The 72,089-nt window shown below is 38.7% G+C and overlaps 1 protein-coding gene and 1 pseudogene across 1 annotated transcript; both read left to right on the top strand.

The window, feature by feature from the left end:
* The first annotated feature begins 23,363 nt into the window (after positions 1–23,363).
* LOC111174782 (RAD52 motif-containing protein 1-like) lies at positions 23,364–31,585 on the top strand. The gene is made up of 4 exons (XM_089909922.1): positions 23,364–23,408; positions 27,060–27,228; positions 29,943–30,028; positions 31,484–31,585. Exons 1-4 carry the CDS (start codon positions 23,364–23,366, stop codon positions 31,583–31,585), a joined length of 402 nt encoding a protein of 133 aa, XP_089766048.1.
* A 167-nt stretch (positions 31,586–31,752) lies between these two features.
* On the top strand, positions 31,753–67,941 carry LOC115802322 (uncharacterized; annotated as a pseudogene).
* Positions 67,942–72,089: the final 4,148 nt, after the last annotated feature.

Raw genomic sequence — 72,089 nt, 5'->3', positions numbered from 1 at the left:
TGCTTTGTTAACTCTGATTCATTGGCTATAAGCTCTTATGTTTGTTTTTGTTTTCTGTCCTTAATGGAGCTGACTTTCTCACATTGTTTGGTCATTCCTGAGTGTAATTCACCTTTGTAGTTGAGATTCTGCTGCGTTTGTTTCCCAGCTTTAGGGGAGAAGTGAAATGAGCTGTTGGGGCTTATTACTCCCAATGGGTTCCCCTGAGAATAAGGCAGAGGTGGGAGGTGCCTTCTTGTGGCTAGTCAGGGTGTGCATACCTTTCTTTCAGGGTTCTGGGACCTTGCCCCCTTTCTAACACCAATTGCTCCTGCCTAGAGGAAGACACGTTTTGCTGCCTTGATCAAGGAGGGAAGATGTGTGGTTGATGTGTGCTGTCGGCTGCTCCTACCACACTATTCCAACTGATCACCCTGTAGGTAGCTCCGGGACGTTTCTGGTAGTGAAGCATTTGTGGAGCTGCTCCCACACATTGAGCTAAATTTGTGAGTTTTAAGTTATATCTTTTCTATCATTCTTAAGGAGTTTGGTGGAAGTTGAAGGGGTGGAGACTTGACATGTTTCAATCTGCCAACTTGAAATAGCACAACTTCTTAGGAAACAATTTTGTATCCCTATTACATCCTAGACAAACTCAGGCAAATATGTATCAGGATACAAATATAAGAATGTTCAAAGCAGTATTGTTTTTAATAAATAAAAACTAGAAAAAATCTCAGTATACACCAACAGTTGAATGAATAAAATGTGATATAATCATAATTAGAAGCCATAGACTTCATCAGAAACATAATGCAAACCACATAAGTAATCTTAAATTTTCTGGTAGCCACTTAAAAATAAAAGTAAAATGAAACAGATGAAATAAATGTTAATATCTTTTACTTAACCCTTATATCCCAAATATCATTTTAACATGTAATCATTATATACATTATTAATAAGATATTCCATGTTTTTTCATATTAAGGATTTAAAAATATCCAAAGTATTATCATAGCTACATTTAATCAATATAAAAATTAATGAGAGAATCTACATTTTTTTCCCCATACTAACTCTTTGAAATCACAATTTGGTTGCTAAATTTTATTACAAATACTTGATCAGTATTTAGATTGCATAAAATTTACAGTCGAAAAAGTAGTATCACATATGCAAATTGTTGCTAACATAAACATTTTCCAATAATTACATTGCGTATCTGTTTTTTAAATTTTAATATAATTGAAATTAATTAAATTAAAAATTCAACTCCTTAGTGTCATTAGCCACTTTCAAATACTCAGAAGCCTCATGTAGTGGGACATGCAACATTACATACTACAGGCAAAAGTAAACTAATTTTACAAAATAATGTTGAATGAAAGAAATCTGAAAACAATACATATAATATGATTCCACTTATATAAAGTTCAAGAAGAAGGAAGACTAAACTGTGCTGTTTATGGCTGAAAGAGAAAAGGCAAAAGTAAATTTTAAAAGCAAGGAAATTATTCTTAAAGTCAAGATAGTGGTTCCCTCTAGGAAGTCAGAGAGAGGGTTGTGATTGGAAAAGGGCACATGGGGGGCTTCTGGGATGCTGGCAGGATCCTTTCTTGACATGAATGGTGTTACGTGGGGATCTGCTTTGTAATTATTAAACAGTTGAACAGTTGTTCAATTGAATTATTGAACAGTTATGTATATTTTATGCACATTTTAGTTTTCAAAAAATTTTTAATGGGGGAAAAAAAATCAGATGGCTTGATTTGCCCTGATACAGTTGTGTGTGGGACTTCCCAATAAGGTTTGGGGAAAGAGAGGAGGGAAGATCAGCTCTGCAACGATGGTGCCACCCAGAGCTGGGTTCTAACAGAGACTTCGTGGTCTAGAGAGTAGGCTTTAACTATATGATTTGGTGGGAAGAGTGAGTGGTGTGTGTGTGTGTGTGTGTGTGTGTGTGTGTGTGTGTGTGACGTGAAAAGAAGGTTTAAATGGAAACAGAGCAGAAATCACCATCCCTAAATCAAATAAGAATTAGGTTGTTTAGGTGGCACCATTACCCAGCTTTCCTCCACATATAGGAGTTAGTCCTATGTAGTATATATTGTAGCTATTTTGCATTTTGATCCAGAAATAACCTTTTCATTTTTCAGAATTCTCAGTGAAAATTATTTGACTGAATTACATAAGGACTCATTTGAAGGCTTGCTATCCCTCCAATATTTGTAAGTTAATCATATTTATTTATGAGTTCTTACCTATAAAGTAGATTATCTATAAAGTAATTAAGGAGTTCAAGTTAGATAATCTCTTCAATTTCTTCTAGCAATAAAATTCTACAATCCTGTGAGTCTGTGTAGGGCCCCAGCCCATCACTAGCACTAAATATCTCCTATTCATTTTTAATTTTTTAATTATATAGACAAAGTATAGATAGAAAAATACACTTTAGTTGTAGAGGAAAAGTGGTAATGATGTCTGAGCAATTATAGACTCCCATATGAACATTGTTATATAAGTGTTCATATACTCTTCTTCTGTATTTATATTTTGTTTATGACTTATGGATCAAATCTGGCCCACAGTCCGTTTTTACACAGGCCATATATTAAAAGTGATTTTTAAAGGGCTGTAAATGAGAAAAAAAAGGAAACGAAGAAAAATATGTGACAGAGACTGTATGTGGCCTGCAGAGCCTAAAATATTTACTTATCTGGCCTTTACAGAAAAGGTTTGAAAAAATTGGTTTAGTGAAATGAGAGGAATTAAAGTTAAACTCAAATTGTCACCTACAAGACAAGAAAATATAGAACACTTAGATTAATATGAATGCCATTAACTCCTAACTTTGATAATTTAATCTAAATTAAATTAACATTTAAATATTAGATATTTAAGCAGATGAATTATGTAAACTGTATTGTCAAGGGACTTTCCTGGTGGTGTAGTGGTTAAGACTTTGCCTTCCAAAGCAGGGGGTGTGGGTTCGATCCCTGGTCAGGGAGCTAAGACCCCACATGCCTCATGGCCAAAAACGAAAACATAAAAATAAAGAAGCAATATTGTAATAAATTCAATAAAGACTTTAAAAATGGTCCACATCAAAAAATTTTTCTTAAACAAAATCAGTATTGTCAAGAACACATTAAGTTACCAAAATAACAAACACTTGTTAAGGATTTCAATGCAGAAATTGTGTTACTAATATTAAGAATGTTTAAGATGATGGTTAAGTGGTATATTTAGAAATATTCACACTAAATAAGCATCTCAGAAATGCCCCTAACAAAAATCTCTCCAGCCTTTTTATTTCTGTTTTTTTGTTTGTCTGTTTGTTTTGTTTTTTGGGCACGCCACACAACTTGTAAGGTCTTATTTCCCTGACCAGGCATTGAACACAGATCCCCAGCAGTGGAAGTGCCAAGTCCTAACCCCTGGATCACCAGGGAATTCCCTCTCCAGCTTCCTTATCAAAGAGGAAATGCTTGCCTAGTATTTCTTTTAATATAGGGATAAACAGATAACTGTGTTTTTTGCTATAAAAGCTCAGTTTTTGTCCTTTGTCCATGGCATCCAAAGTTGTGTATGTCATTAATCTTTATTAAGTGAATGAATGATCCTCTTTAGCAAATAGATTCTTCTTCCAAATATAAAAGGCTTAAGGGAAGTGGGTATAAAGAGCCTCACATAACCCTAAAACTAGTTCTTTTAATTATCAAACCTTCCAAGCCTTAAGCAATCACCTTTATATTAGTCTCTTCTCTGCCATCTGGGCTCCAAACCTTACAAACACAGTTTGCAGAAAAACAAATAAGATAACTGCTCAGTGGACTAAGCCTTTCATTATTTCTACTATGAAATACTTTATAATCTGATTATTTCATGTCAGCATAAGTATTCTCATTCTTAAAAAAAATGCCAATCAATAAAAAAGTGAAAAAAGAATATGCTAATATGCACTATGCCTAGTGTTGTAAACATGAAGATGGGTAAGACAGGATTCCTATTAGAAACTCATGATCTCACAGGGAATAAAACATATAATAAGCTCAAACCATAATCACAAAATGCTATGGAGGCACCATGAAGTAGTAAAACTACATTTATTTTAAAACAGTCATTTCCTCCTTCTCTCCACTCCCCAGCTATTTGTTGATTTTATAAATATTTGAGTTTGCTTTATGTCCTCACGTTGTCTTTAAACATGGTAGACAATGCACATAAGCAGGATCTAGTCCATAATTTGAAGGAGTTTATGCTCAGAGGAAATGGGTTGCAAAAATAGCTATATTTAAAGAAAGAAATGAATATGTGCAATGAGCGCTATAAGTTGGTATTGGAGAACAAAATAGGGAAAAAATACTTCAAATTAGATCAGGGAATATATTACTAGAGAAATGCTCTTTAAACGGGACCTCGAAGGGCCATTGGGTATCAATGACAGACATCTTAGGAAGAATAAGCTTGCAAAAGGAAAGTGGGAGAAAGACAAAGCACAGGAAAAATACTCTGAGTACCTGTAGAGTACAAGTGGGAAGAGTAGAAGGTTAGAGCCAGATCATCTAGAATTTTGGAGGCCAAGCCAAGGATAACATGCCAAGCTATCATGTTATCACAGCAGTGCTTTAGGACATGCTTTAGCCTACAACAGAACCAACCACTTGGAGGGCTTGTGAAAACACAAGCTCCACCCCAGTAGTTACTGATGCAAGAGGTCCAGAGTAGGGCTGAGTGTTTGTATCTTCAATAATTCACAAGTGATGCTGGTATTTGAGAACCACTTCCAAAGAGTTAATCTGATGATCACCTGTAGGATGGCTTAGAAAGGGAGAGGGTAGAGATGGAAACACCAGTCAGAAGACAGTTATACCTATCCAGGTGAAATGAGAGACGAAGCTGGAATCAATGGAAATAAGATACTCAGCTATAGTCAAGAGTAGGTATTTTCAAATAAAAGTCCATATGATAGAAAGTGTAATACTGAATTAAAGTTACATATTAATGAAAGGAGCAACTTCCTTTCAAGTTGTGTGAAACGTTATCTTTTATTTCTTTTGGTAATGAATTGGTCTAGAAAAATAGAACTATACTGGGAAGTGTGTAAATATAAGAATATTCCTTCTAATATTACAAATTATAATGATATATAGAGATAAAAACTTTGAGCTCACAATCTAGAATTTGACAAGACCAAGGTGGAATCTAATCAATGCTTCTGCTCTCAGGAAAGATGACCTCCAAAATCTATCAAGATCTATAGTTTTATATTTAATTTATGAAGATACTGAAGGTGAGACTCTTAAGAGAGGTGAAGGTAGGGTTAGGGGCTCTGGAAGGCTCAAATAGTAATTCCTAAGGTTTGGAGTTTAGACCAAAGCTTCTTATTTATTATTATCATTTTAACCTCTACTAGTTATTCCTACTAAGTAGATATCTAATAGCTAATTGAGGCAATATTTTCCTTTTACTTTTCCTAGAAATTTTTCCTGCAATAAAATACCATCTATTGTACGACGTACATTTGAACCACTACCGTTTTTGCAGTTTATGTAAGTTACAAATATAACTTCATTATATTTGGAATTTTTATAGTTTAATTATTTATAAAATTAATTTGTTACTCATTTTGATTAAAATTGTTGCTAAAATTTTGTAGAAAATCCTTTTTCTCTCTAGCAAAGATTAGTGTGAGAAATATTACACAGATCAGAGTGAATCATTATAGAGCAGTGGTTCTCAACCAGGGTTATTTGGCACGCAGGTGACATTTGGTTGTGTCTGGAGACATTTTTGCTTGTCAGAACTGTATATGATACTGGCATCTAGTGGACAGAGGCCAGAGATACTACTAAACATCCAACAGTGTACAAGAAAGCCTACCACAGCAAAGAATTATCCAGCCCAAAATGTTAATAGTGCTGCCTTTCTAGAGATATAAAGATCACTTAACACAAGTATTTAATGAGCATTTACTATTTTGTATCTAATGCACCACATATATAATCATGAAAGTATAAATCATAATGTCTTCCACAGTGAGATTTCTTTAGTGTATGGAGGGAGTACTGATGTTATGTTTCATCATATATAAACTAGAATATTTGCCAAAGGATAAATGTTCTGAAAGAATACATATTTTTCTTCTTCTTTTGCTGGTGTCTTTTTTTGTAGAAAACTTAGTTGCAATTTACTCACAGAACTTAGATTTGGAACGTTTCAGGCCTGGCATGGAATACAGGTATTACACAAGTTGTAAGTAAAATAGAAGATGAATGCATGTAAAAAAACTGTGTGTAAAAAAATCATGCAGTTATTGGTTAGCTGGTGTAAGCCCAGTATGAATTCTGGAAAGTATGTCTTGAGAGCAATTTACTTTCCTTTCAAATTAGGAAACTAAGGTACAAAGAGGCCAAGAGACTTGTTTAACTCATATATATGAAACATCCTGCTTTCCGTAGTACTGATCTTTGGTACAGGCAATAAAAGGCACCAAGCAAAAACACTCAAATTAGCATTGTCATGGAATCCCACTGATGCTTCTCCAATATGAGAATGGTCCATGAAGTTGCACTTTTGAATTTAACTTGGGTTCCTGCTCATGTGCAAAGTTCCTAACTGCATAAAATGTATGCAACACAGAGCTGCAAAGAACTAAGTATAGCACCGAATTCCTCAGGGAGCAAAAGGTGTGGATGCTTCCCCAACTATTATTAGCTCTTTTAAATGGTAAAGCAGAAAGAATTCCTGAACACCCACCACAGGGCTCTCCCCAGCCACCCAGAACATTATTTTTCAAAAAACATATATCTCTGAAGTGAATTATCTGTGGTCAATAGGAACGTTTGAAGTATGGGAAAAGACGTTGTTTGTGTTCAGCTATAGTGTGAAAAATATGAAGAAAATACATTGCTGTAGCCTAATTCAATATACTTTCTTTGCTGACTACTCTTCAATAAGAAGTGTGGGTTTTACACCCTTTCAGCTCAAAAATTCTGTGATTTCTCTTGACACAAGGAAATGATACTGGGTACTTTCAATGGCCTGAAGGTGATTTTAGACTCAAGGTAAAGGGCTATTCTACACCTGGCTTTGGAAAAGACTCTCTTACCTGTCTTGTGGTTCAGAAATCCAGTTTCACACAGTTCACACATTTTGGGTTAATGAAGGTGTTGAGGCTGTGTCTGGAACTGGATTAGCAATTCCTGCAGATGCCTATGTTTAGCGCCCTCCTTCCTTTCCCTTGTTACTTTGCTGATAACTACCTTGGAGAGAGAGCACCAAGGGTCAGTTTTTCTTTTGCCAGCACACAGGAGAGCGGGCTGATGAGGTCCCTTCACCAGGAGGTTTTAGTAGCGTCAATATAACGTCATAAGCTCACCACCTTTCCTAAACATCCTATAACAGCAAGACTTCCTTATAAGACTCAGTTTCACTATAATTATGTAGCCAACACGGGAAAATACATTGTGGAAATAAAAAAATAAATCAATCAATCACAGTTTAAAAATTAATGAACTCATTCAAAAACATTCACTGAGTGCCATGCCCACTGTGTGTCAGCAGTGTACTAAGTGCTGGGGATACAAAGATGCATAGGGCAGGGACTTTGTCCCCAAGAAGCTTTCATACTGGAAGGAGAAAGATGGATGTTGATGGAAAAACATATATGAGAGCCATTCTAGCATCTATGCCGCAGGGTAACAAGGTTAGGCAGGGGGGTGATGAAGTAGAAAATGGGTGGTAGTTTAGAAAAGATTTGTAATGGAAGAGGCACCAACTTGTTCCTTTTGAATTTGTGTTCCTCTTAAATGACGCAAAAGGTAGTGAAAGAATCAGAACTATCTGGTGTTGGAAATAAATTAGTACTGTACTCCGAAAACTCGTTCACAGTTACTTTTAAAAGATTGTCACAGTATAGTAAGTCTTTGTTTTGGGCTAAGTCTTTCTAATAGACAAAGATAATTTGCTTCAGGAAATATTTGCCATAGTGATATATAAACTTGATTGCATCTCTTTTAAAAGGCAAGCCACCAAGGGAAGATGCCACACTCGAGTTAAGTCATTTTACTACCTATTATGACATATTACTGGGGTGTTTATAAGTTGCCTGCATTAAATAAGTTTGAAAAATGTCCCCAGCTGAGGTGGCTTTTTCATGAATACAATGAAGCTTAGGCTTCAGGGCTCCTCACTTTCATAGGTCCCTTCCAAGGTATTGAGCGGGGTCCTAGCAATTTTTGTATTCATAACTTTGCATGTTTTTATTAGATAGGATTTCCCGAAGTACATGAGGTACAGGCCCCTCAAAACCTTGATTCATCACCGGGTTTCAGGTAATTATAAGTCAGTAGGTTTCTTGAATGCAGCCTCTATGTTATTGACAAACATCAGGTGAAGTAGTTAGCAGTGTGGTAGTCTATTTTAAGACCAAAATCTACCTCAAAGATGAGCCAAGAGCTTATTAATTAATGAAGTACCACTTTTTGAATGGTGGTAGTAATCATATCTCTTTCAGATAAAATAAGGAATGAAATATATTATGGAAAACCATCAGTGGTTGATAATCCTAAATGTTAACTTTACTTTTTTTTTCTGACTATAAATTGTTTCTCCTACATTCACTTATGCAGGTCCAGACCGATGGCTTATTTTTAAAAATTCTTTTCATCACTTCATTGGTTCTAACAATACAAGCTCCATGATTTTAGAAACTGAAGGACTCTACAATGTACAAAGGCTATATAACTTAACCAGACAGAGCACATTCACATGCTTCCTTTTCTGTGGTACATCAATATTGTACCTAGAACATAAGCACTAAGAGAGAGTAAGAGGAAAATCAAAGCCTTATCCCTATTAAATTATTTACCCCATTGTTGAGAATATCAATGAGGGAAGTGTGGCCACACTATGAAGGCAAATTGAGCTGCGGTCACAGAGCCACCCTAATGCTCCCCCCATCAACTAGCATTGGTTTCCTTTAGATAGCTATGTACACACAAAAGCTGACACACTTCAGGGTGCTGTCATCACTTTTTGCTATGTACTAGAATCCTGGCAGCTTCTCAGATTTAGAAAGGCATAAACATTAAAAACAAAAATAACTTGGGTCTGCCCTTTGCCGTGATTCAGGGTGGTTATTTTATTTGTAATAGTTCAAAATTTTGAGATTGTCACACCTAGAAACTACCATACTTTTCTTCTCCCAACTGCATCTTATTCTTCCCACCTGTAGTATTTTCTCCCATTGTATGTGTTTATTCACTTTCTTGATAGTGTCCTTTGAAGCACACACTTTTTAATTTTTATAAAATCCCATTCATCTCTTTTTCCTTTGGTTCTTTGTGCTTCTGGTATCATATCTAAGAAACTATTGTGTAATGCAAGATCATAAAGATTTACCCCTGTGTTTTCTTCTAAGAGTTTTATAGCCTTAGCTCTTACATTTGGATCTTTGATCCATTTGGAGTTAATTTTCATATATGGTGTGAAGTGTAGGAGTCCAGCTTCATTATTTTGTGTGTGGATGTACTGTTTTCCCAGCATTATTTGAAAAGACTGTTCTTTCCACATTGAATTGTTTTGGCACGCTGGTTGAAAATCAATAGACCATACACTTGAGGGTTTATTTCTATACTGCCAATTGTGTTCCATTGATTTACATGTCTGTTCTTATTCCAGTACAACACTGTGATTGCAGTAGCTTTGAACGGAGTTTTGAAACCAGGATGTGTGAGTCCTCCCACTTTGTCCTTTACCAACATTGTTTTGGTTATTCTGTTTCCTTGAATTGCCATATGAATTTTAGAATTAGCTTGGCAATTTCTGGAAAGAAGTCAGCTGGGATTTTGATAGGAATTGCAATGGAACCATAGGTCGATTTGGGAAGTAGTGACATTTTAATAAGATTATCTTCCAGTCCATGAATCCGGCATGTCTTTATATTTATTTAGATCTTCTTCAATTTCTTTCAACAGTTTTGTACTTTTCAGAGTGAATCTTGCCCTTACTTGGTTCAATTTTACCCTAAGTATTTTACTTGTTTTGATGCTGTTACACATGGAATTGTTTTCTTAATTTCATTTTTGGATTACTCATTACTGGTGTGTAGAAATAATATTGATCTTATATCCTACAACCTTGCTGAACTCATTTATTAATGCTAACAGTTATTTTCCTAGATTCCCAGGAATACGTCTTGTGGTCTTCCAGTTTCCCAGGAATACATAGGAACATTTCAAAGTCTCTGTGGACATCTCATTCCTCAGCTTTTCTCTTTAAGCTTCTCGGTTGGGCTGTTTTCTGCCCCAAACTGTTATCCATTGCCTCATGCAACCACCATGTTAAAATATTTGCTTGAAAATGTTTTCCAGAAATGCCACCTGAGGAGCGGCTTTTCTCACTACACAGCTCTCGGTCAGGTCAAAGGAAAGCCTTTCAAGTGAGGTCTTCCAGGGGACAACCAGACATGTAAAACAATGACAGTTCTTTGGAATGAGGCTTTGAAGGCCCTCCCAGTCCATGCTGCTCCTTCTGGTACCAAGGATGTGGGCTGTTTTTCAAGGCTACCACTGGCATGGAGAGCAAAGGTCAAGGACAAGTTAAAGCAACACAGATATCATTGTTCTTACCGAAATTAATTTGTTTTCCTTGAAGAAATTTCTCCCCAATGTGCTGCAAGCCTGTTGGTTAAATTTCCAGAGTTCAGAAGAAGTTGATTCTGATTTTTGCCAGTTTTGTTGTTGTTGTTCTTGTTATTGGTATTGTGGCTTCTATGGAGGGATGAATTTTCCGATGTATTTCCTCCATCATTTTTACGGATTTTAGTACAATTTTTTTTTAAATCTCTAAAGTATAAATGACCATAGGCTAATTAAATATTTATCATGGGAGATGATTAAGGAAAAAATAAATAAAAAGAGAAATAATAAATAAAAAGAGAAAATATAAATCTCATAGAGTGTTTCCCAAATGGGTAGATGAAGTTTGAAATGGTATTTCTATATTTAGTGCTCTCAAAATTAAGATTCAAGTAACAGATATATTAACCCCCAGCCTTTTTTTTTTCATTGAGGTTAAACACAGGCTTTAGCGTCAGAACTGAGTTCAAATTCCAGCTCTGGTTCTTACTAGCTTTATGACTTAGGACAAGTTATGTAACTTCTCTGTGCCTCAGTTTCCTCATTTGTACAATGGGGTAATATATCTATCACATAAGGTTACTGTGAGGATTAACTGTTAAATGCTGATCACAGATGACTGGCAACCCAAAATTTATTAGCTTTGATAATTATCTTTATAATATTGTGCACAAATATGCTAATAATTCTTGAGTAGTGTTAACCTAAAGTCAGATATTCTTTTCTTTCTTCCTGTTTCTGTTTTCTTTTTCCCCCCTTATTTGTTGTAAAGAACGATGAAGAAAAAAAATGAAAGAAAGAAAGAACTAAGAAGAAAATCTATTCCAGCATTTTGGAATAAAATTTTGTTCCCCAAAATTAATTTGTTTATTTTATTGATATATAAACAAAATGTTATTTATTTATTCAGCAAACATTTATTAAATACCTGGTAAATATTAGGCACTGTGTCAGGCAGAGGAATAATAATGATAATAAAGTGTGGTCCCTGCTCTCAAGTTGCTGACAATCTAGGAGACTGACAAGCAAACAGGTGATTACATACACAGTAACAAAGGCTGTGATACAAGTATACACATGGGAGTATGTGATGGCAGTATGGTTTCACCAGTTCCTATTGGATTTATCTCTCCTTCTTTGGCTCCAGAGGCAAGGAATTAGCCCTATTTTTGTCTTTAACTGGGTAGTTTAAATCATTAAATTTTAAAAATTTTGTAAAGATGAAAGAAAAACACCTTGACTTATGGAAGACACTAGAAATAGTACTTTTTTACAGAGCAAGGGCTTCCTACCAACATAGTCACTTCGAGGGTTTTGAACCTGAAAACTTCTTTGGCATATTTTTTCTTTGCTAGCCACTTTGTTCTATTTTTTGTTTGTTTGTTTTTTTCTCTTTTCCACTTTATCATCTAGAGACCTGGGTGGTTCCCAATGAAAGAGTGTTTTACAGATTCTAAGGGTGATTTATAGATAAAGACAGAAAATGATTTTTTTTTAACCTTCAAGTTCCATACCAAAAAAAATGAATATAAGATTTCATGGAAGTAATTGAAAATGCAGATAATTTTAATTCCATTCCATTTGTCAGAATTCTCAGTCGTAATCCTTTGACAACAGTTGACGATTCTTATCTTTTTAAATTGCCAGCATTAAAATATTTGTAAGTATTACAACAGTTTCATGGCTTATAGAATAATTTCTTCTCTTCTTTGCTTTCATCAAAGATTGAGTACGCTAAAATGTCATAATTTAGATTTTAACTGGGTTAGTGAAAATAAGAGTTATTGGCAAAGAAAGGGATTAAGAAAGAAAATATACGGGTAAGACAGCCAGCAGAGAATGAGGACAGTGTTGAAGAACACATATAGTTACAGAAGATGTAGACGAATGTAGGAATTTTATTTATCCCAGAAAGCAAAAAGGAATAAGGGGTACATTATTTTTTTAAAAGAGTGATCAAGGAGGTAGATGCAATTGAAAATGAGAAGTTCAGATAATAAAAAATGATTGTGCTGTTCAGCACCAAGGTCATAAATTTGATGACGCAAATTTAAATTTCTTCAATAAGATCTCTTTGGAATTATCATCTATGGAAAGTCAGAAGCCAGAATTGAAGTAATCCCATGTTAAGTATCTTTTTAAGTTTAGAATTTTTGTCTTTGGGTTTTATATCATGCATGTTTGGGCTTCTCCTTCAGAGACATGGGAACAACACAAGTGTCACAACAATTGAAAGCATCCTCATGATGACCCCTGAATTGGAAAAACTGTAAGTTGATTTTTCTGACATTTACTTTCACTCAATTGTTTTTTTTTAGGTTTGTTTTATTATGTTCTTAAATCAGGTTTATTTATGTATAATTTTCATTTAACAAAATTCACTATTTTTAAATGTACAGTGTGATGTGTTTTGACAAACATAGTTCTGTAGCCACCACTGCATTTGAGGTAAAGAAAACTTCTGCACTCTCAAAAGACCCCTCATGTCCCTTTGTAGTCAATCCATCCTCCTCCCACTACCACCCCTTGGCAACCACCAATCTGATTTTTGTCCGTATAATGTTGCCTTTTCCAGAATATCTAATAAATGAAATCATATGGAATGTAGCTTTTTGTTTTTGGCTTCTTTCACTTAGTCTCTTTGGAAATTCATCTGTTTTGTTGCACCTGTCAGTATTTCATTCCATTTTATTGCTGAGTAGTATTCTAGTTGTGTGGATACACAGTTTGTTTACGCATTCATCATTTGACGAACATTTGAGTTGTTTCTAATTTTTTGGCTATTATAAACAAAACCTCTGAAAACACTCACATGTGTGTGTGAACATATGTTTTGTGCGAGCATATGTTTTCATTTCTTTGGGGTTAAATACCTAAGGGTGGGATTGCTTCATCATATGCTAAGTGCATATTTAACTTTTTAAGAAACTGCTAAACTGTTTTCTAAAGTGCCTGTGCCATTTTGCTTTCCCACTAGCAGTCTATGAGAGTTGCAGTTTCTCCACATCATCACCTGATCATTATATTTGTTTTTAAAAAAAATTTAGCCTTTCTAGTAGCTGTGTAGTTCCATCTCGTGGTTTTTGCCACATTTTGCATTTCTGTAATAGCTGATGATGTTGAGTGTCTATTCATGTGCAGACATCTTTTTAAATGAAGTGTCTGTTAAAATCCATTTTTAATTGGATATTTATATTGAGTTTTAAGAGTGCTTTATATAAAAAGCAATGGAAAATGTCCTTTCTCTCAGATATGTGTTTAGTAAATATCTTCTCCCAGATTGTGACTTATCTTCATTGTATTAAAATGTCTCTGAAGACTAGAAGCTTTAAACGTTTGATGAACTCTAATTTATCAATTTTTTTTTCATATTTATTTAATTTATTTATTTGGTTTGCTGGGTCTCAGTTGCAGCAGCAGGACTCCATAGTTTCAGCTCATGGGCTTCTTAGTTGTGGCATGCGAACTCTTAGTTGTGGCATGCATGTGGGATCTAGTTCCCTAACCAAGGATCGAACCTGGGCCCCCTGCATTGGGAACTTGGAGTCTTAACCACAAGGGAAGTCCCTTAGCAATTTTTCTTAGATGGTTTGTGCTCTTTTGTGTCTTATCTAAGAAATCGTTTTCTGAGACCCCATTGTGTAATCCAAAATCACAAAGATTTTCTCCTGTTTTCTTCCGGAAGTTGTATAGTTACATTTAAGTCTATGATTCATTTTGAATTAATTTTCATATATGTTTTGAGGAAAGGGTCAAGTTTCTTTTTTTTGCTGTTTAAAGAAAACTATTTCTGTAGGACCCTATTGTGACAGTTTATTACACAACTTACTGCACCTTAAATTGTGCCATACCCCCTCCAGTATGGAAAGCTAATAGAAAGTTTTTGTTATGCCAAGGCTAGTTGAGGGGATTGCATGAGATTAGCATGCGGAAAGAACCCTGCATTTAGCAGTCTGTTCCAACTGTCTTTGTCAGGTCAGCTGACAAATGACTGTCTTCACCACGCCATCACTCATTGTTCACTGCTCTAGCATCATCTTCCTCAGCCTCCAACAGCATCTGCCACAATTGTGATCCCTCTCTTGTCAGCTAGATGTCCTCCTCTCTGGATATTAAAAATTATTTCCTGGGGCTTCCCTGATGGCGCAGTGGTTGAGAGTCCGCCTGCCGATGCAGGGGACGCGGGTTCGTGCCCCGGTCCGTGAAGATCCCACATGCCGCGGAGCGGCTGGGCCCGTGAGCCATGGCCACTGGGCCTGCGCGTCCGGAGCCTGTGCTCCACAACTGGAGAGGCCACAACAGTGAGAGGCCCGCGTACTGCAAAAAAAAAAAAAAAAAAAACCACATTATTTCCCTATACTGTTAACACACAGTATTGAAGAAATTAAATTCCTGCACAATAATACTACCTAATAAAGAGTTGCTATTCAATTTTTCCCAATTGTCTCTCTCATATAATATCATTTCTTTTAACAGCTTTTTGAGGTATAATTGACATAGAGTAATCTGTGTTCACACACACACATACATACACACCATGAAGACATCACCAAAATCAAAATGTCCATTACCTCAGAAAGTTTCTTAATGTTTCTTTGTAATTATTGCTTCCAATCGATCCTTTCCCTTTCCAATTGCCATACAACCAATTATGTGCTTTCTGTTTGCATTTTCTAGAATTTTATGTAAATGGAATCATGCAGTGTATACTTTTTTCTAACTGGCTTCTAAGCTCAGCATGATTATTTTAATCTTCATCCATACTTTTGTATATATCAGTAATTCATTTCTGTTTAATGTTGAATAGTATTCCATTATACGGATGTACCCCAATTTATCTATTCACCATTGATGGACATGTGAGTTGTTTCAGTCTTTGTCTATTACAGATAAAGTTGCTATGAATATTTGTGTACAATTCTTTGTATGGATGTATACTTCCATTTCTCTTGGGTTAATACCTGCAAGTAGAATGGCTGGATCATTGGTAAGTGTATGTTTAAGTTTTAAAAAAATACCTATTTTCCATAGTGGTTTGATCATTTTACATCTCTACCAGCAGTGTATGAGAGTTGCATCTTCTTCACATTGCGGCCAATGCTTGCTATGCTCAGTATTTTTAATTTAAGATAGCTTAATATGTGTGTAATTTTTTCTGAGTCTAGCATCCCTAATGATTAATCTTGTCAAACATCTTTTCATATGCTTATTTTCCATATGTATATCTTTGAATCTTTTATCTATATTTTTCTGGAGTTTTGAGAGTTCTTTATATATTCTTGAAATTAGTCCTTTATCCAAAATGTAAGTTGCTAAGTATTTTCTCCCATTCTGGGACTCATCTTTTCATTCTCTCAGCAGTGTCTTTTGCAGGGCAGAAATTCTTAATTTTGATGGTGGCTAATATATCTATTTTTTTCTTTTATGGATTATGCTTTTGGTGTTGTATCTAAGAAATCATGCCTAACTCAAGGTCATAGAATTTTTCACTTGTTTTGCTCTAGAAGTTTTATAGTTTTATGTTTTACATTTAGATCTCTGAACCAATTTGAGTTCACTTCTGTATATGGTTTGGATGGAAGTTCCTTTTTTTTTTTTTTTTGCACCTGGATATTCAATTGTTCCAGTATCATTTGTTGAAAAGGCTATCGTTTCTCCACTTAAATGCCTTTGAACCTGAAAGTCAGTTGTCCACGTCTCTGTACTTCTGAACATTCTATTCTGTTCTTTTGATTTTTTGTGTATCTTTACACTACTATCAAAATGTCTTGAAAGTGTAGCTTCATAAGCGTTGAAATCAGTTACTGTTCTTCAACTTTGTTCTTTTTCAACGTTGTTTTAGTTATTCTAAATTTTATTTCGATATAAAATTTAGAATTAGCTTGTCTATAGAAAAGCCTACTGGGATTTTGATCTATAAATCAATTTGGGGAGAATTGATATCTTATCAATATTGAATCTTCAGATCCATGAATACTATATCTCTCCATTTATTTAGGTCTTCCTTAATTTCCCCCAGCAATATTTTACAGTTTTCAGTGAGCAAGTCTTTTACATATTTTATCAGATTTATTCTAAGTATTTTATATGCTTGATTCTATTATAAGTAGTATTTTGAAACTTTGATCTCTGATTGCTTGTTGAGATAAATTAATCTTTTTTTATGTTGATCTTGTACCCTGCAAACTTGATAAACTCATTTATTAGTTCCAGTAGCAATTTTGTAGATTCTATCAGGTTTACTACATAATCATGTTATCTGCAAATAAAGATAGCTCTACTTCTTCCTTTCCATTCTGAATATCTCCTTTTTTTGTTTCCCTATTGCACTGGCTAGAACCTTCAGTGCAATGTCAAATAGAAGTAATGAGAGTAGACATCCTTGCTTTTGTCCTGATCCTGGAGAGAAAGTACTTTGTCCTTCACCATTAAATATGATGTTAGGTTTTTTGTAGAAGTCATTTATCATGTTGGGGAAGTCTCCTTCCATTCCTAGTCTACTGAGGGCTGTTTTTTTCTTTAATCAGGAATGGATGTTAGATTCTTTCATTCTTATCCTGCATCTATTGCAATGATTATGTGATTTTACCCTTCTTTTCTTTTCTTAATTTGTTTATTTATTTTTGGCTGATTTTGGTCTTCATTGCTACACGCAGGCTTTCTCTAGCTGTGGCGAACAGGAACTACTCTTCATTTTGCAGCGGTATGCAGGCTGCTCATTGCAGTGGCTTCTCTTGTTGTAGGGCATGGACTCTAGGTGAACGGGCTTCACTAGTTGTGGCACATGGTCTCAGTAGTTGTGTCTCACAGGCTCTAGAGCGCAGGTTCATTAGTTGTGGTGCACGGGCTTAGTTGCTCCGTGGCATGTGGGATCTTCCCGGACCAGGGCTGAAACCCATGTCCCCTGCACTGGCAGGTGGATTCTTAACCACTGCCCCATCAGAGATGTCCTGGTTATTCTGTTTTAGTGTACTAAGTTGGGTAAATTGATTTTCAAATATTAAACCAACCTTTCATTCTTGAGATAAACACAATTGGTCATGATGTATCATCTTTTTATATAATACTGGATTTGATATGCTAAAATTTTGTTAAGAATTTTTGCCTCTGTGTTCATGAGAGATATTGGTCTATAGTTTTCTTGTAATGTCATTGTCTAATCTTGATACGGTGAAAGTTGTCCTTATAAATAAGTTGGGAAATATTCCCTTCTCTTCAACTTTCTTGTAGAGCTTGTGTAGAATTGACATTATTTTATTCCTTAAATGTTTGGTAAAATTTATCAGTTAAGCCACCTGGACTTGAAGCTTTCTTTGTTGGAAGGTTTTAAACTGCACATCCAATTTCTTTAATAGCTGTATTCTTTTTTTTTTTTTTGCGGTACGCAGGTCTCTCACTGTTGTGGCCTCTCCCGTTGCAGAGCACAGGCTCCGGACGCGCAGGCTCATTGGCCAAGGCTCACGGGCCTAGACACTACGCGGCATGTGGGATCTTCGCAGACCAGGGCACGAACCCACGTCCCCTGCATCAGCAGGCGGACTCTCAAACACTGCGCCACCAGGGAAGCCCTAATATCTATATTCTTGAATAAACTTTAGTAGTGCTTGTCTTTCAAGGAACTTGTCCATTTCATCTTGAATTTATTGGTATATTTTATATATTCTCTTATTATCCTTTTAATATCTATAGTATTTTTCTGTTTTCCATTTTATTTATTTCTACTTTGATCTTTATTGTGTTCTTTCTTCTCTAACTCTGTGATTAATTTGCTCTCGTTTTCCCAGATTAAGGTGGAAGTTGAGGAAGCTGAGTACAGATTTAGCAATATCCCACATTTTGACATATTATGTTTTCACTTTCAGTGAGTTCAAAATAGTTTCTGATTTCCCTTTTGATTTCTTCTTTGACCACAAAGTTACTCAGAAGTGTGTTGTTTAGTTTCCAAATTTTTGGAGCTTTTTCAGATTTGTTAATTTCTAATTTATTTCGATTGTGTTCAGAGACATATATTGAATAACTAAAATCCTTTAAAAAAATTTTTAAGTACTTTTTAAATTTATTTTTTTGCAGCGTTGGGTCTTTTTTGCTTCGTCGGGGCTTTCTCCAGTTGCGGTGAGCAGGGCCTACTCTTCGTTGCGGTGCACCGGATTCTCACTGGATGTCTTCTCTTGTTGCAGAGCACAGGCTCTAGGTGCATGGGCTTCAGTAGTTGTGGCACACAGGCTCTAGGGTGCAGGCTCAGTAATTGTGACGTACAGGCTTAGTTGCTCCGCGGCATGCATGTGGGATTTTCCCGGAACAGGGATCGAACCAGTGACCCCTGCATTGGCAGGGAGATTTTTAAACACTGAGCAACCAGGGAAGTCCGTATTCTTGTATTCTTAATCTTTTGTGTAGATCCATATTCCAATCTGGTGTCATTTTCCTTCTGCTTGAAAATACTTCTTTTAACAATTCTTAAAGTGAAAATCTACTAGTAATGAATACTTTCAGCTTTTGTATGTCTGAGACAGTCTTTATTTTGCTTTTGTTTTGACAGATTTGGATATAGAATTCTAGCTTGATAGAATTCAATTCACTACTTTAAATATGTTATTTTGCTGTGTTCTCATTTACATTGTTTCCAACAAAAATTCTGCTGTCATTGTTATCTTTGTTCCTCTGTATGTAGTGTATAGTTTTTTCCTCTGGCGGCTTTAAAATTTTTCTATTTATTGCTGGTTTTGAGCAATTTGATAATTTTTTGTGCCTTGGTGTAGTTTTGTCCATGTTTCTTATGCTTAAAGTTCATTGATCTTCTTGACTTTGTGTCTTTATAGAGTTTACCATTTTGGAAAAATTTTGGCTGTTATTTCTTCAAATTTTTGCATTTCTCCTCTCCTTCATGGACTCTAAGTACACATGTATTAGACCACTTGAAGTTGTTGCACAGCTCACTGATACTCTATTAAGTTTTGTTGTTGTTTTGTTTTGTTACTCTTTTTGTTTCATTTTGGATAGTTTCTATCACTATGCCTTAATGTTCAGTTACCCTTGCTTCTGCAGTGTCTAATCAGCCATTAACCTCGTTCAATATCTTTTTCATTTAGACATTGCTTTTAATGTCTAGAAGTCCAATTTTGGTCTCCTTTACCTTTTCCATGCCTGTACTTAACATTTTCAGTTTTTAGTCTAGGTTTTCTAACATATGAAATACAGTTATAATAACTTTACTTCAGGTATAATAACTTTTTAAATGTTCTTTTCTGCCAGTTCTAACATCTGTATAGATGATGGGTTAGTTTTGATTGGTTGCCTTTTCTCCTCACTGTGGGTCATATTTTCCTACTTCTTTGCATGCTTGGCAATTTTTCATATGATCCCAGATATTGTGAGATTTTGTTTATTGTGTGCTATACATATTTATATCCCTGTAAAATGCTTGGGCTTTGTTTTGGGTGAAATTAAGTTACTCAAAACAATTTTATTCTTTTTAGGCCTAGCTTTTAAGATTCGTTGGATAGGAGTCCAAGGAGCCTTTAGTCTGGAGCTCATTATTTGCAACTACTGAGACAAGTCCTTTCTGAGTATCATGAGGTTTTCCAGTCTGACTTGTAAGAACAGGTACTATTCCTACAACCCTGTGTGATATCCAGTTATTCTTATTATTAATCCTTTCATGTGGTCCTTTTCCTGGCATCAAGTAATTCCTCACACAAATGTACTGACAAATACTTTGTTGAATTCTCAAGAGATCCCTCTGCATATCTCTAGGCTTCTTTCTCTGTGTACTTCTTTTGTCTCTGATACTCTGCTTTTTGAACTCTAGTTACCTTGGTTTTCCCAGATTCTCAGCTCCATTTCCTCAGTCAGGGAGTCCACCCGTCTCTGCCTGGACTTCTCTTCCCTGTACCATGACCTGGAAACTCTCTCAGAGAAGTAAATTAGGGCAATTATAGGGAACACTTCATTTATTTCCCATCTCATGGGGATTACTGAACTTGATTGCCTGAGGTCCAGTTTCTTGGAAACTGTTTTTTCATATGTTCTGTCTTATTTTTTCATTGCTTCAGGTGCAAGGTTAAATTGGTCCTTGTTACTTCCTCTTGGCCAGAATCCAATAACATTCTTTAAGTGTGTTTTGCTTTGATACAGGGTCCAAATAAGATTAAGCATTGCATGTCTTGTCTTTGTTTCCTTTAACCTACAATATTTCCCTGCTATTTTTTTTCTTGGTCTTTTATGACATTGGCATTTTTGAAGAGTCTAAGCCAGTTTTCTTGTAAATTGCCCCACAATCTGGATTTGTCCGTTTCCTCATTAGATTCAAAGTAAATATTTGGGGGAAGAATACTATATGGGTGATGTATTCTTCATACTTCATCACTTCAGGTGGCCCAGTGCTAAGTTTGATCACTTGACTAAGGTGGTATCTTCCATATCTCTCCATTGTAAAGTTATTTTTCCCCTTGGTAATTGAAAAATCATATGTAGGTTGATACTTTGGGATCAGTGAAGATCCTACTTTCAAAAAACTCTTCACCCAACTGTGCATCAATCATAATCCTTGTCTGAATTGATTATTACATTGTTAGTTGCAAAATGACAATTTCAAATTCTATCATTCCTTTTGCATTTATTAGCTGACATTATTTTATAAAGTAGAGACCGCCCACTTTCATTTTGAGTATCATTATGAACTCATGTGTTTTTTTTTTAATTAGCTATGTTATAACTTATTATAATGATAATGTTTTTCTTTGGAATATTCCTTTTGTCCAGATTTGGCCAAAGCAACCTCTGTTATTGTTTAACCACACGATGCTTTTTTATTACTAGAATAACTTCTAATATATTACTACTCACAAATAGGAACTGAGAAAGGGATTCCAGAAGGTGCCGTCTTATTCAGACTCTTCTTAGAAGTCTGCCTTCTTCCTGTGTATTCTTAACCCAAAGTGAGGCTTTCGGGTTGGAAGGAGATACTTTGGATTTAAACTACAGATCAGTGTCACCCGATTCTAATCCCTATTCCCTTTTTCCTAGGCATACCATGCCTACTGCCATCTTAATCCTTCTGTTGGGCACCTCTCTCCTCCTCTATATTTATTTACAACAGTCAAGAGCAGGAATTGGCAAACCGGCCCCTATCCTGTTCTGCAGTCCATATGCCCCAAGAACTCCTTTTTGCATTGGTCTGTGGTGGTCTTGGCCTACCTCTTCTACCTACTCAAGTAACCCTTTTACCACGAATTTAATTACCTGTGGTTCCGTTTATAGGATCTTACCTAGCCTTATGGCCTGCTGTCTCTGCCAATTTAAAAATATTATTGAGGTTGTCTGTAAGACAGTCAAGCTGCATTGTGACACTGAATGCCTGACAGACATCACACGTTGTGGTGAGTCTCAATTGCGAGATAATAAATTTTTAATTTAATATTTTAATTTTTAATCAATGATGATAAATTTTAAAATTCATGATGTAACTGCATTATTTTCATTCATACATTCAGAGTTCCAGCTCCCTAAGTTTCTAAGAATTATCCCATTGCTAAAAATCAGATTCTTGTTTACATTATTAAGCTAATAATAGCTCAGTTACATTGTTAGCTTAATAATGTAACTGATCAGCATACATAAAGGAACAAGAGAAAGGAATGGAAGGGGGAAGGGAATTAACATTAATGGCCTCATATCCTATGATGTGCCCTCTGCAAATGAGAATTTATTGATATAGTGCCTCAGTTTGTAAACTGATTTTATATACATTAGGTCTCAAGTACCCTTCGTCTTATAGGATAAGTGTCAATATATTTTTGTTTATTTTGTTTGTTTCTGCAATTTTATAAAGAGTACAAGTGATGCTGTTTTATGTCCTATTTGGAGCCTGAGAGTTTCTGGTTCCATAACCAGAAGCTGCTGCCTAGCCCTTCTAATGGAATGGAGAGCTAGCTTATTCTTAGACTGTCAAGCTCTGAACTTTATCTGAATCTCAAGCTTTTCTATTCACAAAACACTCAGGGGCTTTCAACTGTTTTTCTATATATTAGATTTATTGCTACTAAGTATTTAAAAAGCTCAGGTGCGTGTGCGCAAGCGTAGTCCGCTTGCGCCCCGAGCAGCGCAGGTGCGGTGATGGTGGGATGGTGCAGTTGGTACCTTTTGGGGTTCCCTTCGGGGGTGACAAAAGCTTGCTGGTGTGGGAGCTGAGCTCTGGACCCACCGCCGAGGCTTTGCAATTGAGCCCTGCCGGAGTGGAGGGAAAGGTGGATGAAGCCACCCCGCGCCCCAGTAACAAGGTGCCCCGGGGTACTGCTTCAGTACCTCGTCGGCCTGTGGTCTCCGCTGAGAGGAATCTTAGTTCTAGAGACGACCTGAGCAGTCAGCTCACCCCCATAGATTTTTGAGAGTTAGTCCCCAACTGAAGACATTTCCTCCTAATGCTTCTCGAAGCTTAGGATTTCAGAGGGAAACTTGTTCATGAAATGAGAAGTGTTTGGAGTTGCAGGCTCACCACAGTTGCCTGTGGCGAAAGGCTGGGGGAATACCAGGGAATGGGCGGTTTTGTTTCCTGGGTCTGAAATTTCCTGCACTTACTTAGCGTGGGACCACCCTACAGCATTCTCTCTTCACAGTCTTCTCCCGGTTTGGCCTTCTGTATTCGGTCCGACTCTTCCCAAACGCAGCAGTGGGCGGTCCTGTGTTCCCTGCCATCATCAAATTTTATTCAGCAAGGGATGCCCACAGAGCCCAAAAGACATGCGACCAGAAGCAGCTTTTTCACACATTTCCAGTGTGAAAAAGGTGGGTCCAAATGTGGACTTCCTTGCTCTACTGGGATGAAGTGCTGAATTTAAAACTAATAGTCTATCGGGAATTCCCTGGTGGTCCACTGGTTAGGACTCTGCACTTTCACTACTTAGGGCCCGGGTTCAATCCCTGGTCTGGGAACTAGGATCCCAGGGAAAACAAACAAACAAACAAAAAAAAAAACGGCCAGCGTTTGTACAGCACTGTGATGTACAGAATGCTCTCAGATGCACTGCTCCACCGATCCTTCCGTTCCCCAGTTGTTTCTTTCTTTTTTTTTAGATGAAGAAACTCGAACTCAGGATGGTTAAGTGACTTACTTAAGGTTCATGACAGTAAATGTGGAAACTAGAGGCCAAACCCAAACTTAACTGATGTTAAACCCCATGTCATTTTATGCTGCCCCTTAATTTAAGAAATCTTCACAAGAATCTTCCTTATATATACATTTCTGTGGATTCTAAATGTGTTAGGTTGACAAATTTTTTTAAATTAATTAATGAATTTATTTATTTATTTTTGGCTGTGTTGGGTCTTGTTGCTACGCACCGGCTTTCTCTATTTGCGGCGAGCGGAGTCTGCTCTTCGTTGCGGTGCGTGGGCTTCTCATCGCGACAGCTTCTCTTGTTGCGGAGCAAGTGTTCTAGGCACGTGGGCTTCAGTAGTTGTGCCTCACGAGCTCTAGAGCACAGGCACAGTAGTTGTGGCACACGGGCTTAGTTGCTCTGCGGCATGTGGGATCTTCGCGGACAAGGATCGAACCCGTGTCCCCCGCATTGGCACCCAGTCTCTTAACCAGTGTGCCAACAGGGATGTCCCGAGCTTGACAAACTTTTGTCACATGTAAGATAAAGGAGGCTTCATCATCATCATCACTCTCAAACTGCCTATTAAGAACTCACTTCAGATTCCAAAAACTGGGTAAACATTCTTTAATGCATTGTAGAAACCTTCTTCCATATTAACATGCCATCCAATTTTACTTCCCCAGAATTAACATTTCATTATGTTAAGGACCTTTTCAATTCCTCTGAATAAGTGAGTGAGGCTTAGATTTCCCAGACCTTTCCCTTTATAATTGTGTGTCTTCTCTGATTGGCTTCTTGCTCTGGCTACTTCCTACTGATCTTGCTACCTCTTCTCACCCATATTTCTTTACTCACTGATTTCACCTTTATTGAATCTGAGAACTCTCCTCAGATGTGACTCCAGGTACACTACCTCCCACTTCTGTACCCTGTTTAACACCCTCTTCAATCCTGGCTGTACTCCCTGGGATTGAAATGATTTTCTGTCAGACATTCTTTTATTTGCAGACCCTGCGACCATTTCACGTACCACTCAGATATGACAGATGGCCCTGGAAAGATTATGAAACAGTTACTTGGTATCAGTTGTGAGTAATGAGTTTTTTTCTTATATTTGACATAAAGACCAATCCATAAGCATAGATTGTGAGATTTTCACAGCACATAGCCCATCACTGATAGCATAATGAAGAAAATGTTCTCCAAGTCACTATAGAGTTGAGAGGAAAGGGCATTTGTATTAGATTTCTTTATTTAATGCAGAGGCTTAGTTTACTACCCACAACCCCGAAATTTTTCCCTACTTTACTTACGCGCTCTTCTTCAATTTTATTTATTTATTTATTTACTTATTTGCTTGCACCGGGTCTCAGTTGCAGCAGGTGGGCTCCTTAGTTGTGGCTCAAGGGCTCCCCAGTTGTGACATGTGGGCTCCCCATTTGCAGCAGGCAGGCTCCTTTAGTTGTGGCTTGCAGGCTCCTTAAATGTGGCATGCAAACTCTTAGTTGCAGCATGCATGTGAGACCTAGTTCCCTGACCGGGGATCGAACCTGGGCCCCCTGCATTGGGATAATGGTATCTTAACAACTGCACCAGCATGGAAGTTCCAATTATGTGTTCTTTTACTCATTGGCAGGTATCTTCCTATCTTTTTTCCCCTGTGTTTTTTATAAATACAGAAAAGAGAAAAACATTTTAAAATAAAATGAAGGAAAGGCCTAATGTATCTGAGTTTTTCTCAGTAGCATGAAGGGAAATGTTTGCCAGCAAGAACTGTGGCAAGGTTATCCCAGATGTCAACTGTCTCTACTCCCCGAGGGCTCAGAGCCCTTCTGAGGCTTCCTAATTGTCCAGGACAGCTCCATTATGACTCACCGTACAGGACCTAGCCTCCCATGTGGCACTCAACATTTAAAAATTAGTCTTCATTTCTCCTTCCCTGCAGGCAGCTTCAGTTGGAGAAAGTAATTTCATTTTCTTATGTACTCATTCATTCACTCAGTCAACAGACCATCACTCCTCTATTATATGCCAAGATGAATTCTTCTTTCTGGTAACAAGGAAAGAACAATATATGGTTCCTTCAAGCACTTATGGAGCTCATAAACTAGTGACAGAGGAAGAGGCACAAGCAGATCAATAAAGGATTAACAATGCTTTGACTTTATTTGTATTATTTGAATTTTTATGACTAAATTTATATACTACACCCTGTTCAAAATGGAAATAGATGTTTAAGAAAGAAGTAGTGATGTATAAAATCCACAGTAATATGTAAGTTATTTAGAGAGTTAAGACTGGAAATATTTGCACTCTCAAAGAAGCTTGTTAATGCAGATGAATCTATAATTCTTTTGGTTGCTTTATTTACATTTATAGAGGTATACATATTCCCTCTTCTAACAGGGCTTAGTAAATTGGGAAGGGGGTGCTACAGATTAAGGTCCTAATTCAGTGGCAGGTCCATCTTATCTCCTGTTCAGGTCATATTCTCAAGCAGGAGCTGCAGGATGAGACGAGTAAAACAATCCATTCCTTTGCTTAGCCCCAGCCCCATAATAGGCTTCTGTTGGGCTTCCTTGGATGCTTTCATCATCACTTTCACCACCGGATGTCAGGGAACCTTCTGGTTAATCAGGGGCCCTGGAAATGATGCAGAAAAGTACTGGCTTAAAAATAATAAATAACATTTATTTAGGGCTCACTGTGAACTCATTGCTTAAAATGTCCTATTTAATCTTCACAAACACTCTGTGAAATTGGTATTGATAAATCTCAGGTATATCCAAAATAAATCACTATGTAGGGTTGTGATATTTTTAGGTCTTTTATATCTTTAGGTTCATCTCGGCACCAGACATAAGGCAGTTCATCATAATACGCTTGCCCTAAACAGCTCCAGATGCCAAGAATTGGCAAATTACTTCTTTGGTTTCCATGGTGGTCATAAAGGATCATCAAGGTAAACTCTGTAAACTTTCTTTGACTAACCAGACTCCTTTCAACATTGAACTCCTAGACTTTAGAGAGAAGAATAGAACAGGGCTATGGGGAAGAGATGTGGGAGGTTTCCACATGGAAATATCGGAGCATAGGCCTGCCACCTAGAATTAGTGATAACCTCAATGACTTGGACGGTGGTGTCCATAATTTTCTCCAGTATTTGTATGGTGTATCATAAAAAATAGTTGTCCATATCTAGTCATTCATTTGCAAGTCTCAGTTGATTTTGAAGGGATAGCATACCTAAACTATTACCTGGGATTGCTGGAGTTTAGTTTTTATTTCTAACAGCAGTATATATTGAAGTCTAGCCTTTAATTCAAAATCCTAACAGCTTCGGGATCTTTCTAACCTTGAAGAAAGGGAAAATGAAGATATTGTGACACCACTTCAGAAGCAAAGCCTGAAGTTCTTCTGTGCTTTAGAGGTGGTGTTGCCCTCCCACGAGTGCAGGAGTCCTGGAGTTGGCATGGCTGAGGAACCTTTGGATAAGTTGGAGGAAGGTCTGTTTTTCAGTATGTGTGTGTGTTGGGAGGTGAGGCAGTGGGATTTCTCTTCTTTCCTTTCTTTCTGAAACTCAGCTTTTCAGATATATCATCACTTTTCTAAGCAACTAAAACCCTGGGCAAAATATTTCTACCCAACAATATAGGTTTTTATCTTAGGCAATACCTGAAAGCACCTTAAACTTTAGAATTTTAGAACTCACTGCCTGCCAAGAAGCTTGGGAGGAGGGAAAATTAGTTATTATTATTATTTTTGGTTAATAATTTGTTTTGTGCTAAAATAATCCTTCAGATACACATGTCATCTGGCCTTCAGTGATCCCAACAAAATCATTGTCTGAAGATTGAAATAAACTCTTCTGTAAATGTTCAGTCCTTTACCTCCTATAGAATGGCCTGAGCAGAAAACGTAAATGTAGATCCCTAGAAAGGGGATTCCAATTGATACTGAGTTTTTTCCTAGAATCCATGGCACTTGGGCTTAGGGTTTTAAGTCAGAGGCAGGGCTGTTAGCGAATGGGGCGGAGGAGGCTCCACCATCCACCTGAGTGTGTGATGGTTGAGTAGAGGCCAGATCATCTGCACTACCACCAAATCTATCTCACTGTATGAGTCCAGCCCTTCATGCAGAGGAGAGCAGGGTCTGTAGCAGTTTAGCCTCAGCTTGTCCATTTGAAATCTGTGAGTAATATGAGATTTGTGTCACGTGTTTGGTTTGCATTTCCCGTCTAGTATTTTAGCAACTTCCAGAATAGATCCCAGCAGTAAAAATGTGGCATGCCAGGGTATACCTACAACAGAGACATTCACCCATACCCCAGTGTTGTGCTTGCCCTTAATCATTAAGGTAATGATCTAAGAATCACAGATGCATTTTTACTTTTAAACGTATAACCTAGAAATCAGTTATTCATATAGGCATTTTAAATTCATCTGTTTTGGTTGGATTTAGGGTCATTATCATTCCTTATGAGAAGGAAGGTAACCCAGAAGCTTGCTATTCAGAAAGCTATGACAGATGCATTCCAGAAATTGCTGATTGTGGTTTTAGGTAAGACCTTTTTGATTGTCGTTGAAGTGCTTCAGTTTCAGTGAGCAAATAAACTTATTTGAAAAGTTAATTGGATGAAAATAATGGTTATCTAAAACATTACATATTCTTTCATTCACCATATGCTTTCACAGCAGGAGTCTTACATTTGTTCTTTGTGGCATTTATGACAAGAACGACAGGAAATATTATTGTCCCCAGTGTTTAGATGTAGAATCACTTGCCTCAGTTCATACAGAAAGTGTTTGATCCACTTCTTCCTCAATTGCTTGTTTATCATACAGAGTAGTGTAGTGATTATAAGCCTTGGACACCTGTGTTTGAGTCCTAACATTGTCTCTTAGATTTGTTGTTGTTGTTGTTGTTGTTGGAATTTTAGGTTTTTCTAGCCAGAGACCTTTGAAGGTATTTAATACCTCTAAGCTGCAATTTCTTTAATTTCATATAGGGTTAGTAATTCAGCTTACAGCAAATGGGGGATATTGTAAGAGTAAATGACATGATGAATGTAAAAAGCTTAGAACTATGCCTGAAACATAGTAAGTTTGTAGACAAAATATATTGACTATTATTATTACCGTTGTTTTCTTGCTGAAGAGTTTATTAGACTATCTTTTTGGAATCAGTTGAATTTCAGTTTTCATTTCTGATATATTGGGTGAATATGATTCTTATATAATAATCGGCTATGTTTTTGTGAGCCTTGAAACTGGTCATGCTATTGAATAGCATTGATTGTGTTCCCTATCGAGTTATACAGCGGTGAGAATGTCAAAGGTTGTGCCCAAAGGAAACTTTATGATTAGTAGATTCCCGAAGCAGAATTGCTCCCCTGCTTCACAGCCCTGCAGGCTGAGAGACTGAGAAATCCTAGCTAAGTTGTCAGAAACCTTATTTGCTTGTAAGAGTTGACCCTGGATTGGTCTTGGCCTTCCAACCTGGGCAGTCCTTCCAGTGAAGTTTGACTTCCCTGGTCATCAGGCAGAATCTCCATCAGCTGTCAATTCTGGGTAACAACCTTTAAGAACCAAACAAAATGCCTGGGTTGTTTGTGCCTAATATGCCAAGGTACTCCTTATATGTACACAAAACCCCTTAGACCAAAAAGCCTGGTGGCTCTAGCTTGCCTTGAGGGAAGCTGTATTGTCCAAAGGGTACCTGGGCCAGTTTCTGCCAGTAGAGTGTTCAAATGCTCTCTCTCTCTGTCTCTGTCTCCAAAGCTTTGTTCATTGTATCTGGTAGAATTTTGGTCCCAAGGAGTAAGCCCTTGCCTTGCTTCTAATAGGAAGTATCTATTATAGTCCAGTGGTATCTCTCCCAGGTTTAAACTCACTCTGACCCTCACCTAATGCCTTCCTATTTAATTGTATTGTGATTGAACATTTTTGTTTCCACAGCTTTTAATTTCTATGTCCTTATTCCTTAGTTCTTATTTCTAAGATCATAAAGTTTTTAAACCAAAGTTGATACTTCTTATATATGTTTTCACAAATAATTATGATAAAAACTGAAGTGTCAGATGAGGGAACTTCTAGGAAAATGCTCTTATTTTCTGCTTTTAGAAGTCAAAAGAATGTCTAATTATTCGGTGCTACCATTGTATACAGGAAGTTTTAGAACAAGAAAACTTCTGAATTGATCTTTTTTAACTTTATTACAGAAAGTGGTAAAACAGCTGTGGCATATAGACCCTGTGAAGAGGTCACAGATGCTAGAACCGAAGAGGAACTACAGGATTTAATTCAAGTATGTGGAGTTAAAAACTCAAGGGGTACACAGCCAGTGTAGCCATAATTGAAAACAACCAGCAGGATTTGGAAGGCTTCAGCATGTCTACTCAATTCTGTCTTCCTTAGGAAAAGGTGAAACTCTGAAAGTGCTTTTGAGGCAGGGAATTCCTAGGAGTTTTCCAAGTCCGGGACTTGTCTCTGGCCCCTTATTTGAAGTTTGGAGAGCAGGATTGAGGGCCACCAGTGTACGTCTACTGTTGTGGACACAGGAGAAGACACAGACCTTTTCGAACTCCCCTCAAATAGAATTGCAGGGATTTGGGAACAAAGTAACTATGGTCTTAAGTGTGATTATGCTACACTGTTTAAAAACTATTCATGCCTTTCAAGTAAAGTATATTACCCAGATCTCAGCATCTCTTATGTATCTTGTGTTAAATATTTTGCCAAAGAACTTTTCTGTAAACCAGTTATATGGATGCCTCGAATTAGGGAGTAAGTTGTCAACGTAATTTCTGAAAGAAAACATTAATGTACTGCATATAGGATTTTTATTTAAAAGGAGCAAAAAATGTGTTCAATGTCATTGACAGCTTAATTTTTAGCTAGATTTCTGATTATTTAACTCACCCTAATGTTGCAAAGTTTGTTTTGAAGTGAAGAAAGTAGAGAAAGAAAAGGTGGTTATGTTCTGAAATATGTAAAATTTTTGAAAGTTTTTTCCTGTACAAAATAATTATTTTAATTAAATTTAAATCAGTCAAGGAAACTTGAAACGTATCCGTGTTTGGGCTTTAAGAAGTGTAGCTTCCTATGAAATGTGAGAGGAAAGTGTTCTGTATTGATACTAAAGATTCTGGAAACCTGATTATAACAACAGATCCACTCCTAAATAAGGCCAATCCTGGAATCAGTTCCATTTAGAAACCATTATGTGCTAGGCACTGGAAATAAGGTGAAGCTCCTTCTCTCTTGGAGTTTAAGTGTTAAAGGTGTACCAGACAATTAAAAAGGACTAAAATTAAATAGATTATGAAAAAGACTGTGAAGAAAGTAAACTGGGTGCTAGTTACAGTATTTCAAGAAAATTACTTAACATGCTGACTTTAACATTCTAAGTGTCTTCTCCATGTGTCCACACAGGGTAGACCTCTGAAAAGTGACACTGTAGTTTTTTCTAGATTAATGGCTCTGTTGAGACAAGGTGGGATGGGGGAAGTTTTCCCATGCTAACGTAAAGGGCGATTGACTTGGTTTTAAACTCTCTTTCCCAGAATGAATTGCTCGCCTGCCCCAAACCCCTCCTACAGAAGTTCTGGAGTCATCACTGATTCAGTGGTAACCCCTAATAACACAGTTGTGAATGAATAATGAGGCGTGAATACTAAGAGTTTGGTGGAAATGGCAACATTTTCGAATAATTGTAAGGTGTGTTCCCCTTCCGCCACCCTAACTGGTGCTCATTTTGCAGGTCAGCTGCTTTTCTTGTCAGCCGTGTGGCCAAAGGGAGCAAGAATGTCTCTCAGACTTCAGCTTTGAGGAGGAAGAGTTCAGATTGCCAGAACTGGACTAGCACTTTTGAATTTCCCAGAATGCCAGGTCCTGTGGTTTCCTCGGGAAGCTCTGCATCCTTCCCTCCTCCCTCCACCACTGGGTTGCTGGAGTTTGGGGCCACGGGTCTGCAGCCCAAATTCCGCCTCATTGTTTGGGGCCAGGGAGGGCAGGGCGGGGTTGGGAAGAGGGCCCGGCAGGAGGTAATTGTCGCGTTTGCAAGGGGAAGGATGGCTTGCGCCCTGGGGACTCTGGGGAAAAGGCCCACTCTGGTGGCGCGGATTGGATCTCCGCACGAGCCTAATAACGGTGGCGTAACTAAAGACGTCATAAATAACGGGTTGGACGTTAGGCGGGGGCGGGGCGCGCGGTTGCTAACGTGAGCCGTCGCGTCGGCGCTGGCATAGCGGTTCAGCTCGGACGCAGGATGTGGCTCCGGCTCCTCACTGGCCTGGGTCACTGCCCCTGGAGCCGTCGCATGTTTTGTCCCGGCTGCGCCATTGGTTGCCACGGCTCTTCCTCACATGGCAAGGACGGTGGCTTCTAGTCCAGGCAGTTCAGCCTCCGGAGTGGGCCCTCGGCCCCGTCCAGGTGAACCCCAACCCACCGCGGCTGACAGAGGCTTGGTCTTCACAGGCCTCAGACCCTCCTCCCAAATTGCCACAAGCCCTTACACCGCTGGTAGAAGCCAAGGGCTTTAATTACTTAACGTCCTTGTCTCCAGTCCAGATGTTGGCCCCGCCTCATCAGGAGTTGACTGAGACTGAGGTTCCATACCCGGACACGGATTCGGTTGGAGAGCTGCCTACAGGGCCAGATCAGTTTGCTGTTCCACATCAGGACCTGAATAACAAGCAAATCCAACATCAAAAGCTCCCAGAGGCAGTTCCAGTGCTAGACTGGGATCAGAATCAGCCCTTGGTTCTCCCTTCTCGACACAAAAGTAAGACTAAACACATAGGTCTAGATGAGGCTGAAGGTCACCAATCATCTGAAATACTTGTTCCACCTGCAGGTAGTAACAGCTCAAAACCAATGAAGTTTATTGTTTCACCCCCAAACCTGAAGAAAGATCTAGTTCAGCATCAATGGCTTGACAAAATTATTGTTGGAACTATAGGCCCATTTCAAAAAAACACTCAGGGTCTAGAACGACAGTTGCGGGTGATTATTTACATCCTAGTATGGATGCCATTTATCCTGAGGAGAGCCTACCTAGGGATTATTTGGGGAGCCCTGATGAACCTACGGAACCCCCTGAGGAAGCTGAAATTTCTCCATCCCAGCAGGATGGCCCAGTGCTAAGTTTGATCACTTGATTAAGGTGGTTTCTTCCATATCTCTCCATTGTAAAGTTATTTTTCCCTTTGGTAATTGATAACTAATCTGTGGGGTGATACTTTGGGATCAGTGAAAATCCTACTTTCAAACAACTCTTCACCCAACTGTGCATCAATGATAATCTTTGTCTGAATCGATTATTACGTTGATAGTTGCAAAATGACACTTCTCTATTCTATCACCCATTTTGCATTTAATAGCTGACATTATTCTATACAGAAGAGCTCCCCCACTTTTCATTTTGAGTATCACTATGAACTCATGTGCTTTTTTTAAAATTAACTATGTTATACCTTATTATAATGATAATGTTATTCTTTGGAATGTTCCTTTTGTCTAGATTTGGCCAATGCGATCTCTGTTATTGTTTAACCACACGATGCTTTTTTATTACTAGAATAACTTCTAATATATTACTACTCACAAATGGGAACTGAGAAAGGGATTCCTTTCTCAGTGCGGTCTTATTCAGACTCTTCTTAGAAGTCTGCCTTCTTCCTGTGTACTCTCAACCCAAAGTGAGGCATTTGGGTTGGAAGGAGATACTTCTGAATTAAACTACAGATCAATGTCACCCAATTCTAATACCTATTCCCTTTTTTCTAGGCATACCATATCTACTGCCATCCTAATCCTTCTGTTCGGCACTCCTCTCCTCCTCTATATTTATTTACAACAGTCAAGAGCAGCAATTGGCAAACCGGCCCTATTCAGTTCTCCAGTCCATATGCCCCAAGAACTCTTTTTTGCACTGGTCTGTGGTGGCCTTGGCCTACCTCTTCTACCTACTCAAGTAACTCTTTTACCACAAATTTAATTATCTGTGTTTCCGTTTTAAGGATCTTACCTAGCCGTATGGCCTCCTGCCTCTGCCAATTTAAAAATACCATTGAGGTTGTCTGTAAGAGAGTCAAGCTGTGTTCTGACAATGGATGCCTGACAGACTTCACACTTTGTGGTGAGTCTCAACTGCGGGATAATAAATTTTTAATTTAATTTTATTTTTAATACATGATGATAATTTTAAAATTTAATTTAAAATTAAAATTAATGATGTGATTTCATTATTATAATTCATTCATTCAGAGTTCCAGCTCCCTAAGTTTCTAAGAACTACCCCCTTGGTAAGAATCAGAGTCTTGGTTACATTATTAAGCTAATAGTTGCTCAGTTACATTGTTAGCTTAATAATGTTACTGATCCACATACATAAAGGGACAAGAGAAAGGAATGGAAGTGGGAAGGGAATTAACATTAATGGTCACATATCCTATGCTGTGCTCTCTGCAAATGAGAACTTATTGATATTGTGCATCACAGTTTGACAACTGATTTTATATACATTAGGTCTCAAGTACCCTTTGTCTTATAGGACAGGTGTAAATATATTTTTGTTTCTGCAATTTTATAAAGAGTACAAGTGATGCTGTTTTATGTCCTATTTGGAGCCTGAGATTTCTGGTTCCATAACCGGAAGCTGCTACCTAGCCCTTCTAATGGAATGGAGAGCTAGTTTATTCTTAGACTGTCCAGCTCTGAACTTACTCTGAATCTCAAGCTTTTCTATCCACAAAGCACTCAGGGGCTTTCAACTATTTTTCTATATATTAGATTTATTGGCACTAAATTGGTGACTTCCAAAATGTGCTTTCATGCCCACGTAGCTTGAATACAGGTCTCTATCACTGAACTAGAGCACATGATAAATAATAACACTTTGCTACTTATATAAAGACAATATTGTTGATTTTTCAACACAACTTTTTTTTTGTCTGTGACACACAGCTTGTGAGATCTTAGCTCTACAACCAGGGATTGAACCCAGGCCACAGCAGGGAAAGTGCTGGGTCCTAACCACTTGACCACCAGGGAACTACCCCAAACAATTTTTTTACTAGTTGTATTACTCCCTTCTCCCCCAGAAGTGGGCAAAAAAGGCATTTTTAATCTCCTTTTACAGGTGAGGAGAAACAAGATCAGAGGTGTTAAGTGCTATGACCCTAGTGCCCTGATCTCCTCTCCCCAGTTTCGGGCTCTCTGCAAGCCCATCCTCCTTCTTTCTCATGACACATCCCTCCTCTTTGACCCTCAGGAAAAATACTTTTAATCCTTTTGGAAGAGAAGCCCAGCTACACAATGGTACACATTACCTTCACACAGCCAGAAGCTTTGGATGGTTCCCCAAGTAAAGCTGGAAATATTAGAAGTAAAATGAAATGAAAGCAAAGTAGCCATCTGACAGAAGTTGCTTTTTCCCTTCTGCATTTTGGACCTCAAGTATTATTCCATTGATTTTTTGAACATTCCACATTGCCATACAATTGGGCAAACCTCTTAACTTATACCCCAGATCCCTGACCAAATTTTAGCAAAGAGCTCGGGTGGACGTATTGTTTTCTTTCTGTATAGAGCCTTCTGTTATGAGGGCTGGGATATATGGAAGCAGGGACTGAGCAAAGGACTCGGTGGGTGGGTGGAGAAGAAAATGTCCAGATGACAACCTGTTAACAGTGATTGTTGTCGTGGTCATCTGTGATAGTAGCAAGGACACAAGCACACTAAAGAGGTGGATAGAGGAAGGCTCACACTCCTCTGCCTCTGAGGAAGGACAGGATGGGGTATATAAATTTGAGGAGTCACAGTAGATCTGCAGAGAGTCCAGCTGAGTAGGGGAATATTTGTCTTCCAGCCTTGGATTTTCTTCATTTCTGGCCCCTGGGAACCAGTGGAGTAATCCTGAATATAGTTAGTATATTTCACACTACAGAATTTTCTGAGTAGATAGCCACTTTTTCAAGAGATATCTTTTTCGCATTTTGTTGTTGCCAGTCATAGGCTTAAGTGTGGGTTTCTTTTTCTCCTAAGTGGCACTCAAACGTTGACTGATTCCTAATTTATTTGGCTGTGGACTGACTAAAGGCTGTCCCATCAGTTTTCAATGATTGAAAACAGTTATTTTTGACAGATGAAGAAACATCTATAGGGAATGTAGAAGAATCATTGATGAAGGTGTTACAAGCCTGGAAGAAGAACAGCAGCGAGCTGACTATTGAGTCAGAGAGGGCATCCTCAGATAAAGTGCTGTCAGCTTGTCAGGCTTCATGAATGAGCAGGTGGACTTTAATAGTAAAAGTGATATTATCAGTGCACTGAATTACATACTGCCTTTTATCTCAGAGGGAAATCTAGGAGATGTGGAATCAACATTATTACCATTCATTCAACTTCTTTTTTCAAATACACAAGTTGGAGATATGCCACTGGGCAATTTGAAAATCAATACAAGGAGCCCTTCTGTTAAACCTGTACCCAACAGTTCAACTAATAAAAATAAATTGAAGAAACTTCACTTTCTGAAAAATTTGTTAGATGCAGAAACTGAGGAAAAATTTGAGGAGGTGAAAAAGGAAGAAAAACCTGCCACGCATACGCGTTCCAACCATTTAAGTGTCATGTTTAAACTCTACATCTTTCAAAAGAAATTGGAAGCTGCCCAACCACAGAAAGACAGCCTAGCAAAGACTGAGATTACAGAGAAACACCTGCTGGGAGTGAACAGGGGCCTCAGGGGCCCAAGGGGCATACAGAAAATGCACCTCAAAGCAGTGGGAGATGAGAGCGTCAGGAGGAAACGGAATGCCCAGCCATCTGTGGCAAATACTGCCGAAGAAAGAAGGCTCAGGAGGCCATCACCAAGAAAGCTGAAACAGCTTCTCATGGTGCAGAGGCCCAGGAAGCTGGTGGGAAAGTCCTCCAATGCAGAGTCTTCATTCATAAAGAAACACAAGGCAGCAGGCTCCACTTCCCTGAAGCGGAGGCCTCCTGCCTCCATCCCACCAAAATCCCCATCTGAGGTTAAAAGCAAATCAAAAGACTTTTCCCACACTATTTTTGTTTTAGAAGCTGTAAAGGCGAGAGCTAGAAATATTAAGGCTCCTGAACTAATCTCACCTTCTGGTGAAAAATACATCTTCCATAAAAATCAGTCTCATCGGGTCCACAGAAAACCCAAAGTCAAAAGAAGTCGAAAGTTCAGAAAGAAAAGTTCACTCAATAGAATGATGCTTGCAAGCTATCCGTTCTCTGTAGTGAGGAGTCTCATAAATTCCCCTCCACGAGAGGCTGTTTCACCTTCAAGAGAAGTGACTTCTCAGGAAAATAGTTTTCCAGCATTATTTTCTCTTTCAGACCATTTTACAGAAAACACTAGTTCAGAAAACAATACTGCGCAAAATGTTTCTGAAGAAATTATTTCTACAGGAAACTCTACTCTGCCAGGAGGACCCGGCCCTGGAAACACTACCCATAGGAACGTCTTCACTGCACATTCTACTGTTGCTGCAGACAGCAGTATGCCGACTGTTCAACACACCAACAAAACACAATGGGAGGACCACAACACGGGCACTGAATTATCCTCCGAGCCCACAGGCTTCACTTTCCCAGGGCTCACATCCCCAGGTGATCAAGTTGAAACTCAGCTAAACCAGCAGCTACGGTCCCTTATCCCCAGCAATGACATGCGAAGGCTCATTTCTCATGTTATCCAGATTTTGAAAATGGACTGCTCGGAGACCCACGTGCACTGGCCTGTGCCCACCTCATCTCTAAAACAGGACTCCTGATGAAGCTTCTCAGAAAGCTGCAAGAAGTAAACGTGTCCAAAGCGGAATGGGATACGGACCAGTGGAAAACTGACAACTATATCAGTGAGAGCACAGAAGCCCAGAGTGAGCAGAAAGAGCAGGAGTCAAGTGAGGTAAGGATAACCCCTGACACATGGGAGCTGGACTTTTACTCAGTTTAGGACATGCCATTAACGTGCCCAAGCAGGAATACCACGGGCTCCTAGTCTGTAACTTATCTTCAGCTATGAAACTGGCTATGACAGTGATCTCCCACTTTGCTCGTTTAGAAAGTGTGCCACTATTCCTAGGGTAGATGAGAAAAGGCATAACACAAGATAAATAAATAGTAGATAAATAAATTGTAGAAGAAAATGCTAATGATAAGATTAATAACATTAAATTTGGCTTGTTCTTATAGAAGCTACTCGCCTGAAAGGATTGGGTTTTATAGTATTTTAAGAATAGTTAACTATCATTTAGAATAGGATTAAACATAGTTAGCTTTCATCCCTTCCATCTCCTTGTTTTTAAAAACTTGTTATTTATTTTTTCTAGCTCACAAAAGAAGTTCCAGGATATGGCTATAACAACAAACTCATCTTGGCAATATCTGTAACTGTAGTAGTGACGATTTTGGTTACAATTCTCTGTCTCATTGAGGTAAGGACGATAATTAATTCAGATTCAGAACCCACAAACTGAGAATCAAAGCCACCTTTCCTCCTACTACTATTTGATTCTCCTCTTTAATCATGAGGAATGAATACACTTTGTTCTTTTACTAAAAACTATATTCCCAGGATTTTGTTTGTTTGTTTGTGTTTGTGGTTTTTTGTTTGTTTTTTTTTGTCTGCATTGGGTCTTCATTGCGGTGCGCAGCCTTCTCATTGTGGTGGCTACTCTTGTTTTGGAGTATGGGCTCTAGGTGCCCGAGCTCAAGAATGGTGGCACACGGACTTAGTTGCTACACAGCATGTGGGACCATACCAGACCAGGGATCAAACCCGCATCGCCTTCACTGGCAGGCGGAATCTTAACCACTGTGCCACCAGGGAAGTCCCCACAGGATTTTTAAAGGAACTCCACTCCCAGGAGATCTCTATGGAATTGGTTCCATGGTAACAAGCCATTGGACTATTTTGACAAGTTAAGTTTATAAGAAGGCCAGGGTTGACATGATAGTAAAATTTCTTCAACACAAAAAACTATGCTGATTTCATGTACTCACCAGTCACTCTCATTCTACTGTTGATTTCTTTCCTTGTTGGCTGAAATGATGAGACGTATGGGATCTCCATACTCATGGAGCTATCAGTCACCCTGGGAGGTCTAAAAGGACATGCCTAAAAGATAAAAGTGTTGATCTCATCAATTCCTTAGGTTACTTAGCAGCATTCTTCTCCGGTGTATTAGGAATTGTGTAGATAGGTTCCATTAAAACACTGCAAGTAAAATCCTGCAGCAGGCTACCCTAAAGTATGTCATATTTATAGTAGCCTGTTCCTGGACCTACCCTGTTTACCTTTTGTTCAGTTACATAATGGTTTATTACTTTTCCCAACAGGCAGTTACTAACATTAAAAGAGTGACTTTAATAAGCTGACAATCTTGATTCTACCCTACCAATCCAACCTACTTTATTTACCATTTCTCTTGTAATGGCAGCCCCCAATTCCAGCCAAAGCAGCTCCTCACTATACACTAGTTACACCATACCCATTCCTACTTTTGTCTGTGCCTTTGCGCATTGAAAATTCCTTTATTTTGCTTTGCCTGTGGAAGTCCTATGAATCTCTCAAAAACCAACTGAAGTTCAGATATCTTTCTTCATAAAGCCTTCCCTGAATACTCCAACCCTCCTGATCCTTGTCCTGTGAGGTTTGTCACCATTTCTTAGGGGCCATAGCAAAGCAGTCCCCTCCCCTCAGAACTCACAAAAGTTGTAAGCAGTTTTTTAGAAGGCAGCCTCCCAAGAGAGAAACACCAAGGTTAGCACATCGTGGAGCTAAGCAGAGATGTGTAAGGACCAATGGCTTCCTGGCCTATCAGACTTGAATAAAACCTGACATGATGTACTAACTTCTCAAGAGAAATGTGTCTATCTGCAGGAGGTTGGGTCAGTAGTGAAAGCATAGAAAAGGTGAGGAGAGAACAACATGGGCAGTGCCCATCCTCGCATTGCCTGAGAGTAGAGATGGCATCTTAGGCAGCATAACTGAAGAGTCAGGCCCCGTAGCCAGGCTGTGCCTTTTGAGGAGATGGACGGATGAAGCTACTTCAGGCCTTCCCATTAAATTCTCGATTCAGCTGATTCCTTTTCTAATTCTGTTCTCACCAAGTAGCCTTCGATTGTGTGATTGTGCTTTAGTGTGCCACAGAGGCCTGTCTCCACACAGGGTAATTCACTGATTGTGCAGACACGGATGCCCTGTGTGTAGAACAGGTGTATTTCTCATTGTCAAGTAATAATTTGGCATTCTGATTTTTGATCAATCCTGTGATATTGATAAAGTGAGACCGCCACAACAGGAAGACATGAGTTCTCTCTTGGTGAGGAAGAGTATGATTTCTGAGCCTAGGAGGCTGGGGACTAGCATGGGGTCAGCTTGCTAGTCATTGGCCATTGCCCAGACTGTACCCTCTACATCTCCAGCTGACATATGGCCTTTTGCTTTTTTACAATTTCTGTAAAGTACCCTTTTTATTGTTTTTAACTTCTATGTAGTTTAACCTTGCATTTGTTTTGTTTTCGCCTGAGAGATCTTAGTTCCCCAAGTAAGGATTAAACCTGTACCCTCGTCAGTGAAAGCAAGCAGTCCTAAACGTTATTTCCTCTCCCCACTTATATGATAAGCTTTTTGAGGACAGGGGCCATGCAGTGCTCTTCCTATTGTAGACAATAATGGTGTTCAACGGAAGAGAGATGAGGCATTATGTCAATTCCACAGTGAGGAATAATGCAGCCGAATATTTATTTGAAGTAGCATAGAGTCCAGCAATAGACCCATGTTTTCTTAAGACTTTTGAAATGTCATGTTTTAATATTCGAATCAGTGGGAAAAAATGAATTAATGGTGATAGAATAGCTGCCTAACAATTTGAGGGGTAAATAATAGCAGTTCCCCATTTTTCATCTTAAATAAACATATTTCCATAAATGTGAAGAAAGACCACATAAAGGTATTAGAAGAAAATAAAAGCAATATTTTTATAATCTTATGGTGGGAAAGAGCCTTCAGAGCCTGATGCCACAAGCAGAGCCTTTGGTATATTCCACCATCTTGTCTGTGACACCAGCTTAGCACTGATTCATGCCAAACGTAAGAGGAAGAGTTTTCCATATATTGTCTGATTTAATGCCTACAGTCCTGTAAGGATGATATTACTATCCCTCCTTCATAGATGAAGTAGATCAATGTAAGGCCCCAGTGGCCAAGCCAAAAGCAGAAGCCAGTTTCACCCGACTGCAAAGCTTGTGCTCCCTACTGCACTCTTTTTTCTTGTCTCCTTAGAGACAAAAAAAACAAAACCTGGAAAGATTCGAAACACTGAAATTCAATGAAAACCAGTATTTCTTTACTATAAGGAGTTTTTTGTTTGTTTGTTTGGGCGTGGCGGGGTTTGGCCATGCTGTTTACCTTGCGAGATCTTAGTTCCCTGACCACGGATTGAACCTCGGACCACAGCAGTGAAAGAGCCATGGCCTAACCAATGGACCACCAGGGAACTCCCAAGAGTTTCATAAGTCAACAAAAAGAAGACAAACAGTCCAGGGAAAAAGGGGGTAAGGGCTGTGAAGAGTAGGATGTGTGTTGACAGTCAGCCACCATATCTGCACGACCTATCCTCATGGCTCACGTGCGGTGGGTTTTGTTAGCCAGGCCTTTGTCACCTCATGACGTAAAAATAATCCATAATATTTTCTTCAAGTACTTTAAGCATCTGTCTAGAATTTTTTGTATTTGTTTTTTTGTGTGGTTGAAGTAGGGGATCTAACATTTTCCCCCTATATGAAGATCTAATTATTTTCAAACATTTCACTGAATGGTTTAGTCTTTCTTCCCTGGTCTAATATACTATCTTTATCTGGACTCTATTCTGTGATGCAGTTATCTTGTCCTGTACCAGTACCAATATCACACTGCTTAATTCCAGTTGCTCTATAACATATGTTATATCTGGTAGGGCAAGATCCTACTCTTTGACCTTCTTTTTCATACATTTCATAACTATTCTTACATATATTTTCTACCAAATGTCTGCTGGCCAGGTTTTATTTAAAAATTATTTTGGCTATAAATGGATTGCATTGAATTTGGAGGTTAATGTGAGGAGAACTGACCTCTTCACAAACTTCTAGGAGGATGGTATCTCATGCCATGTAAGTACATCTTCTTAATGTCCTTCAGAAAAGTTTTAATATTTTCATCACATAGGTCTTACAAATTTTTGGTTAAGTTTATTCCTAGGTACTTTATGCATTTCTATTGATATAGTAAATGGGATGTTTCTTCTGTTTCTTAGTTAGTTATTTGTGTTATATGGGAAAGCTATTGAGGCTTATATGTGGATCTCTTGATTTTGTATGGAGCCATCTTACTCATGTTGCTTCCAATAAAATTTCGGTTGATTCTTTTGGTCTTCTTAGGTCCCTCATTTCATGTGCAAATATTTTTGTCTCTTCCCTTCCAATACTTCATTTTTCTTATTGTACTGATTAAGACCTCCTCCCCATCGATCAATAGTAACAGTAATCATGGGCATCCTACTCTTGGTCTTGACTTTAAAACAATGCTTAGGTTTCTGCTAGATACCTTTATTTTCTTTTCCTACTTCTAAGAGATTTATTAGGAATTACCTGTTGAACGTTATCTAAAACAGTCAATAAAATATATCGCTTGCTGTATGCAAGTCCCTATGTTAGGTACTGTGGAAGAGTCAAAGGATTATTAAACAGGGTACATTTCCTTTCCTTGAAAAAGTTATCATCTCACTGGGTAGATAAGATTTAAAGTAAAAAGGAATGAACAAGTATTTGGAAATACGTGTAATGGCTAATCATGATCACGTTTTCTTTCAAAACAGATTTATTCTCATAGAATTGCAAAAGAGGAGGATAAAAAAGAAGCAGAAGGTAAATATTGGTTTTTAAAGCAGAATTTTACAACTAGAGGAGAACTTAGAACTCATCTATTTCAATTTCCTGACCTAAGGCAGGAAGAATGTTTAATTACCCTAATGGTTTATCCAAATTTATTTATTAGCAGAATTAGCTCCCCAGCCAAAGCTGACTTAGAACAGAACTGGCGCCGATTCATCTGCTTTCTCTAGTCCTTTAAGGAAACAGGGTGGACGGGGAGAGGTTTTGGTTGTACCTGTTCCTGCTGGCCTGATGCCTGGTTCCTAGGCATCAGGCCAGGCCAGAGGCCTTCTAGGAGGCTCCGGAGTAGGGAAGGCCACATGGTTGGGGATGTAAGGGCTGGCCTAACTCAAAGCTGACAAAAGGTAGAACATATGAGTCCCTTTTGTAATTTGGCAAGGAAACTTCGCTTCTCATCCTTCTGTTTTTTATGCCACTACTCTCTATTCCCTTTATCCAAACCTCATAGAATTTTAACTGGGAGAAACTTTAGACAGTAGTTTCCCTCTTCCTTTTATAATAAGGAAATGGAGAAGGAGAAAGAGAAAATATCTTGCCCCATGTTCATACTGCTAGTGATTATCAAAAAGAAGAGCGTCCCTTTCCACTGAGGACTTCTTTACTGATCGCACTGTGTTTGGGCTGTGAGCTGCGTTTTATGTCAGAATTCAGTATACACAATTATACCCCAATAAAGATGTTTAAAAAATAAATAAATAAATAAATAAAATAAAATAAAATAAAATAAAAAAGAATTCAGTATACACATACTATATGGACATAAGTAGTTTCTGAAACAATCTTATTTTGCACTCTGATTTTTTTTCTCTTCTATTTGTATTCAAAAAGAGTATTTTGTGTTTCCCTGCTGGTCATGGCCTTTGAACTGATTCCACAACTCACTGACACCACAGTGACAGCCTGCAGTATGAAAGTCAGAGAGGTATAGATAACTTTGCTCGTTGGTTTCAGGTGTTTACTTGGTGTGATTCAACTTATAAGATAGAGCAGCCAGGAAAATAAAAGCACCTTCTCTCCACACCCACACCCCCAGCAAATGCTGCATGTGCGACTAAGTCCGAAACGGACTGGTGTGAAGTGCATCTAGAGAGTAACGTGTTTCTGCCCAGTGCCGTTGTGCAGTGTTTTCTCTGCACGATGGCACTTGGCCAAGGACCAAGAAAGGTGAGTGGGGCTGAAAATCCTGCCTATACTCCATGCTAAGCTACATGTAAAGGTCTCCCCAGAGACACTAGGGGGCCATTTTGGACAGACACAGAGAACTTCTGGAAGGACAGCATGCATGCAACGATTTTCAAGATCCCCTATCTGTGGTGATTTTGCTCATTGTGATTATGGACTGAGGTACCCATTTAGTCCTAATAAGACCAGAGATAATGCATTGTGAGAGAGATGAAAAATGACATGTAACACTAACTGTGTGTGTTTTCCTCCAAGGGGCTTTTTTCGATTTCTGCTGCATAAGAGAAGCTCAGGGGAACGTGAGAGTTAGGTAAATTTGAGGAGGAGAAAGTACTGTGGCCAGAGAAAGCAGGGGAGATGCAGAATTAATATTTCCCTTTCTGTTTCTAGGAGGCCTCTTTCGGGAGAAGGTGGCCACTTTGACATAGGGATACGTACAGACCTCTCAACGCCACAACGCAAGGAATATATGGCACAAAAGCTACATGACATGGAGTCTTCTGATGAGGAAGAGATATTTCTCCATCCCAGCAGAAGGCCCAAACTCGTCATCCAGAGCTCACTGAGGAGGCTGAATCTTTACCCCAGGAGGCCCGTGCTCAGCATCCACAGGCCCCTGAGGAGGTTGAATCTTTTTCACCCCAGCAGAGGCCCAGACTCAGCATCCAGAGCCCGCTGAAGAGGTAGAAGCACCTCGACTTCAGCAGGAGGCTCCATCTCAGCCTTCAGAGGCCCCTGAGGAACTAGAAACTCCAAGTCCTCAAGAGGCCCTCACCTAGCCTTTGGAGACACTTAAGGAGCTTGTAGTTCGACCAGTAGCACATCATGGGGTAAATGAAGCTCAGCAAACTTGTACAATTTCACTATTAAACCTATGGATCTGGCACTTACAATAACTCCACAGGTCATTAAAGAGGTTGAACCCTCCCAGTCCAGCAAGAGACCCCATCTCAGCCTCCAGAGAGCCATGAGGAGGTTGAACCTCCACCAGTCCAGCGGGAGGCACCATCTCAGCCTCCAGAGAGCCCTGAGGAGGTGAACCTTCTCTACTCCATCAAGACGCCACAACTCAGGCTCCAGGTCTCCCTACTGAGTATGTACATGAAATTGCAGTGAGTAGAGAGGTAGCATCTCTACCTGCGTTCAGCGTCACGCTCATTCCAACTTGCCCAGTGTTACACTTCAACCTCTGAATTTGGAACTTACCATCACTCCGGAGCCCACTACGGAAGCTGAATTTCCTACAGCTCAGCAGGAGGCCCTGACTCCACCTCTTGAGCATCCTGAGGGGACAGAATCTTCTCCAAACCAACAAGAGACCTCAGCTAAGCCTCCAGAGCCTCCTGGAGAGGTTGAGCCTTCAAGGGAGCAGGAGCAACCAGCTCAGCCTTCTGAGCCTCCTGGAGAAGTTGAACCTTCTCCAACCCAGCAGGAGCCCACAGGTCAGCCCCCAGGGCCTCTTGTGGAACCTGAGCCTTCTCCTAGTGCACAGGAACAACCAACTCAGCCTTCTGAGCCTACAGAGCCTCCTGAGGTGAAAACAGCAACCCAGCAGGACATTCCAGCTCAGCTTTCAGAGTCTTTTGGAGAACCTGAAACCCCTGCTACCAAGGAGGAAGCCTCAGCTCAGTATCCAGAGAACCCTAATGAGGCAGAATCTTTCGCAACCCAGCAGGAGATCCCAGCTCTGTCTCCAGCGGAGATAGAAACTTCTGCAACCCTGCAGGAGCAACTAGCTCAGCCTCCAGAGCCTTCTTCAGGGGAGGTGGAACCTTCTCCGACTCAACAGGAACAGCCAGCTCAACCTCCAGAGCATCATGAAATGACAGGTTCACCTCCAAGTCACCCTCATGCTCAACATTCAGACTTATCCAGTGTCATTGTCAAACATGCAGATGTGGAGCTTACCATAACAAAAGAACCCACTCCAGAGGTGGACCTTCTCCAAATCAGCGCAAGCCTTCAGCTCAGCCCTCAGTGCCCCTTACTAATGCAGAATTTTCTACAATGCAACATGAGGCCCCCACACTGCCTTCACAGCCACCTGAGGAGGTTGAACTTTTGCCAGTTCAACAAGAGGCTCCAGCCGAACTCTAGAAGACAGTACACATAATAAACCTTCAGTACAAGAGGAGACCCCAGCTCAGTATCCAGAGCATCGTGGAGAAGAAGTTATACCTGCCACAAGCCAGCAGGAGACTCCAGATCAGCATCCACAGGCTCCTGAGTTTGTACCTTCCCCACCTCAGCAGGAAGCCACAGCTCAGCATCCAGAGTCTCATGGTGAGGTGGAATCCTCTCCAACTCAGTCTCCAGAGCTCTCTAATGTGACTGTAGTTTTCTCTCCAGAGCATCCTGTGACAACAGTTTCTCCTCTAGGTCAGGATCAAGCTCAGCTTCTGCAGCGGCCCGATGTCACTGTTAAACCTGTGGATCTTGCACTTATCGTAACTCCAGCGTTCACTAATGAGGTTGAAACTTCTCCACCCCAACAAGAAACCTTGGCTCAGTCTACAGTCTCCCCTTTGTCAGTCCAGCAAGAGATTTCAGATTAGCATCCGACCCCGTCTGAGAATGTTGAACCTTCTCCAATCCAGCAGGAGAGCTCAGCTCAGCATCCAAAGCCCACTGAGTGGGTTGGACCTTCTCCAGTCCAGCATCAGCACCCAATTCACCCTCCAGGGGCCTCTACAGATGGTGCGACTCAACCTTCAGTACATAATGAAGTGACATTCTCACCTCTAGGTCCAGATGAAGTTGAACATCCAGTGTTGCCTAATATCACAGTTAAACCCGTGGATCCTGTGGTTGTCTTAACTCTAGAGCCCAGTAAGAGGTTGAACATCCTACAGTGCAGCAGGAGGACCCTACTCAGACTCCAGATCCCCCTGGAGGGATAGAGCTTTCTTTAATCCAGGACGAGGCCCCAGCTCAGTCTCCGGTTCCCCAGGGGTGCTCAGCTATATGTCCATAGCCCCCTAAGGAGGTGAGACTTTCTCCCACACAGCAGGAGCTTCAGGCTCAGTCACCAGAACTCCCTGAAAAGGTGGAACCATTTCCAGTCCCTCAAGGGACCCTTCCTCACCTTCTACAGCCCCCTGAGAACATGGGATCTTCTCCAGTCCAACAGGAGTTCCCAGGCCTACTTCTGGAACCCCTTAAAGAGACAGAACCTTATCCAGCTGAGCAGGATGCCCCATCTCAGACTCCAGCGCCACCTAAGGAGGTTGTAGCACAAACTCCAGTGCATTATGAGATGACAATTCCAACACTAGGACAGAATCAAGCGCAGCATTCAAACTTGCCCAGAGTCACAGTTAAACCTTTGGACCAGGGGCTTCCCACAGCTCCAGAACCTACAACGGAGGCTGAATATTCTGCAGCCCTGCAGCACACTGCAGTTCCTCCAACATAGCCCGAGGTGACATTTCCAAATGCAGAGCAAGTTCAGGCTCATCATCCAACCTTGACTGAGGTCACAATTCAACCTTTGGACCTTGAACTGACCATAAGACCACAACCCACTAAGGAGGATGAACCTTCTCCAGCCCTGCAGGATAACTTAACACAGCCTCCTGAACCACCTAAGGAGGTTTTTGTAGCTCAGCTTCCAGTATATCAGAATCCAATCGTCCCAACACCAGATCAGGATCACACTGAGAGTCCAGCATCACCCAGTGTCACAGTTCAACCTATAGACCAGAGGCTTACCACAACTCCAGAACCTATTACGGAGGTGAACATTCCACACCCCTGTAGGAGACTATAGTTCCTCCACCATACCACGAGGTGACACTTCCAAATCCAGAGCAAGTTCAGGCTCAGCATCCAACCTTGACTAAGGTCACAGTTCAACCTTTGGACCTGGAACTTACGTTAATTCTGGAATCCAGTTTGGAGGTTGAACCTTCTCCAACCATGCAGCAGACCCAAGCTCAGCCTCCAGAAATCATTAAGAAAGTTGTAGCTCAGTCTCCATTGTACTCCGAAGTGACAGTTCCAGCACCAGATCAGGATCATGCTGAGCATCCAATATCACCCAGTATCACAGTTAAACCTTTGGATCTGGAGCTTAGCACAACTCCACAACCTACTACAGAGTCTACAGAACATTCTACAGCCTGGCAGCAGACTACAGCTCCCCCTCCAAAACACCCTGACATGACACTTGCAGCCAAACCACACTCAACTCACAAGTCAACCTATGGATGGGGAAATTACCATTACTGCAAGATCCAATATGGAGACTGTACCTTCTCCAATCATGCAGGACACCCCAACACAGCCTCCAGAGGCACCTCAGGACGTTGTAGTTCAATCTCCATTCCAGCAGGAGGTGACAGTTCCAAATCCAAGTAAGGATCAAGGTCAGCATTCAACATCATCTAGCGTCAGAATTCATTATGTGGACCTAGAGCAAACCACCACTCCAGAATCCACTATGGAGGCTGGACATTCTACATCCCTACAGCAGACTATAGCTCCCCCTCCAAAACACCCTGAGGTGACACTTGCACAGCCAAACCTGACTCAAGTCACAGTTCCACCTGTGGACCTGTGAGTTAACGTATCTCAGCAACCAATGCCATCTGAGACAGTTCTTTTTCCTTCGACTCAGTATTCAGTATCCACAGGTCTTCCTGGTGTAAAATATACCCCAGAAAAGAAGCAGCCGGAACAGAATGCCACCACAAACTTCAGCATATGTGAGCTCTGTACCTGCACAAATGAGACGCTGTCATGTAATGGTCTCAGCCCAAAGTAGAAGCTCCACAGAGTGCCTGAGCCAGAGCCTAACGCCTACAACGGCACCTTCACCATCATGTAAGAATCGCCTCTCCTCATTTGTTCTCTGCATCCTGCCTGACATGGCAGCCTTTCTGCAGGTCTTCCTGGGTCCTCCTTTTCTCCCCAATCCACATTGACTGACTTTCTGTTTCCACCTTTTGTTTGTCAATGATTCCTTATCTTCCTTCTCCTTCTTACCATTTTTCCCACTCCTCCAGTCTTTTACTTTTAATTGCCCTTATTTTTTCCTTCTCCATTTTTTACCCCATTATTTAATTCCTTAACATCTACTCTTCTCCCATCTTTATTACATCCTCTTTACAGCAACATGTCCCTCTCCCGATCTCATTGGTGGTAATACAACAAAGTGGTTAAGAGTAGAGATTCCGGAGCCATACTAACTGGGTTTGAACCCAGGTCTGTCATTTATTATCTTTATGACTCAATTTCCTCATCTGTAAAACGGGGATTATGGTAGTCATCATCTCATAGGATGACTCCTATGACTCCTCAATCTCCCAATGACTCCAATCTCATTGGGAGATTTAGATTAGTTAATATAGGTAAAGCTCTTCTATCAGTGCATAGCATATATTTTAGCGTTAGCTATTATTATTATTCAATCCCTCTGTTATATCTAGAACTCATCTTTGTCCCCTGGCTTTCTATATGTAGCACCCATTTTGTGCCCAACCCAGGGCTAAGTACTCTGGGAGCCACAGAAGTATATGGCATTGTCTCCAGAAAATGACAATGATAAGTGGGAAGAAAGGGGATATGCCTTAAAAGGGAGGTAGTATATAATTAAGTATTAAGAGAAATACAGATAGGTGGTGTAATTCACCAGAACCTTTAATCACAGGGGTGTGGAGGTCACAGAAAGCTGCATGGATAACCTAAATCTTTAGCTGGGACTTAAAGATTGGCTGTGATTTGTCAGAAAAATAAGAGGCAGTACAGTCTAGGCAAAAGAGTGACTGCAGTGATGATCAGAATTTAATAGATTAGTCTGGCTGTAAATAATTGGGTTAGGTAACAATGAAAGATAGGATTATGAAAAACCTGGGCTATTGGAAATGCAGGTTTGAAAGTTCTGCTGTAAGATATGGGGAGCCACTGCAAGTTTTCAAGCAAGAGAGACAAATGATGAAAACAAGAGGCTTATTTTAAACACAAAAATGTGTAAGACAGGATTCCTTTTAGCAACTCAGGATCTCATAGGTAAAATAAACATATAAGCTCAAACCATAATGACAAAGTGCTGTGGAGGCACCATGAAGTAATAAAACTACATTTCTTTTAAAACAGTCATTTCCTCCCTCTATCCATTCCCCAGCTATTTGTTGATTTTATAAATATTTGAGTTTGCTTTATGTCCACGCGTTGGCTTTAAATATGATAGACGATGCACATAAGCAGGATCTAGTCCATACTTTAAAGCAGTTTATGCTCAGAGGAAATGGGTTGCAAAAAGAGCTATATTTAAAGAAAGAAATGAATATGGGCAATGAGAGCTACAATTTGGTACTGGAGCACAAAAGAAGGAAAAAAGACTTCAAATTGGATCAGGGAAGATGTTACTAGAGCAATGCTGTTTAAACGGGACCTCGAAGAGCCATTGGGTATCAATGACAGACATCTTGGGAAGAATAAGTTTGCAAAAGGAAAATGGGAGAAAGGCAAAACACAGGAAAAATACTCTGAGTACCTGTAGAGTACAAGTGGGAAGAGTAGGAGATTAGAGCCAGATCATCTAGGGATTTGGAGGCCAAGCCAAGGATAACATGCCAAGCTAGCATGTTACCACAGCAGTGCTTTAGGACAAGCATTAGCCTGCAACAGAACCAACCACTTGGAGGGCTTGTGAAAACACAAGCTCCACCCGCATATTTACTGATTCAAGAGGTCCAGAAGAGGGCTGAGTATTTGTATCTTCATTAATTCCCAAGTGATGCTTGGTATTTGAGAACCACTTCCGGAGAGTTAATCTGGGGATCGCGTGGAGGATGGCTTAGAAAGGGAGAGGGTAGAGATGGAAACACCAGTCAGAAGACAGTTATACCTATCCAGGTGAAATGAGAGACTAAGCTGGAATCAATGGAAATAAGATAGTCAGCTATCGTCAAGAGTAGGTATTTTCGAATAAAAGTCAAAATGATAGAAAGTGTAATTCTGAATTAACGTTACATATTAATGATAGGAGTAACTTCCTTTCAAGTTGTGTGAAAGGTTATCTTTTATTTCTTCTGGTAATGAATTGGCCTAGAAAAACAGAACTATACTGGGAAGTGTGTAAATATAAGAATATTCCTTTTAATAGAAGAAATTATAATGATATCTAGAGATAAAAAACTTTGGGCTCATAATCTAGAATTTGATTAGACCACAAAAGGTGGAATCTAATCAATGCTTCTTCTCTCACAAAAGATTACCTCCAAAATCTATCAAGATCTGTAGTTGTATATTTAATTTATGAAGATCCTGAATATGAGACTCTTAAGAGAGGTGAAGGCAGGGTTAGGGACTCTGAAAGTTTCAAATAATAATTCCTAAGGTTTGGAGTTTAGACCAAAGCTTCTTATTTATTATTATCATTCTAACCTCTACTAGTTATTCCTACTAATTAGATATCTAATAGCAAATTGAAGCAATATATTCCTTTTAATTTTCCTAGAGATTTTTCCTTCAATAAAATACTGTCTATCGAAAGCATTACATTTGAAACACTACCTTTTTTGCAGTTTATGTAAGTTACAACTATAACTTCATTATATTTGGAATTTTTATTACGCTTAATTTTTTATAAAATTAATTTGTTACTCATTTTGAAATATGATTAAAATTACCAGTAAAATTTTGTAGCAAATCCTTTTTGTCTCTAGCAAAGATTAGTGTGAGAAATATTACACAGATCAGAGTGAATCATTATAGAGCAGTCGTTCTCAACCAGGGTGATTTTGCACGCAGGTGACATTTGGTAGTATCTGGAGACATTTTTGCTTTTCAGATCTGTATATGCTACTGGCATCTAGTGGAGAGAGCCCAGAGATGATACTAAACATCCAGGAGTGTACAGGAGAGCCTCCCACAGCAAAGAATTATCCAGCCCAAAATGTCTATAGTGCTGCCTTTCTAGAGAAATAAAGATCACTTAACACAAGTATTTAATGAGCATTTACTATTTTGTATCTAATGCACCACATATATAATCATGAAAGTATAAATCATAATGTCTTCCACAGTGAGATTTCTTTAGTGCATGGAGGGAGTAGTGATGTTATGTTTCATCATATATAAATTAGAATTATTGCCAAAGGATAAATATGCTGAAAAAATATATATTTTTCTTTTTCATTTGTCTTTTTTGTAGAAATCTTGCTTGCAATTTACTCACAGAACTGAACGTTGGAACATTTCAGACCTGACATGGAATGCAGTTTTTACACAAATAGTAAGTGAAATAGAAGATGAATACATGTAGAAAACTGTGTATAAAAACATCATGCAGTTATTGGTTAGCTGGGTGTAAGCCCAGTATGAATTCTGGAAGGTATGTCTTGAGAGCCATTTATTTATTTTTTTTCAAATGAGGAAACTTAGGTACAAAGAGGCCAAGAGACTTGTTTAACTGATATATATGAAACCCACTGCTTTCCATAGTACTGAACTTTGGCATGGGCAATAAAAGGCATCAAGGAAAAACACTCAAATTAGAATTGTCATGGAATCCCACTGATGCCTCTCCAATATGCAAATGGTTCATGAAGTTCCACTTTTGAATTTAACTTGGATTCCTGCTCATGTGCAAAGTTCCTAACTGCATAAAATGTATGCAACACAGAGCTGCAAAGAACTAAGTTTAGCACCGAATTCTTCAGGGAGCAAAAGCTGTGGGTGCTTCCCCAACCATTATTAGCTCTTTTAAATGGTAAAGCAGAAAGAATTCCTGAACACACACCACAGAGCTCTCCCCAGCCACCCAGAACATTATTTTTCAAAAAACATATATCTCTGAAGTGAATTATCTGTGGTCAATAGGAACCTGTGAGGTATGGAAAAAGACGTTGTTTGTGTTCAGCTGTAGTGTGAAAAATATATAGAAAATACATTGCTGTAGCCTAATTCAGTATACTTTCTTTGCTGACTACTCTTCAATAAGAAGTGTGAGTTTTACACCCCTTCAGGTCAAAAATTCTGTGATTTCTCTTGACCCAAGGAAATGATAGTGGGTATGTTCAATGGCCCGAAGGTGATTTCAGACTCAAGGTAAAAAGAGCTCTTCTACACCTGGCTTTGGAAAAGACTCTCTTACCTGTCTTGTGGGTCAGAAAACCAGTTTCACACAGTTCACACATTTTGGGTTAATGAAGGTGTTGAGGCTGTGTCTGGAACTGGATTAGCAATTCCTGCAGATGCCTATTTTTAGCGCCCTCCTTCCTTTCCCTTGTTAGTTTGCTGATGCCTACCTTGGGGAGAGAGCACCAAGGGTCAGTTGTTCTTTTGCCAGCACACAGGAGAGCGGGTTGATGAGGTCCCTTCACCAGGAGGTTTTAGTAGGATCAATATAACGTCTTAAACTCACCACCTTTCCTAAACATCCTGTAACAGCAAGAGTTCCTTATGAGAATCAGAGTTTCACTGTAGTTATATAGGCAACACAGGACAATACATTGTGGAAATAAATAAATAATGAAATCACAGTTTAAAAATTAATGAATTCATTCAAAAACATTCACTTAGTGCCGTGCCATGCCCACTGTGAGTCAGCACTGTATTAAGTGCTGGGGATACAAAGATGCATAGGGCAGGAACTTTGTCCCCAAGAAGCTTTCATACTGGAAGGAGAAAGATGAATGTTGATGGGAAAACATATGAGAGCCATTCTAGCATCTATGCCGCAGGGTGACAAGGTTAGGCAGGGAGGTGATGAAGTAGAAAATGGGTGGTAGTTTAGAAAAGATTTGTAATGTAAGAGGCACCAACTTGTTCCTTTTGAATTTGTGCTCCTCTTAAATGACAGAAAAAGTTAGTGAAAGAATCAGAACTATCTGGTGTTGGAAATAAATTAGTACTGTACTCCTAAAACTCGTTCACAGTTACTTTCAAAAGATTGTCACAGTATAGTAAGTCTTTGTTTTGGGCTAAGTCTTTCTGATAGACAAACTAATTTGCTTCAGGAAACATTTGCCATGGTGAGACATAAGCTTTATTGCATCTCTTTCCAAAGGCAAGCCACAAAGGGAAGACACCACCCTTGAGTTAAGTCATTTTACTACCTATAATGACATATTACTGGGGAGTTTATAATTTGCCTGCATTAAATAAGTTTGGAAAAGGGCCCCAGCTTAGGTGGATTTATCATGAATTCAATGAAGCTTAGGGTTCAGGGCTCCTCACTTGCATAAGTCCCTTCCAAGGTCTTGAGAAGGGTCCTAGCGATTTTTGTATTCATAATTTTGCATGTTTTTATTAGATGGAATTTCCCAAAGTAGATGAGCTTCAGGCCCCACAAAAGCTTGAGTCATCACCGGGTTTCAGGTAATTATAAGTCAGCAGGTTTCCTGAATGAAGCCTCTATGTTATTGACAAATATCAGATGAAGTAGTTAGCAGTGTGGTAGTCTATTTTAAATCCAAAATCTGCTTTAAAAATGAGCCAAGAGCTTATTAATTAATAAAGTACCACTCTTTGAATGTTGGTAGTAATCATATCTCTTTCAGATAAAATCAGGAGTGAAATACATTATGGAAAACCAGCAGTGGTTGATAATCCTAAATGTTAAGTATACTTTTTTTCTGACTTTAAAGTGTTTCTCCTTCATTCATCTATGCAGGTCCAGACTGATGGCTTATTTTTAAAATTCTTTTAGTCACTTCTTTGGTTCTAACAATACAAGCTCCTAGATTTCTGAAACTGAAGGACTCTACAATGTACAAAGGCTATATAACTTAACGAGTCAGAGAACAATCACATGTTGCCTTGTTTGTGGTACATCAATATTGTAACAAGAACATAAGGACTAAGAGCGAATAAGAGGAAAATCAAAGCCTTATCCATATTGAATTATTTACCCCATTGTTGAGAATATCAATGAGGGGGGTGTGGCCACACTATGAAGGCAAATTGAGCTCTCATCACAGAGCAACCCTAATGCTCCCCCAGTCAACTATCATTGGTTTCCTTTAGATAGCTATGTACACACAAAAGCTGACACACTTCAGGGTGCTGTCATCACTTTTTGCTATGTACCAGAATCCTGGCAGCTTCTCAGATTTAGAAAGGCATAAATGCTAAAAACAAAAAAAAACCTTGGGTCTGCCCTTTGCCGTGATTCAGGTGGCTGTTTTATTTGTAATAGTTCAAAATGTTGAGATTGTCACACCTAGCAACTACTATACTTTTCTTCTCCCAACTGCATCTTATTCTTCCCACCTGTAGTGTTTTCTCCCATTCTATATGTTTTTTCACTTTCTTGATAGTGTCCTTTGAAGTACAAACTTTTTAAATTTTATAAAATCACATTCATGTATTTTTCCTTTGGTTCTTTGTGCTTCTGGTATAATATCTAAGAAACTGTTGTCTAAAGCAAGGTCATAAAGATTTACTCTTGTGTTTTCTTCTAAGAGTTTTATAGCTTTAGTTCTTACCTTTGGATATTTGATCCATTTGGAGTTAATTTTTATATATGCTGTGAAGTGTAGGAGACCAGCTTCATTATTTTGTGTGTGGATGTCCCAGTTGTCCCAGGATCATTTGAAAAGATTGTTCTTTCCACATGGAATTGTTTTGGCATGTTTGTTGAAAATCAATAGACCATATATATGAGGATTTATTTCTATAATGTCTGTTCTGTTCCATTGATTTACATGTCTGTTCTTATTCCAGCACCACACTGTGATTGCAGTAGCTTTGAACGGAGTTTTGAAACCAGGATGTGTGAGTCCTCCCACTTTGTTCTTTACCAACATTGTTTTGGTTATTCTGTTTCCTTGAATTGCCATATGAATTTTAGAATTAGCTTGGCAATTTCTGGAAAGAAATCAGCTGGGATTTTGATAGGAATTGCAATGGAACCATAGGTCGATTTGGGAAGTAGTGACATTTTAATAAGATTATCTTCCAGTCCATGAATCCAGCATGTCTTTATATTTATTTAGATCCTTTTCAATTTCTTTTAACAGTTTTGTACTTTTCAGTGTGAATCTTGCACTTACTTGGTTAAATTTTTCCCTAAGTATTTTATGTCTTTTGATGCTGTTACACATGGAATTCTTTTCTTAATTTCCTTTTTGGATTACTCATTGCTGGTGTGTAGAAATAATATTGATCTGATATCCTACAACCTTCCTGAATTCATTTATTAATGCTAACAGTTATTTTCCTACATTCCCAGGAATATATCTTGTGGTCTTCCAGTTTCCCAGGAATACATTGGAACATTTAAAAGTCTCTGTGGACATCTCATTCCTCAGCTTTTCTTTTTAAGCTTTTTCATTGGGCTGTTTTCTGCCCCAAACTCTTATCCATTGCCTCATGCAACCGCCATGTTAAAATATTTGCTTGAAAATGTTTTCCAGTAATGCCACCTGAGAAGCGGCTTTTCTCACTAGACAGCTCTCAGCCAGGTCACAGGCAAGCCTTTCAAGTGAGGTCTTCCAGGGACCACCAGACATGTAAAACAATGATAGTTCTTTGGGAATGTGGCTTTGAAGGCCCTCCCAGTCCATGCTACTCCTTCTAGTACCAGGGATGTGGGCTGTTTTTCAAGGCTACCACTGGCATGGAGAGCAAAGGTCAAGGACAAGTTCAAGCAGCACAGATCTCATTGTTCTTACAGAAATTAATATTTTTTCCTTGAATAAATTGCTCCCCAATGTGCAGCAACCTGTTGGTTAAATTTCCAGAGTTCAGAAGAAGTTGATTCTGACCATTTTTGCCAGTTTTGTTGTTGTTATTGGTATTGTTACTTCTATGGAGGGGTGAATTTTTAGATGTCCTTTCTCCATCACTTTTACTGATTTTCCTGCAATGTTTTTTAAAATCTGTGAAGTCTCAATGACCATAGGCTAATTAAATATTTGTCATGGGAGATGACTAAGGAAAAAATAAATATAAAGAGAAATAAATAAAAAATAAAAAGAGAAAATATAATTTCCATAGAGGCTTTCCCAGATGGGTAGATGAAGTTTGAAAAGGTATGACTATATTTAGTGCTCTCAAAATTAAGGTTCAAGTAACAGATGTTTAAAACATGCCCACTTTTTTTTTCATTCAGGTTAAACACAGACTTTAGAGTCAGAACTGAATTCAAATTTCATCTCTGCTTCTTACTAGCTTGATGACTTAGGACAAGTTATGAAAATTCTCTGTGCCGCAGTTTCCTCATTTGTACAATGGGGTAATATATCTATCACATAAGGTTACTGTGAGGATTAACTGTTAAATGCTGATCACAGATGCCTGACAACCCAGAAGATATTAGTTTTGATAGCTATCTTTCTAATACTCTGCAAAAATACGCCACTAATTCTTGAGTAGAGTTAACCTAAAGTCAGATATTCTTTTCTTTCTTCCTGTTTCTTTTGGGGTTTTTTTTCCCCTTATTTCTTTTAAAGAATTAAGAAAAACAAAAGAAAGATAGAAAGTACTAAGAAGAAAATCCATCCCAGCATTTTGGAATAAAATTTTGCTCCCCAAAATTAATTTGTTTATTTTATTGATATATAAAGAAGGTGTTATTTATTCGGGAAACATTTAGTAAATATTAGGCACTGTGTCAGGCAGAGGAATAATAATGACAATAAAGTGTGATCCCTGCTCTCATGTTGCTGATGATCTAAGAGACTGACAAGTAAACAGGTGATTACATACACAGTAACAAAGGCTGTGATACAAGTATACATATGGGAGTATGTGATGGCAGTATGGTTTCACCAGTCCCTCTTGGATTTATCTCTTCTTCTTTGGCTCCAGAACCAAGGAATTAGGCCTACTCTTGTCTTTAACTGGGTAGTTTAAATCATTAAATTTTTTAAAAATTGTAGAGATGAAAGAAAAACACCTTGAATTATGGAGGACACTAGAAATAGTACTTTTTTACAGAGCAAGGGCTTCCTACTAGCATAGTCACTTTGAGGGTTTTGAACCTGAAAACTTCTTTGGCATATTTTTTCTTTGCTAGCCACTTTTTTTCTATTTTTTTCTTTGTTTGTTTGTTTCTCTTCTCCACTTTATCATCTAGAAACCTGGGTGGTTCCCAATGAAAGAGTGTTCTACAGATTCTATGGGTGATTTATAGGTAAAGACAGAAAATGATTTTTTTTAACCTTCAAATTCCATACCAAAAAAAATGAATATAAGCTTTCATGGAAGTAATTGAAAATGCAGATAATTTTAATTCCATTCCATTTTTCAGAATTCTCAATCGTAATCCTTTGACAACAGTTGAAGATTAATTTCCAGCATTAAAATATTTGTAAGTATTGCAACAGTTTCTTGGCTCAAGATATAATTTCTGCTCTTTTTTACTTTCGTCAGAGATTGAGTATTTTGGCTAAAAAGTCATAATTTTGAGTTTAACTGGGTTATTGAAAATAAGAGTTATTGGCAAACAAAAGGATTAAGAAAGAATACATATGGGTAAGACAGCCAGTAGAGAATGAGAACTGTGTTGAAGAACACATATAGTTATGGAAGATGTAGATGCATGTAGGAATATTATTTAACCCAGAAAGCAAAAAGGAATAAGGGGTACATTATTTTTTTTAAATGAGTGACCAAAGAGGTAGATGCAATTGAAAATGAGAAGTTCGGATAATAAAAAATGATTTTGCTGTTCAGCACCCAGGTCATTAATTTGATGATGCAAATTTAAATTTCTTCAGTAAGAGTTCTTTAGAATTATCATCTATGGCAAGTCAGAAGCCAGAATTGAAGTAATCCCATGTTAAGTATCTTTTTAAGTTTAGAATTTTTGTCTTTGGGTTTTATATCTTGCATGTTTGGGCTTCTCCTTCAGAGACAGGGGAACAGCACAATTGTCACTTACAATTGAAGGCATCCTCATGATGACCCTTGAATTGGAAAAACTGTAAGTTGATTTTTCTGACATTTATTTTCACTCAATTGTTTTTTTAGGTTTGTTTTATTATTTTCTTAAGTCAGGTTTATTTATGTATAATTTTCATTTCACAAAATTCACTGTTTCTAAATATACAGTGTGATGTGTTTTGACAAACGTACAGTTGTGTAGCCACCACCACATTATAGGTAAAGAAAATTTCTGTACTCCCAAAAGACCCCTCATGTCCCTTTGTAGTCAATCCATCCTCCTCTCACTACCAGCCCCTGGCAACCACCAATCTGGTTTTTGTCCGTATAATGTTGTGTTTTCCAGACTATCTTAGAACTGAAAGCATCTGTTATATAGCCTTTTGTTTTTGGCTTCTTTCACTTACCAGTCTCTTTGGAGACTCATCTGTTTTGCTGCACCTGTCAGTAGTTCATTCCTGTTTATTGCTGATAGTATTCTAGTTGTGTGGATACACAGTTTGTTTACACATTCATCGTTTGATGAACACTTGAGTTTTTTCTAGTTTTTTGGCTATTATGAACAAAGCCTCTGAAAACACTCACATGTGTGTGTGAACATATGTTCTGTGCGATCATATGTTTTCATTTCTTTGGGGTAAAATACCTAACGGTGGGATTGCTTCATCATATGCTAAGTGCATATTTAACTTTTTAAGAAACTGCTAAACTGTTTTCTAAAGTGCCTGTGCCATTTTTATTTCCCACTAGCAGTCTATGAGAGTTGCAGTTTCTCCACATCGTCACCTGACCCTTATATATGTTTTTGAAAAAGAAAATTAGCCTTTCTAGTATGTGTGTAGTTGCATCTCGCGTTTTTTTGCCACATTTTGCATTTCTGTAATAGCTGATGATGTTGAGTGTCTATTCATGTGCAGACATCTTTTTAAATGAAGTGTCTGTTCAAATCCATTTTTTAATTGGATTTTATATTGCGTTTTAAGAGTGCTTTATATAAAAAGCAATGGAAAAAGTCCTTTCTCTCTGATATTTGTTTAGTAAATATCTTCTCCCAGATTGTGACTTATCTTCATTGTATTAAAATGTCTCTGAAGACTAGAAGTTTGAAATTTTTGATGAACTCTAATTTAGCAATTTTTCTTTTTTTTCATATTTATTTAACTTATTTCTTTGCTTGTGCTGTCTTAGTTGCAGCAGCTGGACTCCTTAGTTGCGGCTCATGGGCTTCTTAGTTGTGGCATTTGAACTCTTAGTTGAAGCATGCATGTGGGATCTAGTTCCCTGATCAGGGATCGAACCCGGGTCCCTGCATTGGGAACTCGGAGTATTTTTTTTTTTTTTTTTTTTTTTGTGGTTCGCGGGCCTCTCACTGTTGTGGCCTCTCCCGTTGCGGAGCACAGGCTCCGGACGCGCAGGCTCAGCAGCCATGGCTCACGGGCCCAGCCGCTCCGCGGCATGTGGGATCTTCTCGGACCGGGGCACGAATCCGTGTCCCCTGCATTGGCAGGCAGACTCTCAACCGCTGCGCCACCAGGGAAGCCCGGGAACTCGGAGTCTTAACCACCAGGGAAGTCCCTTAGAAATTTTTCTTAGATGGTTTGTGCTTTTTTGTGTCTTATCTAAGAAATCTTTGTTTTTTTGTGTCTTATCTAAGAAATCTTTGTCTGAGACCCCATTGTCTAACCCAAAATCACAACGATTTTCTCCTATGTTTTCTTCCAGAAGTTGTATAGTTCCATTTAGTTCTATGATTCATTTTGAGTTAATTTTCATATATGCTTTGAGGGAAGGGTCAAGTTTCATTTTTTTGCAGTTTAAAAAACTATTTCTGTAGGACCCTATTGCGACAGCTTATTACACAACTTACTGCACCTTAAATTGTGCCATCACCCCTCCAATATGGCAAGCTAATAGAAACTTTCTGTTATGCCAAGGCTACTTGAGGGGATTGCGTGAGATTAGTATGTAGAAAGGGTCCTGAATTTAGCACTCTATTCCAACCATCTTAGGTCAGCTGACAAATGAGTGTCTTCACCACGCTATCACACATTGGTCACTGCTCTAGCCTCATCTTCCTCAGCCTCCCATGGCATCTGCCACAATTGTGATCCCTCTCTTGTCAGGTAGATGCCCTCCTCTCTGGATATTAAAAATTATTTCCCTATGTAACTACAATACTGTTAACACACAGTATTGAAGAAATTAAATTCCTACACAATAATATTACCTTATAAAGACTTGCTATTCAAATTTCCCCAATTGTCTCTCTCATATAATACCATTTCTTTAAACAGCTTTTTGAGGTATAATTGACATAGAGTAATCTGTCTTCACACACACACATACATACACACCATGAACACATCACCAAAATCAAAATGTCCATCACCTCAGAAAGTTTCTTAATGTCTCTTTATAATTCTTCCTTCCTATCCTTCCTTGCCCTTCCCAATCGCCATGCAACCATTGATCAGCTTGCTGTTTGCATTTTCTAGAATTTTATGTAAATAGAATCATACAGTGTATACTTTTTTCTAACTGGCTTCTAACTCAGCATGATTATTTTAATCTTCATCCATATTGTTGTATATTATCAGTAATTCATTTCTGTTTATTGCTGAATAGTATTCCATTATATGGATGTAGCCCAATTTATCTATTCACCATTGATGGACATTTGAGTTGTTTTAATCTTTGTCTATTACAGATAATATTGCTATGAATATTTGTGTACAAGTCTTTGTATGGATGTATACTTCCATTTCTCTTTGGTAAATACCTGCAAGTAGAATGGCTGGATCATTGGTAAGTGTATGTTTTATTTTTTAAAAAATACCTGTTTTCCATACTGGTTTGATCATTTTACATCTCTACCAGCAGTGTATGAGAGTTGCATCTTCTTCACATGGCGGCCAACACTTGCTATGCTCAGTATTTTAAATTTCAGATCGTTTAATAGGTGTGTAGCTGTATTTCACTGTAGCATCCCCAATGATTAATCATGTCAAACATCTATTCATATGCTTATTTTCCATGTGTATATCTTTGAATCTTTTATCTATATTTTTCTGGAGTTTTGAGAGTTCTTTATGTATTCTGGAAATTAGTCCTTTATCCAATATATAAGTTGCTAAGTACTTTCTCCCATTCTGTGACTCATCTTTTCGTTCTCTCAGGAGTGTCTTTTGCAGGGCAGAAATTTTTAATTTTGATAGTGTCTAATTTATCTATTTTTTTCTTTTATGCATTATGTCTTTGGTGTTGTATCTAAGAAATTTTGCCTAACTCAAGGTCATAAAATTTTTCACCTGTTTTGTTCTAGAAGTTTTATAGTTTTATGTTTTACATTTAGATCTCTGAACCAATTTGAGTTCATTTCTGTATATGGTTTGGATGGAAGTTTCTTTTTTTTTTTTTGCACCTGGATATTCAATTGTTCCAGCATCATTTGTTGAAAAGACTATCGTTTCTCCACTTAAATGCCTTTGAATCTGAAAGTCAGTTGTCCACATCTCTCTACTTTTGAACTTTCCATTCTGTTCCTTTGATTTTTTTTGTCTATCTTTACCCTGCTATCACAATGTCTTGAAAGTGTAGCTTCATAGCCCTTGAAATCAGTTACTGTTAGTTCTTCAACTTTGTTCTTTTTCAACGTTGTTTTAGTTATTCTAAATTTTATTTCCATATGAATTTTAGAATTACCTTGTCAATTTCTATAGCAAAGCCTACTGTGATTTTGATATATAAATCAATTTGGGGAGAATGGATGTCTTAACAATATTGAATCTTCTGATCCATGAATACATTATATCTCTCCATTTATTTAGGTCTTCCTTAATTTCCCCCAGCAATATTTTACAGTTTTCAGTGTGCAAGTCTTTTACATCTTTTGTCAGATTTATTTAAGTATTTTATATGTTTGATTCTATTATAAGTAGTATTTAAAAACTTTGATCTCTGATTGTTTGTTGAGCTAGATTAATCTTTTTGTATGTTGATCTTGTACCCTGCAAACTTGATAAACTCATTTATTAGTTCCAGTAGCATTTTTGTAGTTTCTATCAGGTTTTCTACATAATCATGTTATCTGCAAATAAAGATAGTTCTACTTCTTCCTTTCCGTTCTGAATATCTCTTTTTTGTTGTTGCCCTATTGCACTGGCTAGAACCTTCAGTGCAATGTCAAATAGAAATAATGAGAGTAGACATCCTCGCTTTTGTCCTGATCCTGGAGAGAAAGTACTTTGTCCTTCACCATTAAATATGATGTTAGGTTTTTTGTAGAAGTCATTTATCAAGTTGAGGAAGTCTCCTTCCATTCCTATTCTACTGAGGGTTTTTTTTTCTTTAATCAGGAATGGATGTTAGATTCTTTCATTCTTTTCTTGCATCTCTTGCAATGATTATGTGGTTTTTCCCTTCTTTTCTTTTCTTAATTTATTTCTGGCTGCATTGGGTCTTCATTGCTGCATGCAAGCTTTCTCTAGTTGTGGCGAGCAGGGACTAAACTTCGTTGCAGTATGCAGGCTTCTCATTGCGGTGGCTTCTCTTGTTGCAGAGCACAGGTTCTAGGTGCACGGGCTTCACTAGTTGTGGCACATGGGCTTAGTATTTGTGGCTCACAGGCTCTAGAGCGCAGGCTCAGTAGCTGTGGTGCATGGGCTTAGTTGCTCCGTGGCATGTGGGATCTTCCTGGACCAGGGCTGAAACCCATGTCCCCTGCACTGGCAGGTGGATTCTTAACCACTGCCCCACCAGAGATGTCCTGATTTTTCTTTTTTATAGTGTACTAAATTGGGTAAATTGATTTTCAAATATTAAACCAACCTTTCTTTCCTGAGATAAACCCCACTTGGTCATGATGTATCATCTTTTTATATATTACTGGATTTGATATGCTAAAATTTTATTAGGAATATTTGTCTCTGTGTTCATGTGAGATATTGGCCTGTAGTTTTCTTGTAATGTCATTGTCTAATTTTGATACGGTGAAAGTTGGCCTTATAAAAAAGTTGGGAAATATTCCCTTCTCTTCAACTTTCTGGTAAAGTTTTTGTAGAATTGGCATTATTTTATTCCTTAAATGTTTGGTAGAATTTATCAGTTAAGCCACCTGGACTTGAAGCTTTCTTTGTTGGAAGGTTTTAAACTGCACATCCAATTTGTTTAATACCTTTATTCTTTAATAAACTTTAGTACTGCATGTCTTTCAAGGAATTTTTCCATTTCACCTTGAATTTATTGGTATAAAGTATTCTATAATATTCTCTTATTATCCTTTTAATATCTATAGTATTTTTCTGTTTTCCATTTTATTTATTTCTACCTTGATCTTTATTGTGTTCTTTCTTCTCTTACTCTGTGATTAACTTGCTCTCGTTTTCCCAGATTAAGGTGGAAGTTGAGGAAGCTGAGTACAGTGTTAGCAATATCCCACCTGTTGACATATTATGTTTTCAGTTTCAGTGAGTTCAAAATAGTTTCTGATTTCCCTTTTGATTTCTTCTTTGACCACAAAGTTACTCAGAAGTGTGTTGTTTAGTTTCCAAATATTTGGAGCTGTTTCAGATTTGTTAATTTCTAAATTATTTCCATTGAGTTCAGAGACATATATTGAATGACTAAAATCCTTTAAAATATTTTTGTAAATATTTTTTTTAATTTATTATTTTGCTGCGTTGGGTCTTTTTTGCTTCGCCTGGGCTTTCTCTAGTTGCGGCAAGCAGGGGCTGCTCTTCGTTGCAGTGCATTGGCTTCTCATTTGATATCTTCTCTTGTTGCAGAGCACAGGCTCCAGGTGCGTGGGCTTCAGTAGTTGTGGCACACAGGCTTTAGAGTTCAGGCTCAGTAGTTGTGGCATACGGACTCAGTTGTTCTACGGCATGTGGGATCTTCCTGGACCAGGGATCAAACCCGTGTCCCCTGAATTGGCAGGCAGATTCTTAACCAGTGAACCACCAGGGAAGTCCCTATTCCTGTATTCTTAATCTTCTGTGTAGATCCATATTCCAATATGGTGTCATTTTCCTTCTGCTTAAAAATACTTATTTTAAAATTTCTTATAGTGAAATTCTACTAGTAATGAATTCTTTCAGCTTTTGTATGTCTGAGATAGTCTTTATTTTGCTTTTGTTTTGACAGATCTGGGTATAGAATTCTAGCTTGATAGAATTCAATTCACTACTTTAAAGATGTTATTCCACTGAGATCTCATTTACATTGTTTCCAACAAAAATTCTGCCGTCATTGTTTCCTTTCTTCCTCTGCATGTATTGTGTAGTTGTTTCCTTGGGCTGCTTTTAAATTTTTCTCTTTATTGCTGGTTTTGAGCAATTTGATTATTTTTTGTGCCTTTGTGTAGTTTTGTCCATGTTTCTTATGCTTAAATTTCATTGATCTTCGTGAGTTTGTGGGTTTATACTGTTTACCAATTTGGGAAAATTATGGCTATTATTTCTTCAAATTTTTGTATTTCTCCTCTCTTTCATGGACTCTAAGTACACATGTATTAGGCGACTTGAAGTTGTTGCACAACTCACTGATGCTCTATTCATTTTTGTTGTTGTTTTATTTTGTTACTCTTTTTGTTTCATTTTGGATAGTTTCTATTACTATGCCTTAATGCTCACTGACCGTTTTTTCTGCAGTGTCTAATCTCCCATTTAGCTCGTTCAATATCTTTTTCATTTACACATGGTTTTTAACCTCTAGAAGCTCAATTTGGGTCTGTTTTACACTTCCCATGCCTATACTTAACATTTTCAATGTATAGTCTGCGTTTTTTTTAACATATGAAATACAGTTATAATAACTTTTCTTCATGTATAACTTTTTAAATATTCTTTAATGTCAATTCTAACATCTGTATAGATTATACGTTAGTTGTGATTGATTTCCTTTTCTCCTCAGTATGGGTCATAGTTTCCTACTTCTTTGCATGCTTGACAATTTTTCATATGATCCCCGATATTGTGAGTTTTAGTTTCTTGTGTGCTATATATATTTTTATTCCTGTAAAATGCTTGGGCTTTGTTTTTGGTGAAATTAAGTTACTCAAAACAATTGTATTCTTTTAGGTCTAGCTTTTAAGATTCTTTGGGTAGGAGTCCAAATACCCTTTAGTCGGGAGTGCATTATTTGCAACTACTGAGACAAGTCCTTTCTGAGTATCATGTGGTTTTCCAGTCTGACTTGTAGGAACAGCTATTATTCCTACAACCCTGTGTGATATCCAGTTATTCTTATTATTAATCCTTTCATGTGGTTCTTTTCCTGGCATCAAGCAATTCCTCACACAAATGTACTGACCAATATTTTGTTGAATTCTCAAGAGATCCCTCTGCATATCTCCAGAGTTCTTTGTCTGTGCACTTCTTTTCTCTCTGGTAGTCTGCTTTGTGAACTCTAGTTACCTTGGTTTTCCCAGACTCTCAGCTCCATTTCCTCAGTCAGGGAGTCCACCAGTCTCTGCCTGGACTTCTCTTCCCTGTACGATGACCGGGACACTCTCTCAGAGAAGTAAGTTGGGGCAATTATAGGGATCACTTCATTTATTTCCCATTTCTTGGGGATCACTGAACTTTATTGCCTGAGGTCCAGTTTCTTGGAAACTGTTGTTTCATATGTTCTGTCTGATGTTTTCATTGTTTCAGGTGGGAGGTTAAATTGGTGCTTGTAACTTCATTTTGACCAGAAGCCAATAACATTCTTTAAGTCTGTTTTGTTTTGATACAGGGTCCAATTAAAGATTAGGCATTGCATGTCATGTCTTTGTTTCCTTTAATCTGGAATATTTCCCTACTATTTTTTTTTTTTTTGGTCTTTTATTACATTGGTGTTTTTGAAGAATCTATGCCAGTTGTCATGAAATTGCCCCACAATCAGTATTTGTCTGTTTCGTCATTAGATTCAAAGTAAATATTTTGGGGAATAATACTATATAGGTGAGGTATTCTTCATACTTCATCACTTGAGGTGTCCCAGTACTAAGTTTGATCACTTGATTAAGGTGGTATCTTCCATATCTCTCCATTGTAAAGTTATGTTTCCCCTTGGTAATTGATAAATCATATGTGGGTTGATACTTCCGGATCAGTGAAGATCCCACTTTCAAACAACTCTTCACCCAACTGTGCATCAATGATAATCCTAGTCTGAATAGATTATTACATTGATAGATGCAAAATGACACTTTCCTAATTCTATCTTTCCTTTTGCATTTATTAGCTGACATTATTCTATAAATAAGAGCTCCCCCACTTTTCATTTTGAGTATCATTATGAACTCATGTGCTTTTTTTTCAATTAACTATGTTATACCTTATGATAATGATAAAGTTATTCTTTCGAATGTTCCTTTTGTCCAGATTTGGACAATGTGATCTCTGTTATCGTTTAACCACACGATGCTTTTTTATTACTAGAATAATTTCTAATATATTACTACTCACAAATAGGACCTTAGAAAGGGACTCAAGAAGGTGCAGTCTTATTCAGACTCTTCTTAGAAGTGTGCCTTCTTCCTGTGTACTCTCAACCCAAAGTGAGAATTTCGGGATGGAAGGAGATGCTTCTGAATTAAACTACAGATCAATGTCACCCAATTCTAATCTCTATTCCCTTTTTCCTAGGCATACCATACCTACTGCCATCTTAATCCTTCTGTTGGGCACCTCTCTCCTCCTCTATATTTATTTACAACAGTGAAGAGCAGCAATTGGCCAACCGGCCCCTATCCAGTTCTGCAGTCCATATGCCCCAAGAGCTCCTTTTTGCACTGGTCTGTGGTGGCCTTGGCCTATCTCTTCTACCTACTCAAGTGACTCTTTTACGATGAATTTAATTACCTGTGTTTCCATTTATAGGATCTTACCTAGCCTTATGGCCTGCTGCCTCTGCCAGTTTAAAAATATTATTGAGGTTGTCTGTAAGACAGTCAAGCTGCGTTGTGACAGTGAATGCCTGACAGACGTCACATGTTGTGGTGAGTCTCAATTGCGGGATAATACATTTTTAACTTTTAATTTAATATTTTAATTTTTAATCAATGATGATAAAGTTTAAAATTAATGATGTAATTGCGTTATTTTAATTCATTCATTCAGAGTTCCAGCTCCCTAAGTTTCTAAGAATTACCCCATTGCTAAAAATCAAATTATTGTTTACATTATTAAGGTAATCATAGCTCAGTTACATTGTTAGCTTAATAATGTAACTGATCCGCATACATAAAGGAACAAGAGAAAGGAATGGAAGGGGGAAGGGAATTAACATTAATGGCCTCATATCCTATGCTGTGCCCTCTGCAAATGAGAACTTATTGATATAGTGCCTCACAGTTTGTAAACTGATTTTATATACATTAGGTCTCAAGTACCCTTTGTCTTATAGGACAAGTGTCAATATATTTTTGTTTATTTTGTTTGTTTCTGCAATTTTATAAAGAGTACAAGTGATGCTGTTTTATGTCCTATTTGGAAAGCCTGAGAGTTTCTGGTTCCATAACCAGAAGCTGCTACCTAGCCCTTCTAACGGAATGGAGAGGTAGTTTATTCTTAGCCTGTCAAGCTCTGAACTTGCTCTGAATCTCAAGCTTTTCTATCTACAAAACACTCAGGGGCTTTCAACTGTTTTTCTATATATTAGATTTATTGGCACTAACTTTTTAAAAAGCGCGGGCACGCGTTCTCTGGTGCACTCCGCTTGCGCCCTGAGCCGCGCAAGCGCTGTGACGATAGGATGGTGCAGTTGGTACCTTTTGCGGTCCCCATTGGGGGTGAAAAAACCTTGCTGCTGTGGGAGCTGAGCTCTCGACCCACGGCCGAGGCCTTGCAAGTGAGACGAGCCGGAGCGGAGGGAGGGCTGGAGGAAGCTGCCCCGCGCCCCAGTAACTTGGTGCCCCGGGGTAGTGCTTCAGTACCTCATCTGCCTGTGGTCTCCGCTGAGAGGAATCTTAGTTCTAGAGATGGCCTGAGCAGCCAGCTCTCCCCCATAGATTTTGAGAGATAGTTCCCAACAGAAGGCATTGCCTCCTAATGCTTCTCGAAGCTTAGGATTTCAGACGGAACCTTGTTCATGAAATGAGAAGGGTTTGGAGTTCCAGGCTCACCACCTTTTACCTGTGGCGAAAGGCTGGGGGAATATAAGGGAATGGGCGGTTTGGTTTCCTGGGCCTGAAATTTACTGCACTTACTTAGCGTGGGACCGCCCTACAGCATTCTCTCTTCACAGTCCTCTCCCGGTTTGGCCTTCTGTATTCGGTCTGAGTCTTCCCAAACGCAGCAGTGGCCTGTCCTGGGTTCTATGCCATCATCAAGTTTTATTCAGCAATGGATGCCCACAGAGCCCAAAAGGCATGCGACCAGGAGCAGCTTTTTCACACATCTCCAGTGAAGGTGGGTCCAAATGTGGAATTCCTCGCTCTACTGGGATGATGTGCTGAATTTAAAACTAATAGTCCATCGGGAATTCCCTGGCTGTCCAGTGGATAGGACTCTGCATTTTCACTGCTGAGGGCCCGGGTTCAATCCCTGGTCTGGGAACTAAGATACCAGGGGAAAAAAAAAAAAAAAAAAAAGCCAGCATTTGTACAGCACTGTGGTGTACAGAATGCTCTCAGATGCACTGCTCCACTGATCCCCCAGTTCCCCAGTTGTTTCTTTTTTGTTAGATGAAGACACTCAAACTCAGGATGGTTAAGTGACTTACTTAAGGTTCATGACAGTAAACGTGGAAACTAGAGGCCAAACCCAAACTTAACTGATGTTAAACCCCATGTCATTTTATGCTGCCCCTTAATTTAAGAAATCTTCACAAGAGTCTTCCTAATATTGACTTTTATGTGGATTTTAAATGTGTGAGGTTGACAATTTTTTAAAAATTAATTAATTAATTTATTTATTTATTTTTGGCTGTGTTGGGTCTTGTTGCTGCGCGCCGGCTTTCTCTAGTTGCGGCGAGCGGGTGTTGCTCTTCGTTGCTGTGCGTGGGCTTCGCATCGCGACGGTTTCTCTTGTTTCGGAGCTCGGCTTCTGGGCACGCGGGCTTCAGTAGTTGTGTCTCACAAGCTCTAAGCACAGGTTCAGTAGTTGTGGCACACGGGCTTAGTTGCTCTGCAGCATATGGGATCTTCCTGGACCAGGGATCGAACCCGTGTCCCCTGCACTTGCAGGCGGACTCTTAACAATTGTGCCACCAGGGAAGTCCCAAGCTTGACGAACTTTTGTCACATGTAACATAAAGGAGGCTTCATCATCATCATCACTCTCAAACTGCCTATTCAGAACTCCCTTCGGATTCCAGAAAATGGGTAAAATATTCTTTAATGCATTGTAGAAACCTTATTCCATATCAACATGCCATCCAATTTTACTTTCCCAGAATTAACATTTCATTATGTGCCTCCATTCAGCCACCATTCCTTTTTCAAGGACCTTTTCAATTCCTCTGAATAAGTGAGTGAGGCTTAGATTTCCCAGACCTTTCCCTTTATAATTGTGTCTTCTCTGATTGGCTTCTTGCTCTGGCTACTTCCTACTGACCTTGCTGCCTATTCTCACCCACATTTCTTTTCTCACTGATTTCACCTATATTGAATCTGAGAACTCTCCTCAGATGGGACTCCAGGTACACTACCTCCCACTTCTGTAACCTATTTAACACCCACTTCAATCCTGGCTGTACTCCCTGGGATTGAAATGATTTTCTGTCAGACATTCTTTAATTTGCAGACCCTGCGACCATTTCACATATCACACAGATATTACAGATGGTCCTGGAAAGAGTATGAAACAGTTACTTGGTATCAGTTGTAAGTAATGAGTTCTTTTCTTATATTGGACATTAAGACCATTCCATAAGCATAGGTTGTGAGATTTTCACGGCATAAAGCCCGTCACCGACAGAGTAATGAAGAAAATGCTCTACAAGTCACTATAGAGTTGAGAGGAAAGGACATTCGTATTAGATTTCTTTATTTAATGCAGAGCCTTAGTTTACTACCCACACCCCCGAAATTATTTCCTTCTTTACTTATGCGTTCTTTTTCAATTTTATTTATTTATTTATTTATTTGCTTGTACCGGCTCTCAGTTGCAGCAGGTGGGCTCTTTAGTTGTGGCTCAAGGGCTCCCCAGTTGTGGCATGTGGGCTCCCCATTTGCAGCAGGCATGCTCCTTTAGTTGTGGCTTGCAGGCTCCTTAAATGTGGCATGCGAACTCTTAGTTGCAGCATGCATGTGAGACCTAGTTCCCTGACCAGAGATCGAATCCAGGCCACCTGCATTGGGACCAAGGAGTCTTAACCACTGCACCAGCACGGAAGTTCCAATTATGTGTTATTTTATTCATTGGCAGGTATACATACTTCTTAGCTTTTTTCCCCTGTGTTTTTTATAAATACAGAAAAGAGAATAACATCTTAAAATAAAATGAACGAAAGGCCTAAATGTATCTGAGTTTTTCTCAGTAGCACGAAGGGAAATGTTTGCCAGCAAGAACTGTGGCAAGGTTATTCCAGATGTGAACTGTCTCTACTACCCAGGGGCTCAGAGCCCTTCTCAAATGAAGCAGAAGTAGACTGAAGCCAGTTGACTAGAGGATTTGCCTGTTAACTAAAGTTTCCTGGGGTTAAAACTCATCAATCTCGTAAAGATTTGGCTGAATTACAATGTTTGCTTTACATTCAATTGATGTAGGATGAAGTCTTGCAATCCTTATTTTTAAGAATTAAGTAAATTTTACTTGTATAGGGTTATGAAAGCTCTTGGTCTGAACTAACCTAAATTCCTAGTCCAGCACTGATAGAATGGGTGTTATGTGTAGTAATCGTGTGGATATTATGATTGGTAATGATAGGAAGGTTATTTCTTTGTATGTTCAAATTGTTTTATTTTTTGTGTTGTTTAATGAAGGGAACATAGTTAGTGATGTGGAGTATGTTAGCTGCAAGTAGAAATATATGTTGAGGATGCTATGATGGCTATTAGTGTTGGTAGAATGATGTTATCATTTTTGGTATCTCTTGGGTAATTATTCATTTGCGTAAAAACCCTGGTAGTGATGGGCGATGTCCTAATGATACTATAATGGTGAGGAAAAGGATTGTGATGGGAGGTGTTTTATCTCATGTGTGTGATAACGATACTCTTGTAGTACATGATCTGGGCATAAATAAGAAGGAGAGTGTTGTTATGATATAAATTAGTATGTTTAGGACTGTTATAATTGGAATATACTTTATAATAGCTGTCATTCATCCTATATGGGCAATTGATGACGAGGGTGTAATTTTTTCCAGGTGAGTATGGCTAAGTCTGCCTCAGCCTCCAGCTATGATTTATAATATCACTATGATTAATAGTATATTTAGCTTGATGG

The sequence above is a fragment of the Delphinapterus leucas genome, chromosome 4 (assembly GCF_059928025.1).
Source record: "Delphinapterus leucas isolate spDelLeu-1000000601 "Yukka" chromosome 4, BTC_Dleu_Yukka2, whole genome shotgun sequence".
Classification (NCBI taxonomy): Eukaryota; Metazoa; Chordata; class Mammalia; order Artiodactyla; family Monodontidae; genus Delphinapterus; species Delphinapterus leucas.
This window is presented reverse-complemented; position numbering and strand designations above follow the sequence as displayed.

Excerpts from the sequence above, each read along its gene's own strand:
- LOC111174782 (XM_089909922.1), top strand. The coding sequence starts at position 23,364 with ATGCGACCAGAAGCAGCTTTTTCACACATTTCCAGTGTGAAAAAG. Across the intron at positions 27,229-29,942 it reads TTTGGATAAGTTGGAGGAAG|AAAGTGGTAAAACAGCTGTG; the intron begins GTCTGTTTTTCA and ends ACTTTATTACAG. Across the intron at positions 30,029-31,483 it reads AACTACAGGATTTAATTCAA|GTCAGCTGCTTTTCTTGTCA; the intron begins GTATGTGGAGTT and ends CTCATTTTGCAG.